Source organism: Aquarana catesbeiana, linkage group LG10 (assembly GCF_042186555.1).
Source record: "Aquarana catesbeiana isolate 2022-GZ linkage group LG10, ASM4218655v1, whole genome shotgun sequence".
NCBI lineage: Eukaryota > Metazoa > Chordata > Amphibia > Anura > Ranidae > Aquarana > Aquarana catesbeiana.
This window is the reverse complement of record NC_133333.1, coordinates 190,227,754-190,299,842: the sequence shown is the minus strand read 5'-3', so window position 1 is coordinate 190,299,842 and position 72,089 is coordinate 190,227,754.

Below are 72,089 nucleotides of genomic sequence, written 5' to 3'. Positions count from 1 at the left end.
GAGCACGAAGAAGAAAAAGGACAATAAAAATATGGAAATGGCCATCCTCACAAGCTTCAATAGACAATATAAAACATTAGAGAAAGTCATGAAAAAACATTGGCCATTTCTAAAATCGGACAAAATATTGAAGACAATTCTCCAACAGCAACCCACTTTCATTTATAGGAGAGCACCCACCCTAAGAAACAAAGTCCTTCACAACACACTGGACCCTCCAAAACAAATCAGGATGTTTTTGAATCTAAAGGGATTCTTTCAATGTAAAAAATGACTACCATGCAGAACCAGCCAAGAGACGAGCGGGAAAAAAGAGTTCTTTAGATCCACCACCACAGGCAAAGAATAGACAATTCAAAAATTATTTACCTGCAACAGCACACATGTAACATACATCTTATGCCGCGTTCCCACGGTCGGAATTGATGACAACAAATGTTCGATGGGAGCTTGTTGTTGGAAATTCTGACCGTGTCTAGGCTGCATTGGACATTTTCCATCGGAATTTCCGACAAACAAAATTTGAGATCTGGATCTCAAATTTTCCGACAACAAAATCTGTTGTCGTAAATTCCGAGCGTGTGTACACAATTCCGACGCACAAAATTCCATGCATGCTCTGAATCAAGTACGAGAAGGAATCGCTCGTTCTGGTAAAACTAACGTTTGTAATGGAGATAGCACATTCATCACACTGAAAATTTTAAAATCTTTTAATGCAGCGCATTCTCTTCTTCTTTATAATGCTAGAATAATGAAGTTGTTTTTCTGCTGATATTCATACAGAGTTCTGACAAACTGATTTCTTTATTATTTCTTGTGATATCCTTAATAATATTAATTATTTTTTCGTCAGATTGCCATAATAATGTTTTGTATTTATTTTTGTAGTGATTTTTTTTTTATCAAGATCTCCTGTTTTTTTTTTTCTAGTGATCGCCATACTATTTTTTTTCATTTTGTGTGTCAAGTTACCACAATACCATTATTATCTTGTATTTTTTAACCTCAAGGAGGTTGATTGGTGTCCCTTGTTAATTTGTATTTTTGAAATGTACCTGCCTACTCACAAATAAACTGTCCTTTTTGAAGTAAAACACATAGGCAAGTATTTGTCAAAAAAAATAGACCTTTATTATGGGTCCTAACGAAATAAAGAGGAAGGCAATGCTGGATAAACTGGTGAAATTTGCGAAGCCTTTATACCTCAGGACACACATCAACTATTTTACAGCCAAAATTGGTGGCCTGAGGAGTCCATATAATAGTGAGCACAATCCGGTCCAGGAGTCCAAGAGATCAGGAACAGCAGCAGATGACATATATGTCCCCAGGCTTTGGTCATACCACAGCCTGCATCTTTTGCCAGACCAGACTGAACCCAGGCCATCACACTCTTGTCTTCCTTAGATGCTTCCTTCCAGGCTGTGGATCTGGTGTTGGAGTTGTGGCAGGAGGTGGAGGAGGAGGACGAGGGTCAGCCTTCTGGCTGCCACTTACCCCCCACACCTCCTGGCTGAGGCTTTCCTGTGTATGAAAAAGGGACATAGTTTTAGTTTTTTGTTCATCAATCACACACAATTTTGAGTTCATGACTGTTGCAAATTGAATGTTAACAAATAGAAAAGACTATCATTCTGTGCCCAGCATTTTTCATTCTTGTCCCAATCATTTGTGGCCACTACTGTCTATTGATATGTAAAACACTTTGTTAAATCAGAAATTAGTGATCAATAATAACATCTAGTTAACATCATTAATTTTATGACAAGAAATATGTTGAACAATGCTCGACCTGACTCAGACTGGGCTCCTCCACATCTTCCCGCCTGGAAGGCCCAGGTTGGACATTGGAAGCCTCAGCTGAGGTGGAAGTAAGCCTTGAAAGAAGAGTGGAGAGTGCTGGCCTGGGTTCACTCTGGTCTGACAGAAAATGCAGTCTGTCATAGTACCACAGCCTGGGTACATAAACGTCATCTGCTGCTCCTGATCTCATGGAATCCTGGACCTTCTTTCACTCCCTAAGATAAGTACTCCTCATGCCACCAATTTTGGCCTTCATATAGTTGATGTCTGATCCCCACGATCATCGGCTTCACAAATTCAAGCAGTTTCTCCAGCGCTGCCTTCCTTTTTCTTAGCTTATTAAAAAATGGGTGGTTCACCTGCCACAGACAGGGCAGCTACCTGAACATGTCAATGAATATTGGTAGAAATTCCCTATCATTGAATAGATCCATTTTCTCTGCAAGACACAACACAAGACAAACCCTAATGTCAGGCTAAACTCTCCTAATCTTGTCCCAATATAGGCCTCATTCTATAAGCAGTATAGGCCACTGATGCACCAAGTTAAAATTGTACCTTCGTTATCACGATCAGCGCTTTCGCTACTCCTTCCTCTGCTCACAAATCTTACGTACGGCGTACGCGTGTTGCGCTTTATATACACTGTGCATGCGTGAAATTCTGCCTGCCCCTGACCTTCTGGCTAGTTGATTCCTGCCCCTTCTCTTTTGGCGCATTGGGAGAGCACATGGCGGAGAAAGAGTAAGTGCGTGCAGACAGCAGCAGCAACGATGAAAGCCCTGAGCCACGAACATCCCGATCCCGGAGGAGAATTAAGGCCTCAAATATGTCCTTTGTAGAGATGGTGGAGATGGTGGACATCTTGAAGAGGGCCGACTATGATGGGAAGTATGGACCTTACCCAAACCCAAATGTGAGAAAGGCCAAGATCATGACTAAAGTTGTGAAAAGTCTGCACAGGAATTTTGGGGTACGACGCGATCCAAGGATCAACTGAGGAAACGATGGTCAGACCTGAAATTGAGGGAGCAGGATCAGTACAAAAAGATCAGGAAACTGCTTCTAAAAAGTAAGTATTTGTCCTGTGTTTCTATTATTATTATTACGTTCGTGCAGCTCCATGTGTTTTTTTCTTTACTGTTGTACAGTTTAAAATGGCAACTTTCAGTTTCGTGGGCACAGTAAAATCGTTCGTAGTAAACAATGTTCGTTCGACCACTAATAAGATTTTGGCAGATCTAGGTTTACTACATTTGTTCATGCCTATCTGTATTAAAAGAAGTTTAGTAGATGGGTTTGTAACTAGAATGAAATGTAAAATTGATTCAGTGTAAGGAGAGGACACTCAGCAGCTGTTTACACATCTGGACACAGGAACACTAGTGTGGGACACCAGAACAAACTTTTTAGGGTGTCCCACACAGGTGCTCCAGTGGATGCTAGGGGTGTCTCCATGTGTGAAAATTGTACAAAAAAGGTAAGTATTCCAGCTTTAGAAAGGGAAAAAAATGTCTTCAGCTTGGAACTCTGCCCAAAAAGACAATTGTACAACACTTCAAGAAATGTTTCAGATTTCTATTTCTGCTCTCAAATATCTGTGTGCTATGTATTCCTTTTTTTTATTCACATAGGGGAGAAAAGACTTAGGACATCAGAGGACACCAGGGACCCCAGACCTCATAAAGAAGGAGAAATACCAACACCACAGCCAGAGGATGTGGAGGAAGGAGAGGTTTATGAAGTGGACGAAATAGTGAAAACAGGTGATTGTCTGAGACCACAGCTTCAGGTAATAGATGTATGGCTGCATATTTATAATACATGGTGTGTTTTTTTTATTTTAGGTGATGTGGATGTTGTGGAAGAAGACACTCATTTAACAAGTGCAAGTGCACATGTCCTTATCGAGGAGATCAAGGTGTTCAATCGGGATTTACAGAAGATCAAGGAAGACATCAATGATGTTGAAAAAAGACTCAAAAGCATCATTGATGTTCTAGGCAGAATCTAAAACGCACCAAAATTCTTCAATTTGTTTATATTTTTAAAATTCTAAGTTAAGTTGTCCCCTATATTTCAAACAATCAAGTCTTGCATATGTGTGATCCAAAAGAATTATCGGTAATAGGGATGAACCGAACACCCCCCTGTTCGGTTCACACCAGAACTTGCGAACAGGCAAAAAATTTGTTCGAACATGCGAGCATCGTTAAAGTCTATGGGACACGAACATGAATAATCAAAAGTGCTAATTTTAAAGGCTTATATGCAAGTTATTGTCATAAAAAGTGTTTGGGGACCTGGGTCCTGCCCCAGGGGACATAGATCAATGCAAAAAAAAAGTTTTAAAAACGGCCGTTTTTTCGGGAGCAGTGATTTTAATAATGCTTAAAGTGAAACAATAAAAGTGTAATATCCCTTTAAATTTCATACATGGGGGGTGTCTATAGTATGCCTGTAAAGGGGTGCATGTTTCCCGTTTTTAAAACAGTCTGACAGCAAAATGACATTTCAAAGGAAAAAACGTCATTTAAAACTACTCGCGGCTATTAATGAACTGCTGGTCTGACAATACACATAAAAGTTCATTGATAAAAACAGCATGGGAATTCCCCACAGGGGAACCCCGAACCAAAATTTAAAAAAAAAATTACGTGGGGGTCCCCCTAAATTCCATACCAGGCCCTTCAGGTCTGGTATGGATATTAAGGGGAACCCTGGCCAAATTTTTTTTAAAAATGGCGTGGGTTCCCCCTCACAATCTATACCAGACCCTTCAGGTCTGGTATGGATTTTAAGGGGAACCCCACACCAAAATTTAAAAAAAGAAAATGGCGTGGGGTTCCCCTAAAAATCCATACCAGACCCTTATCCGAGCACGCAACCTGGCAGACCGCAGGAAAAGAGGGGGGCAACAGAGCACCCCCCCTCCTGAACCATACCAGGCCACATGCCCTCAACATTGGGAGGGTGCTTTGGGGTAGCCCCCCAAAATACCTTGTCCCCATGTTGATGAGGACAAGAGCCTCATCCCCACAACCCTTGGCCGGTGGTTGTGGGGGTCTGCGGGCGGGGGACTTATCGGAATCTGGAAGCCCCTTTAACAAGGGGACCCCCAGATCCTGGCCCTCCCCCTGTGTGAAATGGTAAGGGGGTACTTGTACCCCTACCATTTCACAAAAAAACTGTCAAAAATGTTAAAAATGACAAGAGACAGTTTTTGACAATTCCTTTATTTAAATGCTTCTTCTTTCTTCTTTCTTCTATCTTCTATCTTCTATCTTCCTTCGGTTTCTTCCTCCATCTTCTTCTTCTTCTGGTTCTTCTGGTTCTTCCTCTGGTGTTCTCGTCCAGCATCTTCCTCCGCAGCGTCAGCGTCTTGTTCCCATCTTCTCCTCGGGCCGCTCCGCATCCATGATGTCATGGAGGGAGGCTCCCGCTCTGTGACGCTTCTCTCTTCATCTTCTTCTCTTCATCTTCTTGTCTTCATCTTCTTTTAGGGCTGTTCCGCAGCCCTTCTATTTGATACCAAAGTGACCATAGGTTTTGACAAGACCACATAATGTGTAAAAGTGTTCCTCTAAGCCCACACTGCCTCCAACAGTTTGGTGAAGCCTCTGGATATATTTTTGCAATACGGTATGGGGTTAAATACCATCTAATAATTAATTTCTGTTGCATTTCCCATAGGTTAGTGCTCTTTGTAGAATTGTATATGAGACAGAGTATTTTTTCCCAATGTTGAGTTGAGTAACCTGTCCCTATTTTTTGTTCCCAAGCTGTCATTGACTGAGATTTAGTACATATATTTTTTTCCTGCAGACTTGAATACATGATAGATATACCCTTGGTCCCAGGTGGGTTTTGCTGGTAATATTGAGTTATTTTTTTCTGGGAGTATTGTGCATAATTGGGAAGAAGGTGGGCTAATTTGGAGCATTTGTATTGTTCTTGTGGTGGTAAATGTTATTCTGTTTGTAAAATGTCTTTAATTCCTGAGCTATCTAATATGTCCTCTAAATAGGTGATGCCCTTTCTCAACCATAGTTTAAAGTTGCTATCCGGTATTATGTGATCTATTGCTGAAATGGGGAGTTTTAACTGTGATGTTTTCCCACTCCATTTTTGGTGTTACCTAAGGTGGATCCATGCCCTTATTGATGCTAAAATAGGGGGAGAAAGTTTGAGATCTAGAAACATGTTGTGATGAATTGTCATTAAGAAGTCTAGTAAGTTACCTTTTGGGATTTGGGTTTGTTCTATCTCTTTCCACACTGGGTCAGAGTCCGGCAGCATCCAGTGTTGAATCTGCGTTAATATAGTTGCAAAATAGTAGTCTTGCAGATGAACGTGGCCAATGCCACCTGCTTTCCTGTGTTTGATTAATTTGCTAAATGCACATCTAGCCCTCCTACCCTGCCATAAATATTTGTTTAGGATTAGTTGAAGAGCATTAAAGTATGAGTTGGGTAGTGTGATTGGTAATGTCCTGAAAAGATATACCAGTTGTGGTAGAATTTGCATCTTGAATGCTGCCAATCTGCCCAACCATGACAGCTCAAGCGTAACAAGATTATTCAGCTTGGACTGTAATGATTTCTGGAAGTGTATATAATTAGCCATTATGAGGTCTTCTAGTTTGGGGGTTAATATAATACCCAGGTATTTGATACCTTCTTTTTCCCATACATATGGAAACTGTGGAGCTAGTTTTATTCTAATCTCTTCTGGTATGCCTAAATTTTGGATAGGATTAGGAATCTAGGACCACTAAAACCAAATCTAGACAGCACCTGGGCTATGAACTGCCAATGTATCCTATCAAACACCTTCTCTGCATCCAAAGCCAGGAGCAGAGAAGGCGTTTTATTCCAATTAGCCACAGGGATGGACTGACCATCGGGACTACCGGGAGTTTCCCAGTGGGCCAATCTGCTCAGTGGGCCAGTTGTCACCGTCAGTGTCACACTGTGTCACTCATTCATCTCTGAGTCTGTCTGTGTGGATGTCAACGCTCCTGCACCCGGCGCCAGCCAATAGACATCATCGCTGCCACAATGTCCCTCCCACTAAGTGTACAGTCCCGGCAGCGTGACATCACTCACGGCCAGAGGAGGAAGGGGATTATTATGGAAGGAGCATAGAGACCAGAGAGCTGACTGCTGCAATCAAGAGGAGCCAGTGCCACCGAGGAGGAACCAACAGTTCAGAAAGCAGCACAAACAGTCAGTGTGTAGATACTGTATCTATCGCATTCACAAGTAAGAAAGCACTAAGCTGATGCCATCTGACTGCAGTCTGAAGATTATTAACTGGGACTGTCAGTCTGTGATTTTTTTAATATGCAGTGCCAGCATGGTGGGGGGAGGGGTATAAATGTACTGCCACAGGTCATAGTAACTGATGTATTATTGTACTTCCACTGTCACAGATTAATTATTTACTGGTCACAGTCACTGATGAATGAATTTACTGGTCACAGATGAATTATTTACTGGTCATGATCACTAATGAATGAATTTACTATTCACTGATGAATGAATTTGCTGGTCATGGTCAGATGAATGAATTTGCTGGTCAAAGATGAATTACTTACTGGTCACAGTCACTGATGAATGAATTTACTGGTCACAGATGAATTATTTACTGGTCACAGTCACTGATGAATAAATTTACTGGTCACTGATGAATGAATTTGCTGGTCATGGTCAGACGAATGAATTTACTGGTCAAAGATTAATTACTTACTGGTCAAAGTCACTGATGAATTAATTTACTGGTCAAAGATGAATTATTTACTGGTCACGGTCACTGATGAATTAATTTACTGGTCACAGATGAATTAATTTACTGGTCACGATCACTGATGAATGAATTTACTGGTTACAGATTAATTATCTACTGGTCACAGTCACTGAAGAATGAATTTACTGGTCACTGATGAATGAATTTACTGGTCACAGTCACTGATGAATGAATTTACTGGTCAAAGATGAATCAATTTACTGGTCACAGTCACTGATGAATGAATTTACTGGTCATGGTTACTGATGAATGAATTTACTGGTCACAGTCATTGATGAATTCATTTACTGGTCAAAGATGAAGCAATTTACTGGTCACAGTCACTGATGAATCAATTTACTGGTCACAGTCACTGATAAACGAATTTACTGGTCAAAGATGAATCAATTTACTGGTCACTGTCACTGATGAATGAATTTACTGGTCAAAGATGAATTAATTTACTGGTCACGGTCAGATGAATGAATTTACTGGTCACAGCAACTGATGAAAGAATTTACTGGTCAAAGATGAATGAATTTACTGGTCACGGTCACTGATGAATCAATTTACTGGTCATAGTCACTGATGAATCAATTTACTGGTCATGGTCACTGATGAATCAATTTACTGGTCACTGATTAATGAATTTGCTGGTCATGGTCACTGATGAATGAATTTACTGGTCACAGATGAATAATTTACTGGTCACGGTCACTGATGAATGGATTTACTGGTCACAGTCACTGATGAATGAATTTACTGGTCACAGATGAATTATTTACTGGTCATGGTCACTGATGAATGAATTTACTGGTTACAGATGAATTATTTACTGGTCATGGTCACTGATGAATGAATCTACTGGTCACGGTCACTGATGAATGAATTTACTGGTCACAGATGAATTATTTACTGGTCACGGTCACTGATGAATGAATTTACTGGTCACTGATGAAAGAATTTACTGGTCACGGTCACTGATAAATGAATTTACTGATTACTGATGAATGAATTTACTGGTCACTAATTAATTAATTTACTGGTCATGGTCACTGATAAATGAATTTACTGGTCACGGTCACTGATAAATGAATTTATTGGTCACAGAAGAATTAATGTACTGCCACTGCTGGTCATGGTTACTGATCATTCTGAATGAATGTACTGCCACTGCTGGTCATGGTCACTAATGAATGAATGAATGTACTGCCACTGCTGGACACTGATGAATGAATTTACTGCCACTGATGTATAAATCTACTGCCACTACTGGTCATGGTCACTGATGAATTAATGTACGTCTGGTCGTGGTCACTGATGAATAAATGTACTGCCACTGGTCACTGATGCATTAATGGCTGACCACTGGTCAGCCATTAATGCATCAGTGGCAGTACATTCATTTATCAGTGACCAGTTGCAGTACTGATAGTCTTGGCAGCAGCACTGCTTGGGGAATAACTGCTGGGTTGGCTGAGAGCTCTGCTGAAGTGCTTATCCACCACTGAGCTGATATCTCCCTGCAAATAGGTGAACAGGACACTTCTGGAGTGCTCTCCTTCTCTGGGCTGCAGTCCTCTTCTTTAATATTGACTGTAGTATGGCTGGAGAAGGAGCTGCCACTGCTATCATTGCTGTTGCTGCTACTCCCTGGAGCTTCTTGCATCATGGAGTAAAAGGTTAGTTTCTGTGTAATATAATCTGACAACGATTCATTAAAAGAGAAGCATGTTTTTTTTGTTTTTTGTTTTTGCTTTTTATACTTACCTAGATGGATACTGCATCTGTCGCGCGGCGCCTCTCCACTGAGAACCGAGCGATCGAACACCGCCGATAGCTCGGTTCTCTTAGCTCCCAGAGCAGAGATCTGCTGCCTGTCAATCAAAAGCTCTCCACTCTGCCCTCCGTGCTCACTGGAGTGCTGACCTGTGGGGAGGCGGGGAGCGGCTCTCTCAGGCTTTCAGCGTCTCGCTGAGATGGGTGTCAATCCAGGCACCTGACAGGTCCAGACTTTGTCGTGATGACGTGGTGCCTGGACTGATTTCTGTGATGGCAGTAGACAGTGGACTTCAGCTCATAGGAGTGCAAAACGAATTGCACTCCTGTCATCACAGGAGAAGCCCAGCCAAACAAGCTCAGGCTGGACTTCTTCTTTAAGCAACAGTACAGATCAGGAGAGTAACAGAGAGATGTGCAATATGTCTTATGCCCCGTACACACGATCGGACATTGATGGACATTCCGACAACAAAATCCATGGATTTTTTCTGACGGATGTTGGCTCAAACTTGTTTTGTCTACAAGCGGTCGCACAAAGTTGTGGGAATTCCAGAATGCCAAGAACGTGGTCACGTACACCACGTATGACGAGACTATAAAAGGGCAGTTCAGAACTAAGCGCGGCACCCTTTGGGCTCCTTTTGCTAATCTCTTGTTAGTAAAAGTTTGGTGAGAGACGATTCGCGCTTTTTCAGACTCGTGGTTTTCAGATCGTATTTCTGCTGTTCAGTTTGTGCTTGTGGGTTTGTATCTGGTCTTCAGTGCACGCAGCGAGTTACCCTTGACTCTGTCATTATGTTCTTGTTCATTCGTTACTGTTTTTCGGGTCGCTCTTCACAGGCCTTGCTGTTCTTCAGTGCATTCTGTTACTTCGTTCTGAGCAGCTGACCATTTTCTAGCCATGTTGCATATACATACTCCTCGTAGAGTTTGTGCTGTGTGGGGGCTTGGTGTTGGGGTCCTTACTTTGACACAAGCCCAGTCCATGAACAGGGTGGGGAGGAGTTCATGGACCAAGAATTGGTTACTCCAGCATGACCAGTTCTGTCACATGCCTTTGCTCCGTGAGATCCGTGAGAATAATCCTGACGATTTCAGGAACTTTCTCAGGATGACGGACCCCGTATTTCACCATTTGTTGGCTTTGCTGACCCCCTATATCAGCAGGCATGAGGCAAGCCATCACTCTGGAGCAGAGGTTAGTCACCACCCTGCAGTACTTGGCGACGGGGAGAAGCCTGCAGGACCTCAAGTTCTCGACAGGCATCTCCCCCCAGACTCTGGGGATCATTATCCCAGAGACCTGTTCTGCCATCATCCAGGTCCTGCAGAAGGAGTATATTAAGGTAAGATTTTTATCCTTTAACGTCACATTTTATTGTATTTAATGTTTGATAATATATTGTATTTCTTTCCTCATTCCCTAATTACCATGATTGTAATATGCTGTGAATGTCCCCTTTGTTCTCATGCATGCTGGATTTTTATGTAATTTTTTTGTCCTTCATACATATTTGCCTTCACTTACCTCCCCAGCATGCTCTCCTGGCCCTATATCCACCTTGTGTAGTCACTTAACAATGTATTTTGTCAGCTCCATAGTAGTGCTTTACCCTAAATACCCCCTAAAATGTTTAAAATTGTGATGTGTGCTTGACATTCTGACAGAGTGCCAGAGGCTTTTTTTTTGGGTTTACAAAATCTTTTTTAACCCTCCCTCCCCCAACTGCTAACTCAGCTGATACCAATCCTCTATCTGCTGACTTTGCCAAACCCATACACACTATACCCACCTCTTTTTTGGTCAGATTTATGGATGAACTCCCCAAAGCATGTATTGCAAGGGCATGCCTGAATACTTTCAAATGGTACTGTTTAAAGTCTTTGTATCCTATTATTATCTTGATAGGTAATAGCAGAATGTAAAAATGTGCTAAAATGTGTACAGTGTGTATTTATATCTTTGTATTATGACACTTCTTACCTGTCCAGTGGGCTGCCAATAGTGTAAAGTAAGGAGGGGCTGGCCAAAGTAATACACATTATTTATGCATTCATCTCTCAATGAAGTGGAGAGGGTTACCTGTCCAAAACACCCCCCCATAAAATTTTACAAATGGCCCATGAGAGGGGGGGGGAGGAATCTGATAGGTGGACCTTATACCTTTGTCTTTAAATAGTCCCTAAAATAAATGTTATACTGATGTTGGCCAGGAATGTTCGTGTCTAATCTGCTTTCCATATTTATGTGCAAAATGATTAATTTCTTTTTCTTGTTTGACTCCACAGTTTCCTTCCAACCCACAGGAATGGCAGACTGTGGCATCCCACTTTGCCCAGCGGTGCCCAGCGGAGGGGCAATTGATGGGAAACACGTCCACATCATCCCACCACCCAACTCGGGGTCATACTATTACAACTACAAGGGGTTCAATAGTATTGTGATGTTGGCGGTGGTGCCGGCTACTTATGAGTTCCTGTATGTGGACATGGGGAAGAATGGCCGGATGTCAGATGGTTCTACAGGCATCTCCAGAATGGCAGCTTGGACTTGCCACCTCCAGAAGACAATGCGGAAGGACTCCCATTTGTCTTCATTGTGGATGAAGCATTTGCGCTGGGGGACCATCTTATGCGGCCACTCCATATGAGGACCCTCACCCCGGACAAGAGGATTTTTAATCACGACTGGCCAGAGCCAGAAGAGTGGTGGAGAACACATTTGGAATAATGGCCAGCCGGTTCCGCCTATTTCTTACACCCATACATATGGTGGAGTATAAACTCAATCATATCATCCTGGCTTGCTGTGTTCTGCACAACTTTTTAAGGAGAAATTCTGTGAACTATGCTGGCTCAGTTGGGCCTGAATCCAGAATTCATGTAAATGAACCAACCCTGACGGCGCTTAAAGCCGGCCGTCCTGGCTTGCCTCCCCTGAGTGCCCGCGAGGTCCGTCTAAGATACATGGAATACTTTGAGGGTAGGGGGGCCATCAATATGTCAGACAATGTCTGAGACATTTTTTAAGTAAAAAACAAATTTTAACTACTAAAATATTTGCTGACATTTACTGCTTGTCTTTCTTTTAGCTGACCGTGCCATAAATTTGGGGAGTCCTGAAAATGGTGTGATTGTGTCACATTAGAAAGCACTGTTGGGTGTTATTTACTAAAGGAAAATACACTTTGCACTACAAGTGCACTTGAGCCTGCACTGAAACTGCACTTGTAGTGCAAAGTGGATTTGCCCTTAGGAAATAACCACCATTGTCACAGAAACCACCAATTTTACCACAAAAAAAGTTTTGGTGCATTGAAAGAAGAAGCCACACATTGTTGATTATCAATCTTTTTAATACAAGCACAATCACATGTTTGTTGTATAACAATTTTTTTGGGTCACATTAATAAAAGTAGAAATGTCCATTTCAGGTAAAACAGGCATGTTTAAAACCAACAAGAAATACACAAATCTGGAACTTACAAAGTTCAACTTTGTTAGAAATTGAAGGTAATATCAGTAATGAGTATTTATAAACTGTGTTTGATATTGCGTTCAGATGGGGTGAAATCACCCCTGGAAAAGCCAAATTTTGAAGATGCACACAAATTCCTGAATGTCAACATGTGCTAGTGCTAGATGCCTTCATGGGGGATCAATAGACGTGTTTTGTGGGTGCAACCCCTTCCTCTCAGCTACTTTATTATTGAGGAAGGGGTTGCACCCAGAAAACGCCTACACTGATCTCCCGTGATGGCAGATAGCACATGTTGACACACTGTGTGCATCTTCAAAATTTGGCTTTTCGACAATATGTAAAAAAAGGTGCAACAATTTTTGGGGGAAAAAATGCCAACTACATTAGGGATTTCGAGGGGTTTTAAACTCTCCCTAAAACATCAATGATGTTCTTCATTTTATTTTTAACATCATTGATGTTTTTCTGGATGTTTTCCAAGTCTCTATTACACCTCATTATCTCCCCGATCAGGATCTGGGCACTTTCACTGGTGAAATGACCTTCATCCACAACATCACGATCACTTAAAAATATATTAAAAAAAACACACCATGTATTATAAATATGCCGGCATCCATCTCTTACCTGAGCCTGTGGTCGCAGACACTCACCTGTTGTGGTGACAATTTCCACCACATCTCCCTCCTCCTCCTCCTGTTGGCTTTGGGGGATTTCCCCTTCTTCCTGAGGTGGGGGGTCTTTGGTTTCCTTGGATGAGTGGCATCCTCCGCGTCTTTTCTCCCCTATGTAAAAAAAAAATAGGTATACTTAGCACACAGATATTTTATGACAGAAATAGGAATATAAATAAGGAGAAAGGAAGGTGGGACTTTATATGAAGAATGCATCCCTGGAGAAATCACGATATATATGAAAAATGGGCAGTACTAGGTATAGTAAAACTATGGGCATTGATGACAGCATTGCAAAACAACAATTGGCAGTCAATGGTTTATTGATATAAAAATAACAATAATAGTAATAATACCATAATAAAATAATGACATAGTAAGTTCATATTGTGAAACATTACATAAAACCAAGTACATTGGATAAATTGGTATAACAATGGTAATGATAATGACAACAACAATAATAGCATAATGAGTTCATATCATGCACATCATAGAGAGCCATTTTCATAGAAGCGTGTCTCCCTGATAAAGAACTGTATCTTAGTTCATTGGTACGATCCAATTGGTAAGTATGGTGAGTGTTGATAAAGTACAGTATGAGCAGAAAGGCATCTATTGGCTCTACGTGTTTCGTGGTGACTGCCACTCTTCAGGAGCAAGTATGAGGTAGATGTCTATATGTATTGAAACACATAGTTAATTTATAGAATAAAATAAAATAATCATTGTTGTGGATAGGAAGAGGAGAGGGGGAATGACCCCAATTTACCACAACTACTTACAGAAATGTCAATGGGACTAGGTGAAGGCGTGGAGGGCCGGAAGGCCGACCGGTCACTTTTTGTAACACATCTACTGTCATACCCCTACTTATTTCACTTTATATTTCCTTTTTCACAGATAGTCACACTCCCGTTGTACACTACTTTCTTACCAATTGGATCGTACCAATGAACTAAGATACAGTTCTTTATCAGGGAGACACGCTTCTATGAAAATGGCTCTCTATGATGTGCATGATATGAACTCATTATGCTATTATTGTTGTTGTCATTATCATTACCATTGTTATACCAATTTATCCAATGTACTTGGTTTTATATAATGTTTCACAATATGAACTTACTATGTCATTATTTTATTATGGTATTATTACTATTATTGTTATTTTTATATAAATAAACCATTGACTGCCAATTGTTGTTTTGCAATGCTGTCATCAATGCCCATAGTTTTACTATACCTAGTACTGCCCATTTTTCATATATATCGTGATTTCTCCAGGGATGCATTCTTCATATAAAGTCCCACCTTCCTTTCTCCTTATTAATTAACAGGGATGGAGGCGCCTGGCGGTGGTAGCCCTGCGTTCTCATATAAAGTCCCAACTGGTTGCTTTTTGTTTTGCATAGAAATAGGAATATGAAACATTGCTCGAAAGTGGGGTACAATTGTCTGTTTTGGCAGAGTTGCAAGATTAAGAAATATTGTTTTCCTTTGTCAAGCTTGAATACTTACCTGTTTTGTACAAGCTTCACAGATGGAGTCACCCTTTAGCATACACTGGAGCACCTGTGTGGGCCCCCTAATAAAAAGGGTGTTCTTGTGTCCCACACTATTGCTCCAGCGTCCAGATGTGTAAACAGCTGCTGAGTGTCCTCTCCTTACACAGAATCTAGTTTGCATTTCATTCTAGTTTCCAACCCATCTAGACACCAAAATTGTTTGAAGAGAAGTAGGCTATCAAAAATGTATTTAAATGCATATGTCCAAAACATGGTGTTTTATTGGCAGAATGAACAATGTTTCCTACGAACGAATAATGTGCCCATGAACATGAAAGTTGCCATTTTAAACTGTACAACAGTATAAAGAAAAGCACATGGAGCAGCACGAACGTAATAAAAATAATGAAAAGGAACACAGGACAACTACTTACTTTTTTGCAGCACTCTCCTGATCCTTCTACACTGATCGTGCTGCCTTAATTTGAGGTCCGACCACCGCTTCCTCAGTTGATCCTTGGATCGACGTACCCCAAAATTTTGGCGCAGACTCTTCACAACTTTAGGCATGATCTTGGCCTTTCTGACATTGGGTTTGGGGTAAGGTCCATACTTCCCGTCATAGTCATTCCTCTTCAGGATGTCCACCATCTCCACAATCTCCCCAAAGGACATATTTGAGGCCTTAAATCGTCTCCTCTGGGATCAGGACATTTCTGGCTCTGGGCTTTCCTCCTCCTCCTCCTCTTCGTTGCTGTAATTAGCACACACCTGTTGTGTCTCCGCCATGTACTCTTCCCCACTGCGCCAAAAGAGAAGGGGTGGGGAATAGACTAGAAAGAATGTCAGGGGTGGGCAGAGTTTCACGCATGCGCAGTGTATATAAAGCATAACATGCGTGCGTAGTATGTACAATCTGTGAGCGGAGGAAGGAGTATCGGAGGTGCCGATCATGATAACGAAGGTAAAATTTAAAATTGGGCCTATACTGCCTCTAGATTGAGGCCTGTATTGTGACAAGATTAGGAGACTTTAGCCTGGCATTAGGGTTTGTCTTGTGTTGTGTCTTGCAGAGAAAATGGATATCTTGAAGGATCAGGAGTTTATCAGCATATTCATAGATATGTTCAGGGAGCTGCCCTGTCTGTGGCAGGTAAACTACCCTGATTATAAGAACCAAACAAAAAGGAAGGCAGCGCTGGATAAATTGCTTGAATTTGTGAAGCTGGTGATCCCCACGGCAGACATCCCCTATTTGAAGGCCCTAATTGGTGGCATGAGGAGCACTTATCTAAGGGAGCACAAGAAGGTCCAGGATTCCCAGAGATCAGGAGCAGCAGATGACATTTATCTCCCCAGGCTGTGGTACTATGACAGGCTGCATTTTCTGGCAGGTCAGACTGAACCTAGGCCAGTGCTCTCCAGTCTTCCTTCCACGCTTCCCCCCCAGCTGAGGCTTCTTACGTCCAACCTGGGCCTTCCAGGCAGCAACATGTGGAGGAGCCCAGCTTGAGCCAGGTATAGCATTCTTCTAAATATTTCTGGTTGTCAAATTAATGATGTTAAATCTATGTTAGTTTGGAGTACTAATTTATGATTGTGATTGAGGAACCAAAAACTAAAATGATGTCCCTTTTCATACACAGGGAAGTCTCAGCCAGGAGGTGGCCGGGTCAAGTAGGCTACCCGATACCCAAGTCCCTCCCCTCCGCCTTCAAAGAAAAAGTTGCAGGAAGAGGAGTAACCTGGAGGAGGCTGCAATTGGCCTATTTTGGAAGGCTACTGAGGCCCTCAGAACACCCCACAGTGTGGAGGAAGATTTTGCTGACCTAACAGCCTGCAAAATGCTGCAAATGGAGGAGAGCCAATGACTCTTATGTGAGTTTGTCATTTTAGAAGCTCTACATAAGGGGTTGAGGGGCCAACTCACATGCAAAAGCCACATTTGTCAGCTCACCCATGGTCCTCCTCCTCTAGGTCCTCCTCCTCCTCAAGGGCCTACTCCTCCTCCTGCCACATCTCCAACACCAGAGCCACAGCCAGGAAGGAAGCGTGTAAGGAAGACCAGAGAGTGATGACCTTGGTTAAGTCTGGTCTGGCAAAAGATGCAGGCTCTTGTATGACCACAGCCTGGGAACATACATATCATCTGCTGCTGTTCACGATCTCTTGGACTTCTGGACCAGACTTTACTCCCTTATATATGGACTCCTCAGGCCACCAATTTTGCAGTAAAATAATTGATGTGTGCCCTGGGGGCCAAAGGCTTTGCCAATTTCTACAGTTTATCAGCGTTGCCTCCCTCTTTGTTTGGTTATGACCCCTTAATAATGGAATTTTTGTTTCAATTATACTCGCCTATGTGTGTTTTCATTCAAAAAGGACAATTTGTTTGTAGGGAGGCAGGTACAGTTCAAAAATACAATGTGAAATTAACAGGAGACACCAACACCACACAACCTCCTTGAGATTAAATAACACAAGATAATAATGGTGTTGTGGTAGATTGACACAGGAAACACACCCAAAACTATTCTGGAGTTTAAAAAAAAAAAAAAAAACACAAGATCAGGCTTGAAAAAAATACAAACCAAAAAAAAAATTAAAATTTTTTAGTCCGATGTGACAAATCAAAATATAGTGATGAAATCATGATAAAGAATAAAGAAAGAAGTTTGTGAGAAGTCTGTGTGAATATGAGCAGCTAAACTACTTTATTCTTCTAGCATTATAAAGAAGAACAGAGTGCACTGCATTAAACTATTTAAAACATTGCAGCGTGATGAAAGTGCTATATCCATTCCGAACGCTAATTTTACCAGATCGAGCAGTTCCGTCTAGGAATTTATTCTGAGCATGCGTGGCACTTTGTGCGTCGGAATTGTCACACACACGGTAGGAACTGACGCAATCGGATTTTGTTGTCAGAAAATTTTATAGCCTGCTCTCAAACTTTGTGTGTCGGAAAATCCGATGGAAAAAGTCTGATGGAGCCCACACACGATTGGAATTTCCAACACCAAGCTCCGATCGCACATTTTCCATTGGAAAATCTGACCGTGTGTACGGGGCATTAGACTTATTTGTTGCACTAGTGTTTGCGTCTTTCTAGCTCTTTACACTGAGACAGCCATTGACATTCTTGGCAGCAAAATAATCATTAAACTCACTGTTTAGCAGAGGAGCCCCTAATCCCATCTATATCCATCCCAATTCCTATCTATCCCTTCACCAATCTGCATTGATATCCATCACCATTTCCATTCCCAATCTGCAAAATAACAAAACACACAAAGTTAAAATCACTATTAAACTTTTCCAAGAAAACTTTGCAGATGGCACAATGCTGTATTTGGGAAATGCAGATGCAAAAATCTGCAATGCAACAATCTTTTCCAGATCATTTGCCCTGTCCTAGATTTTGCAATTCTTTTGCCAATTCACGAAAGTTATATATGTGTCTGTATTGCGTGTTCATACCTTTATACCATAGATAATAACAGAAGATTAATAGAAGTTTACTTCAGAAGTATATAAGCAGTTTTGCAATTCTAGAGAAATGCTTAAATAATGTATTACACTTTAACTAAACCCATTAGGTGTGACGGGCAACAACAAATATGTTAAAACACAAGTATAAACGTAAAGGAGGAGCTGAGAAGTTAAGAGAAAAAAAAAGGCAAGCACTTGAGGCAGATGCCACAAAATGTGTAAAACTAGATGTATTATTTGCTGGAACATCCGCAAAAGCTGAGAGCAGGGGCCTGACTGCTGTGGTAAGTCAGACATTATTATTTATTTCTTTTTAAACCACATAAAGATTTGTGGACTTTTTGGAACATATTATGCCTACAGTTGTGACTTACTATATGTCTATTCTCAGGCTGGGTCCACAATAGAGGAGAGTGGAGAGGAGAGGGAGCATGAGGCAGGCGATGAATGTGAAAACTAGGGAAGAGCTAAACACCCCCGGTTCGGTTCGCACCAGAACCTGCGAACAGACCGAAAATTTGCATGAATGTTAGAACCCCATTGATGTCTATGGGAACGTTCAAAATCAAAAGTGCTCATTTTAAAGGCTGATTTGCATGGTATTGTCCTAAAAAGGGTTTGGGGACCCAGGTCCTGCCCCAGGGGACATGTATCAATGCAAAAAAAACTTTCAAAAACTGACGTTTTTTCGGGAGCAGTGATTTTAATGATGCTTAAAGTTTTTTAAAAAAGTGAAATATTCCTTTAAATAACGTACCTGGGGGGTGTCTATAGTATGCCTGTAAAGTGGCGCGTGTTTCCCATGCTTAGAACAGTCCCTGCACAAAATGTAATTTTTAAAGGAAAAAAGTCATTTAAAACTGCTTGCAGTTTTAATGTAATGTTGGGTCCTGGCAATATGGATGAAAATCAGTGAGACAAACGGCATGGGTACCCCCCAGTCCATTACCAGGCCCTTTGGGTCTTGTATGGATATTAAGGGGAATCCCGCACCCAAATTAAAAAAAGGAAGCAGCAGTATACAGGCTCTGTACTCTGAACAGCAGTATACAGGCAGTGCAAACAAGATAGGGACTGTAGGTTTGTTGTTAAGTAGAATCTGTTTGTAATTTTGAACTGGTACATTTTTAACGTGTTTAGCTCCAGCCAAAAAATCTATTTTAAGCTTTTTGGAAAACATAGGGAAGGGTTATCATCCCTGTGACATTTGTTTTGCTGCCTGTGCTCCTCTTCAGAAGATTTCACCTCACTTTTTGTCCCAATGACAAATGTTTTTTGAAAATTTGGGTATTTTTGTGAAACAAGGATTGGTGATAAAGCATCAGTGGAAAGGAGAAATGTTTTTCCCATATTAATTCTTACAGGGGAGAATTTCCCTTCCTAGGGGTAGATTTCATCTCACTTCCTGTTGTCTCCTTCCGTTTGCAAGTAGGAGTCGTTTGTAAGTTGGATGTTTGAAAGTAGGGGCCTGCCCTATATACTCAGCAGAAATTTGGGCCTTAGGTGTTGTTGTGGCCACAACACTGTAAGCCTTCACAGGGCCCTGCTGTGAAATATTAGATCAAGAATTGTAATTACATGCCCAACAGGGGCAGAAAAATTGGGCCTTTGGTGGTGGTGGTGGTGCTGGTGCCACAACACTGTAAATCCTCACTCGCTCTTGGTGGGCGCAGAAACGGGCCCTGCTGTGAAATATTAGATTAAAAATTGTAATTACATGCCCCTGTTGAACAGGGGCTGAAAAATTGGGCCTTAGGCACTGATGCTGGTGCCACAACACTGCAACCCCTCACAGATACTCTAGTTGGAACACAGGAACGAGCCCTGCTGCAAAGTATTGCATCAAAAATTGTAATTACACACCCCTGTTAGACAGGGGCTGAAAAATTGGGCCTTAGGCACTGATGCTGGTGCCACAACACTGCAACCCCTCACAGATACTCTAGTTGGAACGCAGGAACGAGCCCTGCTGCAAAGTACTGCATCAAAAATTGTAATTACACTCCCCTGTTAAACAGGGGCTGAAAAATTGGGCCTTAGGCACTGGTGGCGGCGCCCAGAACCAAAAATGTTCTTACAAGCTATCAGCGTGATCATTGAGGAGGAAGAGAATAATTACTCAGGATAGTCACTCAGCATCAGCACAGGCAGTTTTTAAAGGGATCTGAGATTTCAAAAAAAATTATTCGGTTACATCAGCATCAGGTGCTTGGTAGCTGGTGGTGATCCAAGACTGATTCATTTTTATGAAGGTCAGTCAATCGAACGAGTCGGTGGACAGACGCACCCTGTGATCGGTTACAAAGCCTCCAGCAGCACTGAATGTGCGTTCCGAAAGAACGCTGGACGCAGGACAGGCCAGTAGCTCAATTGCATACTGTGCAAACTCTGGCCAGTGATCCATCCTCAAGACCCAGTAACCCAGAGGATTTTCAGTGGGAAAGGTGTCCAAGTCAGATCTAGCCCCTAGGTATTTCTGCACCATGTAAAACAGACACTGGCGATGGTTGCTGGAACCGATCATACCTTGGGGCTGCGGACTAAAAAATTGTCTGAACGCATCGGTCAGACGGCCACCTTCTCCACCGCTCCTTCTTTGACTGACCGAAGCCTCAGCAACACGTTGTCCAGAAACAGGAGTTTGTAACCTCCTAGTCTCTGGGATCTTGAGTTCCACCTGGTGGGCATGTCACAGATTAGGCGGTTCTTGGGCAGGTTAAACTCCTTTTGGAGGTCTGCCAGCCGAGCACTGGCATTATATGACCGGCGGAAATGCACACAGACTTTCCTGGCCTGCCTCAGGACATCCTGTAAGCCCGGGTACCTGCCCAAGAATCGTGCTGCACGACTAAGTTAAGGACGTGAGCCAAACAGGGCACATGGGTAATTTGTCCCTGTCAGAGGGCAGAGAGGAGGTTGGTGCCATTGTCACAAACCACCATTCCTGCCTTAAGTTGGCATGGCGTCAACCACTTCTGAACCTGCCCCTGCAGAGCTGACAGAACCTCTGCCCCAGTGTGGCTCCGGTCCCCCAAGCACACCAGCTCAAGCACCGCATGGCATCTTTTGGCCTGCATACTTGGGTAGCCGCTTGAACGGTTACGGAGCACTGCTGGTTCTGAAGACAAAGCACAGGAAGAGGCCATGGAGGAAGAAGAAGAGGAGGGGGTGGAGGAGAGAGGTGTGTCAAAATCATTAGTATTGGCATTTTGGAGGCGTGGTGGTGGAACAACCTCCAACACTACTGCACCTTGTCCTGCATCCTTCCCAGCTGCCAGCAGAGCCACCCAATGCTCGGTGAAACTTAGGTAATGTCCCTGTCCATGCCTGCTGGACCATGAGTCAGCGGTAATATGCACCTTACCGCTGACCGCCATGTCCAGCGAGGCCAAGACATTGCCTTCCACATGCCGGTAGAGAGCCGGAATCGCCTTCCGTGAGAAAAAGTGGCGTTTGGGTACCTGCCACTGAGGAACCGCACATTCCACAAACTAAGGGAACGAGGCAGAGTCTACCAACTGAAAAAGCAGCAGTTGAAGTGCTAGCAATTTTGCCAAGCTAGCATTCAACCGCTGGGCATGTGGATGGCTGGGAGCGAACTTCTTTCGGTGGTGCAGCAGCTGGGGCAGGGAAATTTGCCTGGTATAATCTGACGTCGGTGTACTGAAAGCAGATTGCCCACAACTACTTGGCTGTGACACACCTAATTCTACACCTTCATTCCTCTGAGTGCAGGTCTCAGAGAGGACTGAAGGTATAGTGGGGTTGGAGATCTCAGCTGATGAGGGGCAAGGAGAGGTCCTCTTTGTTCTTTGGTGTGGGTCTTTTAGCTATGCTTGCCAACGAACTGCATGGCAGGTCAACATATGTCTGGTCAAGCATGTGGTGCCCAAGCGGGAGATGTTTTGGCCACGCGAGATACGCTTGAGACATATGTTGCAAATAGCAGCGGTGCTATCTGATGCACTCATCTCAAAAAAGGCCCACACCAAAGAACTTTTGGAATAACGCGCAGAGACAGCAGCGCCCTGCACATGCGGAGCTTTGCGGTGTGATGCAGTCAGTGTGCTGCCCTTAGGCTGGCCCCTGGAGGGCATCCTACCTCGTTGGTGATGTGCCTCCTCCTCCTCTCTCTCTATCAGGCACCCACGTGGAGTCAGTGACCTCATCATCCCCTCCCTCCTCATCACTGGAGCAAACCTGGCAGTATGCTGCAGCAGGGGGAGCATGACTGCCAGATTGCTGTCCTTCTTGGGCACCACCTCTGTCCGTGCTCACGTTACTGCCTTCATCTAGCTCAGTATCATCATCAGAGCCTTCTAAACGCTGGGCATCCTCCTGGAGCATGTACCCAACACTATGGTCAAACAGTTCGAGGGACTCCTCAGGAGGACATGGTGGGGCTAGGGAAGGAGTCACTGATGCCATTGAGCCAAGGGAAGAGGCCACGTTTGCAGCTGCTTTGCCAGACAAAGTACCCTGAGCATGGGTGAGAGAGGATGAGGAGGATGGCTTGGTCATCCACTCGACCAAGTCTTCCGCATGTTGCGGCTCAACACGGCCAGCTGCTGAAAAAAAGGCCAAGCGTGTCCCACGGCCATGTGCTGATGAGGATGCACCGTCTCCGCGACCAGCACTGTTGCCTCTAGACACAGAGCCCGCTTGCCCTCTTTTATTGGCTTGTGACTGTCTGCCTCTCCTTGTTGGCCTTCCAGACATACTAATGGCCTGTAGCTGCACTAAGCTGGGATACATATATATATATATATATATATATATACTGATACTGCAGCTAGCAAAATCAACTGCCTGCCTGTAGTATGAGAACACCACCAACCTTCTAAAGATATCTTTAGCTGAACACTGTGCAGAGCTCACAAAAAACTAACTTGTAGCTTATTTAGCTGCCTGCGGTAGTGATAGGATCAGGAAAACACCACCAAACACCACCAACCTTCGACAGGTAGCTTTAGGTGAACACTGTGCAGAGCTTGCAAAAAACTAACTTGTAGCTTATTTAGATGCCTGCGGTAGTGATAGGATCAGGAAAACACCACAAACCTTCTACAGGTAGCTTTAGGTGAACACTGTGCAGAGCTTGCAAAAAAATAACTTGTAGCTTATTTAGCTGCCTGCGGTAGTGATAGGATCAGGAAAACACCACCAACCTTCGATAGGTAGCTTTAGGTGAACACTGTGCAGAGCTCGCAAAAAACTAACTTGTAGCTTATTTAGCTGCCTGCGGTAGTGATAGGATCAGGAAAACACCACCAACCTTCTACAGGTAGCTTTAGCTGAACACTGTGCAGAGCTTGCACTACACTAACTTGTAGTTTTAGCTGAACACTGTTCAGAGGACGCACTACACTAACTTGTAGCTTTAGCTGAACACTGTGCAGAGGTCGCGCTACTCTAACTTGTAGTTTTAGCTGAACGCTGTTCAGAGGATGCACTACACTAACTTGTAGCTTTAGCTGAACACTGTGCAGAGGTCGCACTACACTAACTTGTAGTTTTAGCTGAACACTGTTCAGAGGACGCACTACACTAACTTGTAGCTTTAGCTGAACACTGTGCAGAGGTTGCACTACACTAACTTGTAGTTTTAGCTGAACACTGTGAGGATGATGCACTACACTAACTTGTAGCTTTAGCTGAACACTGTGCAGAGGTCGCACTACACTAACTTGTAGTTTTAGCTGAACACTGTGAGGAGGACGCACTACACCAACTTGTAGCTTTAGCTGAACACTGTGAGGAGGTCGCACTACACTAATTTGTAGTTTTAGCTGAACACTGTGAGGAGGACGCACTACACCAACTTGTAGCTTTATCTGAACACTGTGAGGAGGACGCACTACCCTAACTTGTAGTTTTAGCTGAACACTGTGAGGATGCTGCACTACACCAACTTGTAGCTTTAGCTGAACACTGTGCAGAGGTCGCACTACACTAACTTGTAGTTTTAGCTGAACACTGTGAGGAGGACGCACTACACCAACTTGTAGCTTTAGCTGAACACTGTGAGGAGGTCGCACTACACTAACTTGTAGCTTTAGCTGAACACTGTGCAGAGGTCACACTACACTAACTTGTAGCTTTAGCTGAACACTGTTCAGAGGATGTACTACACTAACTTGTAGTTTTATCTGAACACTGTTCAGAGGACGCACTACACTAACTTGTAGTTTTAGCTGAACACTGTGAGGAGGACGCACTACACTAACTTGTAGCTTTAGCTGAACACTGTGCAGAGGTCGCACTACACTAACTTGTAGTTTTAGCTGAACACTGTGAGGAGGACGCACTACACCAACTTGTAGCTTTAGCTGAACACTGTGAGGAGGTCGCACTACACTAACTTGTAGCTTTAGCTGAACACTGTGCAGAGGTCACACTACACTAACTTGTAGCTTTAGCTGAACACTGTTCAGAGGACGCACTACACTAACTTGTAGTTTTATCTGAACACTGTTCAGAGGACGCACTACACTAACTTGTAGTTTTAGCTGAACACTGTGAGGAGGACGCACTACACTAACTTGTAGCTTTAGCTGAACACTGTGCAGAGGTCGCACTACACTAACTTGTAGTTTTAGCTGAACACTGTTCAGAGGACGCACTACACTAACTTGTAGTTTTATCTGAACACTGTTCAGAGGACGCACTACACTAACTTGTAGTTTTAGCTGAACACTGTGAGGATGACGCACTACACTAACTTGTAGCTTTAGCTGAACACTGTGCAGAGGTTGCACTACACTAACTTGTAGTTTTAGCTGAACACTGTGAGGAGGACGCACTACACTAACTTGTAGCTTTAGCTGAACACTGTGCAGAGGTCGCACTACACTAACTTGTAGCTTTAGCCGAACACTGTGAGGAGGACGCACTACACTAACTTGTAGCTTTAGCTGAACACTGTGAGGGGGACGCACTACCCTAACTTGTAGCTTTAGCTGAACACTGTGCAGAGGTCACACTAAACTAACTTGTAGCTTTAACTGAACACTGTGAGGAGGACGCACTACACTAACTTGTAGCTTTAGCTGAACACTGTTCAGAGGACACACTACACTAACTTGTAGCTTTATCTGAACACTGTGCAGAGGTCGCACTACACTAACTTGTAGTTTTAGCTGAACACTGTGAGGAGGACGCACCACACTAACTTGTAGCTTTAGCTGAACACTGTGCAGAGGTCACACTAAACTAACTTGTAGCTTTAACTGAACACTGTGGGGAGGACGCACTACACTAACTGTAAATAGTCTAGCTGCCTGACTGTGGTACTAATAGGATCAAAAGAACACCAGCATTTTTCTTCAGGTAGCTGTAAATACTGTAACAAGACAAGCCTGCCTGTCAGTAGGAAGATAACAGGAACAGATCTAGCTAAACTGAATACAGTGTATATATATATATATATATATATATATATATATATATATATACACAACACCTGGGATGCATATATATACACAATACACTGTAAGTGCAGCTAACTCACTGACTGTCCTGCCTAATCTAGCTAACTCATATGAAATGACACTGTCTCTCTGTCTATCTAAGCATGCTGGAATACACTACACAGGGCTGCCGTGTAGGCAGCCTTATATAGTGTGGGGCGTGTTCTAAACCCCCTGAGCCATAATTGGCCAAAGCCACCCTGGCTTTGGCCAATTACAGCTCTCTCTACTGACGGCGCTGTGATTGGCCAAGCATGCGGGTCATAGTGCATGCTTGGCCAATCTTCAGCCAGCAATGCACTGCGATGTCGCAGTGAATTATGGGCCGTGACGCGCCACAAGAATTTGGTGCAAATGGCCCATAACATTCACAATTCGGTGAACGATCGAACAGCCGATGTTCGAGTCGAACATGGGTTCGACTCGAACGCGAAGCTTATTTTTAGTGAAGACAATAGAGGAGATAAGCAGGAACATGAGTGTAGACAAGAGAGAGAAGGTGTGAAAAAAGACAGAGGATTAGAGAGAGGAGAAGACATAACGCATAAGAGAGTAGATGACAGAGGAGATGGAAACAAAGGAGAGAGTGTAGAAATGGCAGCATACACAGAGGAAAGTGAAGTCACCGAGGAAAACCTTGATTATTACATTTGTCCCCACCGGGAAAACTTGAAGATATTTTTTAATTATCATCCTCAACAAACATCAAGAAATCCATTGGTGCAGAAAGTGTTCTGTTGCAAGGATGGCACTAATAGAAGGTGGCTTACTTACTGCCAAGAATGCCATGCATTGCATTGCTCTGTCTGCATAGCATTTGCCAAGTTAGCTGACAGATCTCCATTCATAAGTGGTATGACAGACTGGAAACATGTGCATCAGCGCATAGAGGAACATGAAAAGAGCATGGCACACAAAACCTGTGCAGAAGCATACTTCTTAAATGCCTCTAAATCTGACGTTAAAAAATTACTTATTGGAAGTCAGCTGTCCTCACACAGAGAACAAATCAGAAAGAGATGACAAATAATGGAGCGTGTGGTTGTTGTTGTAAAATTGATTGGCAAAAGAGGTCTTAGCTATGTCAGAGAATGAGGCTGCATACATGCTTGATGACAGCAATATTGATCATGGTAACTTCTTAGGCTCGATTCACACCTATGCATGTTGCTTTTGAGCGTTTTTGGAGGTTTTTTTTTCATGCTTGGCACGTTTTTGAGCAGCGTTTTTGTAGCGTTTTTGCGGCGTTTTTGCGGCGTTTTTGCCGCGATTTGCGTTTTGCGTTTTTTTTTTTTTTTCATTTTTTTTTACAGTTTAAAAAAAAAATTACAAAAAAAAAAAAAAAAACGGCAAAAACGCACCAAAAACGCACCAAAAACGCTGCAAAAACGCTGCAAAAACGGTGCACTTGCGTTTTTGATGCTTGTCCATTGAAATCCATTACATGCAAAACGCTGCTTTTTGCATGAAAAAAAGTCCCCGACCCTTTCCAAAAACGCAGAGATACAAAAAAGCATTGATGTGAACATGTTCCATAGGAACCCATGTTAAAAAATTCCCATGCATTTCTGCAAAATGCAAAATGCATCAAAAAACGTGCTAGTGTGAATGGAGCCTTAGAGATTATCCTTATTCAGGAGACCATTGTGAGAGACATAAAGAATGCCATAATGTTCTCTGTGCAGATTGACACCACACAAGACCAATGTTCTATTATTTTGTGATATGTTACAGACACCATTCATGAAAGGCTTATCAGCATTGTCAAGTGTAAGAAATCTACTGGACAACATGTTGTGGATATTGTTTTAGAGCTTGCAGAGAAGATCAATTTGGACTTGAGCAAGTGCATTGGACATGCTACAGATGGTGCCTCTAACATGCAAGGCCGCTACAAAGGCTTTTCTACTCAGATGTCCACATTTTCACCAAATCAAGTGCATGTTTGGTGCTATGCCCATGTTCTTAACCTAGTTTTGGCTGACACAACCCAAACAGTAATTCAATGTGGAACGCTTTTTGCAGTGCTTAACCGGTTCAATACCGGGCATTTTCACCCCCTTCCTTCCCAGACCAATTTTTAGTTTTCAGCGCTGTCGCACTTTAAACGACAATTGCGCGGTCATGCGATGTTGTACCCAAACAAAATTGATGTCTTTTTTTCCCCACAAATAGAGCTTTCTTTTGGTGGTATTTGATCACCTCTGCGGTTTTTATTTTTTGCGCTATAAACAAAAGAAGAGCGACAATTTTGAAAAAAACACAATATTTTTTACTTTTTGCTATAATAAATATCCCAATTTTTTTTAAAAAACAAATTTTTTCCTCAGTTTAGGCCGAAACGTATTCTTCTACATATTTTTGGTAAAAAAATCGCAATAAGCGTATATTGATTGCGCAAAAGTTATAGCGTCTATAAAATATGGGATAGATTAATGGCATTTTTAAAAAAAAATATTTATTTATTTTTTTTACTAGTAATAGTGGTGATCAGCGATTTTTTTTCATGACTGCGACATTATGGCGGACACATCTGACACATTTTTGGGACCATTCACATTTATATAGCGATCAATGCTATAAAATTGCATTGATTACTGTGTAAATGTGACAGGCAGTGAAGGGGTTAACCACTAGGGGGCGGGGAGGGGTTAAATGTGTTTCCTAGGGAATGCTTCTAACTGTAGGGGGAGGGGACACACAAGATGAGGAGACCGATCAGTGTTCCGCTGTTCTGGGAACACAGATCGCTCTCCTCTGAACTGACAGTACTTGGATCTGTGTGTTTACACACACAGATCCACGGTCCGGCCCGGTTAACGGGCAATCGCGGGTGCCCGGCAGACATCGCGGCCACCGGGCACACGCACCGGGTCCCGAGCAATGCGGCGGGCGCACGCGCGCGCCCCCAGAGGCACGCGTGCGCCCCCTAGGTGGTCGGGAACCAGAGGCCGTCATATGACGTCCACCCAGGATGGGAGATCCCATCTGTGGACGTCATTTGACTATAGGCAGGTAGGGAAGTGGTTAATGACATCGCAGTGTTCTTTTGTGAGTCATATGAAAGGATGAATGTGTGGGAAAGTTAAAGCCAAGACAAGCACGGAGAGAGAGAGACACGGTGGTGGGCCAAGGATAACGCTCTCAGAAAAGTCTTTGGATCATTTGCAAATCCAGACAATTGTCTCTATGTAGATGTCATTCTTGCATTGACAGCAATACAAGAAGATATTACCTTGAAAACAACTACTCGCATTCAAGCACGAGGATTTGTAGAAGCTCTGCTGAAGTATGTGATACTGATGGCACAAACCTTCCTCAGGATATTTGACTTCACCACTGTCCAAATACCTTCAAATACAGGGGATGGATATACTGTCTGCTCATAGAATGGTTATGGCAGCACATGAAAGTCTTAAAAATATGTCACAAGATTTTGCCTCAGTGCAGCTGCAGAGAAATTTGTTCTGTGGGCAAATGAAAAATTACAGGAGCAGGACAAAGAGAAAGAACGGGAAGTTCAGTCTACATTGCCATCACAAAGAAAAAGGAAGAAGAAAACCATGCCTGGAGAGATTGCTCATGTTGAAACTATCACAAGTCCAGAAAAGGCTTATGAAGTCACAGTACACAATCAAATAATGGACACAGCTATAGAGACATTGCACAGAAGGTTCCTGAGTTATGGCACACTCTATGCCAGTGCTGGGACAAGGTGCCCAGGGCGAAGATGGCAAACTGCGCCCCCCTCCGGTTGTAAAGAAGGAGCGACTTATAGTGGGACCCAGTGACACTAAGGCTCAGTTCACATCTAGGCATTCCGGATTGTGGGTGGAATTGCTGTGATTCTGCCCTCAATTCCCAAATTGACGCACAGACATGCACAGACACGCTTGCGATCCCATTACTTTCAATGGCACCCCAATCGCTGTGTGATTTTGTGGCAATTGTCCATCAACAAACTGCGACAAAATTGCGGGATGTCTGTTGCCCAAAAGAAGCTCTGGAATGCCTAGGTCATGAATGTAGCTTTATTCACTGATCAGTGCTAATAATATGCACCGACACTGTACTAATGACAACGGCTGAGAAGGGGTTAATATCTAGGAGCATTCAAGGGGTTAATTATGTGCCCAACAATGTGTAATGTGTGTACTGATTTTTACCATAGACTGGTTTGTTTTTTTTCCCTGCTTTGCAAGCGAACATTTCCTTTGTATAGAGCCCTGTGTTGATTGTCAACACAGGGCTCTGGGCTGTGATTGGACACAGCCAGTCAATAGGTCCCAGCCATGAATCACTGGTTGGGATCTGCTGACATACTCCCACTGTGTCAAATCACAGGGGAGTAGGCGGGCAGGGGCATGCACCCGAAACTCTAAGCCTAGGTTCACACTGTAGCAATGTGAGAACCAGTGCGATTCCAGCGCCGGTTCCCACATCGCATCTCTCCCGCAGGCAGTTCACGCTGCCCTCTGCGAACTGCTGCGGGTATCAATAGAATGTTAATGACACCCCCAGATCAGTTTGCAGATTGCAGTGCGAACTGTGGATTCGGACAGAAATCGGATCGCATGGGTGAGAACATGCGAACATGCGATCTGATTCTAGTGCAGGAAAAAAAAATCCCTGCATCTTTTTTGTGCAAATCCAATGCGAGTTCAGCCATACGACTGTATGGCTGAACTCGCATTGCACAGACATCGCATATGATCAGCAGTGTGAGTGCGAATCATATGTGATGTCTGTGTTCGCTACAGTGTGACCCTAGGCTGAAACAGGCAGTGGTGGGTATGTTGCGGTGCTTGTAGCTGCCACCCCATCGCAGTATATGTACTGCCACAGGTTGGCAAGTGGTTAATTACCAATGGTATTTGTAATATGCAGCATGAAGGGGTTAATGTGTATTGTCAGCCCTGCATTAGTTACAAGTGGCAGTTAATTAACCCCTTTGTGTTGCATTAGTGGCATCAGTGTTAATTAACTGCTGCAGCATGCAGGGGTTAATTAACACTGACATTGGTGCCACTAATGCAGCCCAAAGGGGTTAAATAACTGCCACTTGTAACTAATGCAGGACTGACAATACACATTAACTACCCTTCATGCAGATTAAAAAAATACCATTGGTAATATATTAACCACCCCCCAAAAAAGGAGTTAACAAATTCATCTGCAGATGGCTTACTTACTATTGATTGGTTCCTCCTCCTCTAGATCACACTTGCTCCTGTTGAGAAATGTTCCCTATCTGATAGTGTCCGCCCTGTACTGTGGCGGCGCACAAAGGAGACGCTGAAAGTCTCCGAAGATGAACGGCTGTTCGGGGCAGACCTTTCTCGTCAGAACAGCGCTGCGCCTGCGCAGTACAGGGTGGACAGCCGAACACTATGCCATGGAGGGGGAATGTTCTTGTCAGAACAACAGCAGTTAGGCAGAGATTGCTCTGCCTGACAGGGAAGTGAAGGGCTCGTCCTCACTTGTGCAGGAACGCATGGCACAGACATCTTAGCAGCTCTGACTGGCTGTGCAGTATTCTAGCCTGTGTGTGCAGTCCAGCCACTTCACCTGCGCCCCCTTCCAGTAGTAAATTGTCCGCCCAGGGCATCCGCCCCTTCCGCCCCTGCCTTGTACTGGCCCTGCTCTATGCTGACCTTGCATTTCTGGACCCAAGAAACTTCACTCAGTCCTCGTCTCTTTCACCACTGATGTTCCAAGAACTTAGCAAATGTCTGTCAAAGTTTGACAGTGAAGCAAGTGCTGAGAATCTACAGTGTGAATTTAGCAGTTTTACTCTTCAGTGAGAAAGATTAAAAATGTCTCCACTAGACGAATATAAGGTGAAAACATTGGAGAATGAGAGTGAAGACGAGCAAGTTGAAATCCAATGTGAGAAGTGTTCCTCGTGTAAAGAATGCTAGCTGTGTTGCTACCAGATTCTCAGGAGGTTCAATATAATGTCAAATGCCTACCACCTCCTAGATCTTGCATACCAATTCCTACTCACCCTGTCCATCATTCAGGTTGCTTGTGAACGTACATTTTCAACACTCAAGTTCATCAAAACCAGATATCAACAGAAAAGGACATCCTCTGCTCTCTTGACTCTGATGTGATCATTGACAAAGTTGCAGAGAAAAGTGAATTGTTTTCTAAGCTTCTTCTATAGGCCCTAACATTGATTTTGGACCTTTTTGGGTGGTTACCCATTTATACTGCCTTGTTAATTCACATTGTATGTTAGAGTGGATTTTTCTCTGTCTTTTTATGTTTGTGATTCCTACAAGTTATTGATTGAACTGTTTCTTGTTAATAATATATTCAAAAATAAGATGTTATTTATAACTGCACAGTGGTGTAGTGGATAGCACTTTCGCCTAGCAGTAAGAAGGGTCGCTGGTTTGAATCCCAACCATGACACTACCTACTTGAAGTTTGCATGTTCTCCCTGTACTTGCGTGGGTTTCCTCCGGGTGCTCCGGTTTCCTCCCACACTCCAAAGACATGCTGGTAGGTTAATTGGATCCTGTCTAAATTGTCCCTAGTATGTATGAATGTGAGTTAGGGACCTTACATTGTAAGCTCCTTGAGGGTAGGGATTGATGTGAATGTACAATGTATATGTAAAGCGCTGCGTAAATTGATGGCACTATATAACATATATGTATATATATATATATATATATATATGACACCTGCCATTGAACGGAGTGTAACTTATACATGTCATTCTAAAGGTGTCAGTAATGTTGGAATGCATCTTTTTTTCTAAATTAAGAATAAAAATAAAAAAGCTGTTTATACTTACAGTGGAATTTTTTTTTACTTATGTTTTTTTTTTTTGCGCAATTGCATATAGTTTATATGCTGTTTTTGTGTGTGTTTGCAAAAATAAAGTGGGACGGTCTGGATGAAGTCCAGGGCCAAATTTTTGTCCCAGTCCAGCCCTGATTAGCCATATGTATTACATTTATCAGGTGCCTGGTAGCATCTGCAGTTTGCCTGCCTTTTGTTAAACCTGATTGGTCTTTGTCTATAAGTTTGGGTAGTATGTCCATCAATCTGGAAGCCAATAGTTTAGCATATATATTATATCAAATAAATTATATTTGCACTATTGAAAAAAATTGACCAAAAAGAAAAACCCATTGGATAACCTAGGGGACAGCTAAAAGAAACACAAGCAGTAAATCAAAGGACATTTTATTTCAGTTTAACTAATAGATGTATTTTTAAAATGTTTATTAAACATTTTCTGGCATACCAATGGCCCCCCTACCCGCAAAGTACTCCATAGCCAGGATAGTCAGCTTCAAGCACCGTCAGGGTTTCTTCTTGAAGTCCGGCCTCAGGGCCAACTGAGGCAACATAGTTCATTGAATTTCTCCTTAAATAGTTGTGGAGAATGCAGCATGCAAGGATAATATTACGTTTATATTCCGCCTTGTTGATTATCCCCGAAAGCATTCTCCACCACTCTTCTAACTGTGGCCAGCTGGTAGTGAAAAACCCTCTGGTCCGGGGGAAGCGTCCTCATCGAGAATGGCCGCATCAGGTGTTCACCAAGCCCAAACGCTTCATCAGCAACAAAGACAGATGAGAGTCCTTCCACGTTATCTTCAGCAGGTGGCAATCCAAAGCCACCATTCTGGAGCTGTCTGTAGAATTTGGTCTGGGCAATGACTCCACCATCCGACATCCGGCCATTCTTCACCATGTCTACATATAGAAACTCATATGTTGCCGACACCACCGTCAACATCACAATACTATTAAACCCCTTATAGTTGTAATAGTATAACCCCGAGTTGGGGGATGGGACTATGTGGATGTGTTTCCCATCAATTGCGCCTCCGCAGTTGGGAAAGTCCCACCGCTGGGCAAATTGGGAAGCCACAGTCTGCCATTCCTGTGGCGTGGAAGGAAACTGTGGAGTCAAACAAGAAAAAAAATAGTAATTTTGCACATAAACATTGCAAGCAGATTAGACACAAACATTCTTGGCCAACATCAATAAAACATTGATTTGAAGGAGTATTTAAAGACAAATATATAAAGTACACTTATCAGATTCCTCACCCTCTCTGATGGCCCATTGTAAAAATTTAAGGGGGAGATGTTTTGGACAGGTAACCCTCTCCATTTCATTGAGAGCTAAATGCATAAATAATGTGTTTAACTTTGGCCAGCCCCTCCTTACTTACACTATTGACAACCCACTGGACAGGTAATAAGTGTCATAATACAAAAATATGAATACACACTGTCCAAATTAAAGCACTTTTTTACATTCTGCAATTACCTATCCAGATAATAGGAGAACAAAACTTTAAACAGTACCATTGGAAAGTATTCAGGCAGGCCTTTTCACTACATGCTTTGGTGAATTCATCCATAAATATGACCACAAAAGAGGTAGGTATAGTGTGTATGTTTTTGGCAAAGTCAGCAAATAGAGGATTGGTACCGGTTGACTAAGCAGTTGGGGGAGGGAGGGTTCAAAATTATTTTGGGACTTCAAAAAAAAAGCCTCTGGCACTCTGCCTGAATTTAAGGACACAAATAATATTTGTACACATTTTAGGGGGTGTTTAGGGTAAAGCACTACTATGGAGCTGACAAAATACATTGTTAAGTGACTAGGCTAGGTGTGTATGGGCCCAGGATAGAATGCTAGGGAGGTTAGTGAAGGCAAATATGCATGAAGGACAAAAAAGGAACTTTAAAAACTTCTAGCATGCATGAGAACAAAGGGGACAGCCACAGTATATTACAGTCATGGTAATTAGGGAATGATGAAATAAATACAATACATTAGAAAACATTAAATACATAGAATGTGATGTTAAAGGATAAAACTTACCCTAATATATTTCTTCTGCAGGATCTGAATGATGGCAGAACAGGTCTCTGGAATAATGATCCCCCAGAGCCTGGGGGAAGATGCCTGTCGAAAACTTGATGTCCTGCAGACTTCTCCCAGTCGTCAAGTACCACAACGTGGCGACTAGCCTCTGTTCGGGAGTGATGGCTTGCCGCATGCAGGTGTCCTGCTTCATAATGTAAGGGGACAGCAAAGCCAGCAAACGGTGAAAAATGGGGTCTGTCATCCAGAGATAATTCCACAAATCATCAGGATTATTCTGACGGATCTCCCGCAACAAAGGCATGTGAGAGAATTGATCATGCTGGAGTAACCAATTCTTCGTCCATGAACTCCTCCCCGCCCTGTTCATGGACTGGGCTTGGGTCATAGTAAGGACCCCAACACCAAGCCCCTGCATAGCACGAACTCTATGACGAATACGTACCCCCAATATGGCTTCAAAATGGACGGCTCGTCAGAACGAACAGAAAGCAATGAAAAACAGAAAGGCCTGAGAGGAGCGAGCTGAATCAGAAACAAGCGGACAAGAACGCACTGGATGTAAAATACACACTGAAAAACAAATGCGAACTGACTACACGCACTGAAAACCAAATATGAACCCACAAGCACAAACTGAAGTGCCATCGTAAGTGTTGTACGTCACCGCGTTCTTGGCGTTCGGAATTTCCGACAACATTTGTGTGACCGTGTGTATGCAAGACAAGTTTGATGCAACATCCGTCAGAAAAAAACATGGATTTGGTTGTTGGAATGTGCAATCGTGTGTGCGCGGCATTAGAATGTCCATGTTGGCTACAATACATTGGGAGGACTACCAGGCCAATATATGTCAAAATCCGGGAGCATATTAATAACATCAGAAAAGGATTCACAAAACATAATGTATCATGACATTTCAGGGAATACCATCAGAGAAACCCATCAGTCATAACTTCTACGGAATAGATAAAATCACAGGACAGGAGAGGGAATAACAAAAAGAAAAAAATCTTGCAGAATGAAACACGATGGATATTCTTGCGAAATACTCTCCAACTGGAAGGCATGAATACAGATATAGATTTAAACGGCTTCGTTACAAATTTTTAATAAAAAAAAAAAAAAAAATTTAACTTTTATATTGCCAAGCCCTTAAAATATGAATACAAAACATAACATATATTAAACCAAGTTAACTAACTTTGAGTAGATAGAGTATCTTTCTCCCTTTTGGATATCCAATTTTTGTAAATAATAAACCTCCTAATCACCACTGATTGTTTATTAGAAAAAATATTTTTTTATTTTCTTCTTTATGGTTTTTTATAATACTTTTTATTAACTTTTGCCACACATCATAACTAGCACTTAATTTTAGGCACTATACCATGTGTTAAATACATTTTTTAATGTAGAATTATTGTCAGGTACTCACCAGGGCCGAGATGCTGAGAGCGGCTCCCCTTGCAGCAGAGTGCTCTATACCCCTGGAGGTGGCACAGAGGGTATCAGGCACAGAGAGCATGGGTCACCAGGCAGTAGTAGCGGCTTGCGTGCAGGTCTTCTGTCAGTTAGGAGATCTGTGCAGATTGCACTAGGACACCGGTCAGCAGGGAAACCCGGCTGGGGTTCAAACACCTTGATCCTGAAGTAGGTAACTGGAACAAAGTATGTAGAGAAGGCCAGGGGTCAAACACAGCAAACCAGTAAGAGGGAAGTCCGTTAAAGCAAGCCGGGGTCATGCACAGGAATCAAGTAATGGGAAAGTCCAAAGACAGGCCGAGGTCAAACACTGGATCAGGCAGAAGCAAAGTCTTATAGAGAAGCCGGGGGTCAGACACGGGAGCAGGCAGAAGAGGAGTCCATTAGGCAAGCCAAGGTCAAGTGCAGGAGAGGTTCAGAGGTGGTCAAGGCAATCCAGGTCACAGCAGGCAGGTATCAAGAGCAGAACTAAGAAACAGGAACACAGGAGCTGAAGAGACAAACCAGCAATGAGGCAGAGAGCAGGGCTGCCTTTTATAGAGCTGCCAGGGGATCTCAAGTTGTGCGGGCTAAGGTGCGTACGTGCTTACGCACCATGTCGCGGCCCGCTGACTTGCACATCTATGTGTGCTGTTGCGCCGTGTCGCGGCCCACTGAATCATGTACCCGCATGTGCCGTTTTGCCACTCTACCACGCAGGCGTACGGGAAAATGCCGGTATTGGCAGATAAGGTTCCTGTTATTTCTCTGACAGTGCCCCCCTGAGAGGCAGCCTCCAGATGCCCAACTTAGCTAATATCCCTGGGTGTCACCTGTGGAAATTTTGAACCAAACAGGGTGCATATATATTACTGGAAGGTTCCCAGGAGTTATCTTCCGGCGGGTACCCATTTCATTTAGCCAGATACTGAATCCGCCCACCCCTCTTTCTACATTACATGATTGCTTCCACTTCGAATTCCTCTTCACTTTCCACCTCAACTGGTGGAGGTGGAAGTTCCTCTCTTCCTGAGAAAGAGTTGGGGACCACTGGTTTTAGTAGGGATGCATGGAACATCGGATGGATTTTAAAAGTACTGGGTAAAGTTAGTTTGAAGGCCACAGGATTAATTACCCTTTTTACTTCAAAAGGGCCAATGAATTTAGGGTCAAGTTTGCGTGATGGACAGGGTAATCTAAGATTGACAGCAGACAGCCATACCTTATCCCCAATCTTGAATTTCGGATTGTTTCTTCTCCCTTTGTTATAATATTCCTTGTAGCTGTCTTGAGCTTCTTTCATGGCTTCTTGGATCTGTAAAAAATGAGTTTGGATGAGGTTTACCCAATCTTGAACTGCAGGAGTTGTGACTTCTGGAATGGAGTTTGGCAGAAAGGACGGGTGGAACCCATAGTTGGCCCAAAAAGGCGTTTGATTGATGGCAGACTGTGTGGCATTGTTATAGGCAAACTCCGCACAAGGAAGAAGGGTTGACCAATTATCCTGAGAGCAAGAGCAAAAACAACGGAGATATTGCTCCAAGGTCTGATTCGTCCTTTCTGTTTGGCCGTTGCTTTGTGGGTGGTATGCTGAAGAAAAGGAAGTTATGATTTCTATGGATTTACAGAGGTCCTTCCAGAATCTTGAGGTAAATTGAATTCCTCTATCGGAAATGATGTTGTGGGGAACACCATGGAGTCTTACTATTTCTTTAATAAAAGTATTCGTTGTAGCCAAAGCAGATGGAGTACCTATCATGGGCAAAAAGTGTGCCATTTTTGAGAGGCAGTCGACTGCTACTAAGATGGTAGTACATTTCTCAGTGGGAGGCAGGTCGACAATTAAGTCCATAGAAACCTCACTCCAAGGTCGTTCAGGGATAGATAAGGGTCTAAGGAGCCCCCAGGCCTTAGTGTTTGACCCCCTGCTGCGTTGGCAGGTAATGCAGGATTGAACGTACTTTTTACAGTCTTGTCTCCAACCCGGCCATCAAAAAGAGCGAAGAACTGTTCAGAAGTTTTCTGTACTCCAAAATGTCCTGCCATCTTATGGTCATGGAAAGTCTGTAAAATTCTAAGCCTTACAGAAGAGAGGACAAAAACCTTGTCCTGGGCACACAGCAAACATCTCTCTTTTCCAAGGAGGATATCTCGGATTCCGTGCATTGACTAGAGGCCTGTTCAATAGCAGATTGAAGGTTAGGTTGAATAAGATGAAGAAAATTGTGAGGAGATAAGATGGTTTTAGGTTCCGTTGACTCGTTGGCGTCCGGAAACATCCGGGAGAGTGCATCCGCCTTCCCATTCTTTGAACCAGGTCCATAGGAGATATGGAAATTGAACCTGGAGAAGAATAACGCCCATCAGGCTTGTCAAGGCCTAAGACGCTTGGCTGTTCAGAGATACTCCGGGTTCTTGTGGTCTGTGAAGATCAAGATGGGCTGGGATGCACCCTCCAGTAGGTATCTCCATTCTTCAAGGGCAAACTTTATGGCTAATAATTCCCGATCACCGACATTATAGTTTCTCTCTGGAGGACTTAGTTTGCGGGAAGCAAAGCTTACTGGATGGAGAAGTGCTTTTGTGCCGCTTCTCTGAGACAAGATGGCTCCTGTGGCGGACTCCGAGGCATCAACTTCCAGTACATAAGGTAGGATTGGGTCAGGATGTTGAAGTATGGGAGCTGACGTAAAGAGATTCTTTAGTTTGGCAAAAGCATCCTGAGCTTCCTGGGACCATTGGAACTTGATCTGTTGGCGGGTCAGTTGGGTAATGGGAGAGATAATTGAAGAGAACCCCCTAATGAACCTGCGATAAAAATTGGCAAAGCCAATAAATCGCTGAACTTCTTTTCTGTCTGCCACTCCTGGATGGCTTTAACCTTTTGTGGATCCATTGCCACCCCTTCAGTGGTGATGATGAAGCCAAGGAACTGGATGGTAGTCTTCTCAAACTCACATTTTTCTCCCTTTAAGAACAGACCGTGCTTTCTGAGAACTGAGAGTACCTTCTTGACATGAGCTTGATGTAATTCTATTGCGGTAGAGAAAATTAAAATATCATCAAGGTAAACAACGACAAAGTTATCTAGGAATTCCCGGAAGATATCATTGACTAGATGCTGGAACGTAGCTGGGGCATTACAGAGCCCAAAAGGCATCACTAAGTACTCGAAGTGACCGAACCTGGACCTGAAAGTTGTCTTCCATTCATTCCCAGCACGTATCTGAACGAGATTGTATGCCCCTCATAAGTCCAGTTTGGTAAATACTTGGGCAGATCGAAAACGCTGAAAAAGTTCAGGAATGAGGGGAAGCGGGTATCGATTTTTGATGGTGATTTTATTGAGTTCTCTATAGTCTTTACATGGCCTGAGAGATCCATCTTTTTTTTCAACAAAAAGGATACCAGCCCCAGCTGGGGAAGAAGAAGGACGAATGAATCCTTTTTCAAGGTTTTCATCAATGTAGAGGCGGGGAGCTTCCAACTCGGACTCTGACAGAGGGAACATTCGGCCGAATGGGATCTCGGAACCAGGCAGAAGATCAATAGGGCAGTCATAGTGCCGATGAGGTGGTAAACTGTCAGCCTTCTTTTTATCAACGACGTCCAGGAATTTGTGATATGCTGGAGGGACATGTGTAAGCGTGTCTGGCACTGGTTGTATGGTCAAACAGGAGGCAGTCTTATTGGAGGTTGGCACAAAGCAATGCTGGGAGCAGTATACAGAAGAGAAGAGGATTTCTTTTTTACTACAAAGGATCTGAGGGTCATGCGCCATCAGCCACGGGAATCCCAGGATAATGGGAAACATGGGTGAGTTGATGATGTTGAAGCAAAGAAATTCCTGATGACCAGAGTCTGTAGAGATGAGAATGGGCCTGGTCTCTTGAGTGATAGGTCCTGAGTTAGGTAGAGACCCATCTGCCAGGTATATCTGAAGGAGCTGTTTCTTGTCCTGAAGAGGAATGTGCAGACTTTGGGCAAGGGATGCATCCAGGAAACAGCTGCATGCTCCGGAGTTAACAATGGCCAGCAGCCGAATTTCCTCTTCTGCCACCTGTAATGAGACTGGTAGGATAAGGTGAGATTGGGTTGAGTCAGCAACTTGAAAGTTCATAGCGTGCCGCGAGCGGTACTTACTGGGTCTCACAGGGCAATTGCATAAAAAATGCCTGCTTCCCCACAGTAGAGGCAAAGATTGGCTTGACGTTGTCGCAGTCTCTCATCAGGGGTGAGTGGAGACCGAACCAGACCCAGTTGCATGGGCTCAGCGGTAGGTACAGGAACAGGAGGAATCCGAGGTAACATCCAGGTAGGCCGAGGAGACTGAAAGCGTTCAGAGCAACACTCCCGCAGGCGTCTGTCAAGCTTAGTGGTGAGTTGAATCAGATCTTCCAGAAAGTTGGGACTATCCACTCGTGCCAATTCATCTTTAAGTATTTTGGAAAGACCCTGGCGGTACTGGTATTTGAGGGCGGCCTCATTTCAGGTGGTGTCTCCAGACCATTTCGAAATTCCACGATGTAATCCTCTACTGGTCTTTTTCCCTGGGTAAGGGTGTGCAGAATGGATTCAGCTGTGGCTGTGCGTTGCGGATCGTCATATAACTGAGCCATAGAGGTAAAGAAAGTTTCAGCTGAGTTAAGTAAGGGACTCTTCTGTTCAAGAAGATTATGAGCCCAAGATTGAGGTTCTTCAGATAATAAAGAAATAACGAATCCCACTTTTACAGATTCTGAATGTATAGTCCTGGGTTGAAGAGCTAAGTACAACAGGCAAGCATTTTTGAAAGCTTTGAATTTCTTCCGGTTTCCGGAAAATCGTTCCGGAGTGGAGACTCTGGGTTCAGGAAGAGTCATTACAACTGCAGGTGCAGGATTGACTTGACTTTGAGAAGAGGATGCCCCGCTGGCTGAAGCTGCATCCGAAGGAACTGGAGCAGAAGTCAGGTGCTGGAGGCAGCCTTCAATTTGTAAGTAGCCATCTTGGAGTCTTTGGACAGCCTGGGTAAGAGCTGTCACCTGCTGGCAGAGGGCCTCGAGGGGGGAACTGGCTCTGTTAGCCTCTGACATGGCTGGTTTGTACTGTCAGGTACTCACCAGGGCCGAGATGTTGAGAGCGGCTCCCCTTGCGCTATACCCCTGGAGGTGGCACAGAGGGTATCGGGCACGGAGAGGCACAGGTCGCCAGGCAGTAGTAGCGGCTTGCGTGCAGGTCTTCTGTCAGGTAGCAGATCTGTGCAGGTTGCACTAGGACACCGGTCAGCAGGGAAACCCGGCTGGGGTTCAAACACCTTGATCCTGAAGTATGTAACTGGAACAAAGTATGTAGAGAAGGCCAGGGGTCAAACACAGCAAACCAGTAAGAGGGAAGTCCGTTAAAGCAAGCCGGGGTCATGCACAGGAATCAAGTAATGGGAAAGTCCAAAGACAGGCCGAGGTCAAACACTGGATCAGGCAGAAGCAAAGTCTTATAGAGAAGCTGGGGGTCAGACACGGGAGCAGGCAGAAGAGGAGTCCGTTAGGCAAGCCAAGGTCAAGTGCAGGAGAGGTTCAGAGGTGGTCAAGGCAATCCAGGTCACAACAGGCAGGTATCAAGAGCAGAACTAAGAAACAGGAACACAGGAGCTGAAGAGACAAACCAGCAATGAGGCAGAGAGCAGGGCTGCCTTTTATAGGGCCGCCAGGGGGTCTCACGTTGTGTGGGCTAAGGTGCGTACGTGCTTACGCCGAAGCGCCGTGTCATGGCCTGTTGACTCACACATCTATGTGTGCCGTTGCGCCGTGTCGCGGCCCGCTGAATTGCGTACCCGCATGCGCCGTTTCGCCACTCTACACGCAGGCGTATGGGAAAATGCCGGTATTGGCAGATAAGGTTCCTGTTATTTCTCTGACAATTATGTGCATTTTGTGAAGTTTTATGTACCATGAAGTTTTATGTATCAGAATATATAATATGTGGTGTCCCCTGTATACAATTCTAAGGCAATCCTGGGTGCTTTGATATGGCCGGGACATTTTATTACGATTTGCTCGGTCAAATATGTACTCCTAGCATCATTCACCCACAGTACAAATAGCATGTAGAATAATAACAGTATGAACAAATATTCAATTAAAATAAAATAGACATTCTAAAGTCCGGAGCGGACTAACCAAACATGGCTGCTGAGTGGCTTTGATCTATCTAGAAAACGTCTAACAACTATAACACACCAGGTCGTCCAGCTAACTTTTATTATTAATATAATTAGTTGCATAACACCAAGCTCAATAATAACAGAAAGCAACAGGCTAAGTTGAAACAACTAGATATCTTCAAGTCCAAAGTAGACTAATCAAACATGGCCGATGAACAGTCTACCCAAAAAATGGCCCCTAATCACGCTGCATAGAGTTGCTAGGTTACCGCACAATATATTTTCCAGGAAGTTTAGCAAGATGGCATCACTCCTGTTGATGTTGTGCTGATGAAACATGTAGGGCGGAGCTTCCAGCATCATTGCATTGCTTCCTGTTTGGTACGTGGAGCGCATGAGTATCCCAAACTTCCTTTTTTACACTGCTCATTGATTTTTAAACAAATGTAAGTGCATTTCCATAGCCATGGAACACCTCCATAGAGCTCTGCGTTCCAGGGGAAGAGACACAGAAACCCAAAAAGATGTAGTCGTCTGCCTCACCACCTCTCAAAGAAGAAATTCTATGCAATGCCAGAGTCCGCAATCACGGAACGTGCCAAGGGATGGAAGTAAAGATATTTCAAGATCCCCCAAACATCACGCTACAGCGTAGAAGGGAACTACGGCCTTTATTAGATCTACTGTGCTCCAAAACCATCAATTACCGATACAAGTTTCCCTTCTGACTCTCAGCCACAGCTCAGGGATGCACAGCACTGCTTAAGGTACCAGAAGATCTATATCACTTTTGCCCCACTCTTGACATCGCTCTCATCGATCTACCCAATTGGTACCGTGACTTCAGATTGCCACCACTGCAGAGCGCCGCCTTACTCACCCCCCCCACTTAACAGCTATGGGAGCACCATGGAACGGCAGCCCTACTGCCTCACCAGCCCACTGGAGAGCCGGCCGTTCTCCTTAAGGTATGATCAGCTTACTCAAGCCTCTTCAGTTCTGAGTTCTACTTTTTTCTTTTTTCTCTACCAGTTTTTTTTATTATTCTCATATATAATGCCACTGGACTTCTTTGAAGTTCTCTCTTGAAACCTGCACTTCCAAAAGGAGAAGATACCCCTTTTGCCCTGTACAAACAGTCTACCACAGCAGTAACGCCTATTCCTTCTCCACACTGCTTGCAGAAGAAGCTTCACACACAGTTATCCCACATCTCTTACTGACCGATAGATCACTACAGAATTCAGTCACCGAGCCTAACACCTGAAAGGACCATAACCTTGTCATATACTTTTTATTCCACCACCACCCAAAACTCACACAGAAGATTGCGAATCAGACTCTGAATAGACAAATGCTTTTAACACTTGCACCTGGACATTACCCCTTTGATCTACTTTTCTCTGCAACTACATATCTCCAACAAAGCCTTTGCATAGTATGGAGACACCCTTCATATATAGAACCAGATGTTTAAAGTCACCACCTTGATGCAGTATGCCTCCACTGCCTTTCTGCTTATCTGTGCTTCCCAATATTGAACCTATAGGCATCAATGACTCAAGGTAAACTTTAAGCATTCACAGAACTCCTCGCCCCAAGAGAAAGGACTTACCCATGGTCGCCAAAACTATGGAGCACTATCAGGTATTATCATTGTTTTTCTTCCACTATTACATGTTATATTTTCTTGTTTTCTAGGATTTGTTCTATTCCATCAGTTAAAGTACCCACCCAGGGTCTAAGAGTTTAAGGCACAGTGGTTTGTAGAGACTTCTCTAACAAGGATTACACCTCCTTCTATGTTAGCCTTAAAAAGATAATGCTGTAACATCATCTTCTCCCCACCCCACTCCACTAACTTCCTATACCCCACCCCTACTCTTAACACTTTCACCTCACCTTACCACTCTCCCCCTCACCTTCCCTAACACCCTCTACCTTACCCTACTGCATCCAAATGCCCCCCCCCCTACACTAAGTGCTCCTTCTCTCTTTTAACCTTCACCTCTCTAACCTGTTATACAAGGGGTTTCAAACTAGAAGATCTCAGAGAACCAGTGAATCACTGAATTATTGTCTACTTTTTTTTTTGGTTATACTGTGATAGCTATGAACTGAAAGAAACACAACTGACTTGCCTTAACATATACCTGTTTTCGTCTGTATTTCATTAAACTAGATGTTTGGTTTAAAAATTGGTTCTTTTGCATTCTATTGGAATGAGTACGGACTCTGAGGTTGGTATTTACTTCACTAAAGGCGCTTAAATAGCTCTCTCTCACCCCTTATTACTCCTGCATACCCCACCTTACCCCCCCACCTATTCTGCTTAATTCCCAATTCACATCACAGAGGAATTACCAGGTTCCTGACTTCTTCCTCTAGCATATTAATCTATACACTACCCTCGGACTCTTTTAACTCACCTAGACTTATATATACACCTTTACAACTACCCTCTAGATAAACAAAATGAGGCAAGTTTTATAATGTTTTATAATGATAAAAAATACTTCCATCCTCACACGCTCTAAACTTTCATCAATTCTTCCATACAGCCTGACTGGGAACCAGGCGCTCACCTTCACACAGAGTCATGGGACTCCGGACCAGGCAGAAAGGACCACGCAAAGGTCGCTACAACTTACTGCAATACCATCAAACACATCGGCATGCACAACCTTCTTAAGACTGACCAAACACACACATAGAATATCAACGTAATTATCTTGGGCACTACCCTATAGTCTCCCTAGCAATAACTCTCTGACAGACCCCCCTCATTCAACCCCATTTCACACCCTGAGATTGAGAGAAGGGACAAACAGTAAGGAATATAGTTCGTCCCTGTCTTCCCCCTCCCCAGCATCTATTTCAACTTATTTCAACCTCTGAGAGAACCAAGACTACTCCCCAAAGATGACCCATCCCTACCACCCCTACAACCAGTGGACTAAGGTAGTCCCAGGTGACCACTTCCGGACACCTCCATTAACTCAGGATCAGGATGCAGGTTTAAAGCCACTTCCGGATTCTTTTACACCCTCTTGAAAAAGACCCCCCACCTCTTTAGTTTCCATTCACTACTCTTCCCTTAAACCAGAGACACATTTTTGCTCTAATGCCATTCCTAAACTAGAAAATGTATTCTTTCCCCATGCCTATCATGCTACCTCTACAGTTTTTAAGTCTAAAGGTGGTTGGGGGATGCCATTGGTGAACAGGTGGCTTAGGTGCATCCTGTTGTCCCCGATTACCCCCCATTTCGGACAGAAGCCTCAAGCACTTTGGTAGCACCAGGAATTGGCACTTGAGCTGTGGGAGCTTGTGCAGATAATGTTGAGCCTAGGTAGTAAAGGTAGGGATTAGGTAGGGACTTGAAAATGTTCCTTTCAGTTGAGAGGTTTCTCCCTTCCACATGCCCAGACATCTTTACGGTAATAACTCTTTATTTTATAATTGCTTATTTATGCTTGCATATAAAACAGTGCCAAGTAGATGTATTATTCAGTCTCATGAAAGATTATAAAACTACCTGTCCTTTGCTTACATGTGAGTGAGAGAGACAGACTAAGGGTATTTTTTGATTGTGCAACTTTTCCACTTTGACGCCCATGCACAGCAGTTGAACAGTTTATCAGGTGCTATTTCAGTGCCAGAAGGTTTTCCTGCTTCTAGAACAGTTGCACATTCAAAAGGTTCATAGGTATGCTCGCATAATTTGCTCTTTTTGTTTACAGGATGGGTAAGGGGAAAACCTCCACTTACCATTGTTTAAAGTGTTAAGATTTTCTAAGGCACAGCTTAAACTATTACAAAAACATAGATTGTTTAGGACTTGACAGGCAAATGAGTTTATTGTAAAGAAAATTGGCCTTAAAGCACATGTTAGAATGAAACAACAGTCAGATAACGGCCTACGGAGGGTAACTAGGAGAATTCCTACACAGAACATTAAGAAACATAAGCTCTCTGCACTCTCTTCTGGCCTAAACCAAATTAATTATCTCCTTGCAGACTTGGAAACGTCACAAGGAGATACCACAAATGTAGAGTACCTGGAGAAGGTTTGGAGAGTGTCAGGGTTAGTTCAGCAGGTGTTGCAGGAACACATGTCTTTAACGGTCAGACTAAAAGATATAATTATGCATGCAATTAAGGAATCCATTTCCTGGTGTGCAGAATATGTTGCACTATTAGAATCCCTCACACCTATTGCTTTTGTAAATATGCCCCAGGCCGATAAACCCATTATGCAAGAAATTGGGAGTTGGGTTGCCCCCTCACTAAACTTAGATCATTTTGAATATTGTGTATGTCCTTCAACAGCTCCCCATGCCAGAAATTGTGCAGCATAATTGCTAGTCTTTTCCTGCTTCAAATATGATATAAAATCAAAATAAAATTGCGCTTGGAAAATATAAATACCAGTGAAGAAGAAAAAAATGTGAAAAATTATATAAAAAATAGAGTGACTCCTAGGTACAAATAACATGAAAAATAGAATGCAATACAGCTGCGGTTATAAGTGGGGCACACCAATAGAATATATAGAACAGTAAACCGCGCTAAAATAATGAGTAAAATCCAATTAACAGTCGGTGAGATAAAGTTCAATTGAAGTCGAGAACAAAAACAATAAACTTCTCTATGTGATGAGGTGGGGAATATATAGAAGATAACTGTGTGGTGAAATGCTTACCAGAACGTAAGCCAAATCAGACGGATGGCTTAAACCCAGCCCAGGCCTTTAAGAGCGCTCCAAAATGGGCAGGATCCATCGCACTCATACAGCAGAACGGGTCCACATAGGGTTTAATCAGAAAAAAATACAAAAACCATAGCGTGATACTGACATAATATATTAAATCAAAAAAGGAAAAAAAAGGAAAAAAGTTGTGTTCACACAAATAATCATGAAAATCATAAGTGCACCCTGAGTGCGTAGCAAATCAGGGACGTAAAAAATAGTGACATGCAACATGCAATGAATGGTGTCCTTAAAAGTAAAATAAAAACACCAAGTATATCTGCTTATCAGAAAATAGTAATGGACGAGCAGACAAAAACAGAAAAAAACACCAGGTGCACAGACACAAGGGGCCGCTTACCAGATGGCAAACTGGTGAAGATATAATCAGCTGTAGGCTTACTGCCTCCGTGTAACCCAGAGTATAAACTTAATTGAACCCATAGGAGTTCCTGCTCACCAGAAGATTGATAGGAATTATCCCAAAATGAAATCTTGGCGGAGCCACCGCGATCCCGTCCTGGCAGGCTCTTCACAAGCTGAGATACGCATATGTATTCAAAAAGGAGAAGCAGCTAATAGCATAATAACATTGAGACTCCAATTTATTAAAAAGCAAACACTTACATTTAAAAACGAAAAAACAACACAGCCGGCCGGCACTCAGACAGCTCCCGTCCACAACAGGGCAACGTGGTGACGTCAGCACGTCCCTCCCAGACGCGTTTCGTCACAGATTGACGTTCTCAATGGGGAACGGGCAGCGCGCTGAGCCACCACATTATATGCAGACACCAAGCCTCGCTCTGGGACCGAATAGGAAAAGCACAGAACGCCATCTTTGGTGTGGGCAAAAGTAATGGAAAGTTGTGGGAATAGCGGCGAATAAACGTCAGCTAATTCTCGTCACTTCTAAGAAAAAACTGGCACATAGAGGTTGAGGCACTTAGCATTATAAAGGTTAAATTAGAAATCGATGTAATTGACACCCTCTATATATAGAGGGCGGGCCTCAGACCAAATATATATATCCAAAAGAACAGTGTCCCTGATAAATGGACAACATCTCAGTTGTAGCCCTGGACATTCGGCCATATGGGAACAGACAGTTTAGAATTAACTGGTTGAAAGTCAAGTAATACAAAGCCCTATTTTGTTCCTCAAAAATAATTACATATATATAACAAAAACACATAATAGGGCAAAATATGTATAATATGTATTGCTGGAACTAAGGAAATAGACCTATACCATATAAATAAATTAAATGAAATGGACCATAAAATTACATGTTGTACCCCATGAACTGCGGGTCACATTACTAATCACATACTAGCAATGCGATTAATGCTAAGTGCCTCAACCTCTATGTGCCAGTTTTTTCTTAGAAGTGACGAGAATTAGCTGATGTTTATTCGCCACTATTCCCGCAACTTTCCATTACTTTTGCCCACACCAAAGATGGCGTTCTGTGCTTTTCCTATTCGGTCCCAGAGCGAGGCTTGGTGTCTGCATATAATGTGGTGGCTCAGCGCGCTGCCCGTTCCCCATTGAGAACGTCAATCTGTGACGAAACGCGTCTGGGAGGGACGTGCTGACGTCACCACATTGCCCTGTTGTGGACGGGAGCTGTCTGAGTGCCGGCCGACTGTGTTGTTTTTTCGTTTTTAAATGTAAGTGTTTGCTTTTTAATAAATTGGAGTCTCAACGTTATTATGCTATTGGCTGCTTCTCCTTTTTGAATACATATGCGTATCTGAGCTTGTGAAGAGCCTGCCAGGACGGGATCGCGGTGGCTCCGCCAAGGTTTCGTTTTGGGCTAATTCCTATCAATCTTCTGGTGAGCAGGAACCCCTATGGGTTCAATTAAGTTTATACTCTGGGTTACACGGAGGCAGTAAGCCTACAGCTGATTATATCTTCACCAGTTTGCCATCTGGTAAGCGGCCCCTTGTGTCTGTGCACCTGGTGTTTTTTTCTGTTTTTGTCTGCTCGTCCATTACTATTTTCTGATAAGCAGATATACTTGGTGTTTTTATTTTACTTTTAAGGACACCATTCATTGCTTGTTGCATGTCACTATTTTTTACGTCCCTGATTTGCTACGCACTCAGGGTGCACTTATGATTTTCATGATTATTTGTGTGAACACAACTTTTTTCCTTTTTTTTCCTTTTTTGATTTAATATATTATGTCAGTATCACGCTATGGTTTTTGTATTTTTTTCTGATTAAACCCTATGTGGACCCGTTCTGCTGTATGAGTGCGACGGATCCTGCCCATTTTGGAGCGCTCTTAAAGGCCTGGGCTGGGTTTAAGCCATCCGTCTGATTTGGCTTACGTTCTGGTAAGCATTTCACCACACAGTTATCTTCAAATATGATGTTGTCCCCACATGCCAGTGCACAGAAATATCATGGACCAATTAGTGCCCCACCACAAGAATTTATGGTTCTTGACAGAGTGCTCTCTCTTGACGAAAGGGGACTTATACAAGTACCCCAAACCTTAGTTGATACGGATTACTTCCTTGTACAGGAGGATGTTGATATCCATCCAGTACCAGAACCTTTCATAAGCAAGACAGGTATGGTAAGTCCCCCTTGTCCTGAGCCTCCCTTGGAAAGTGAGGAATTTCTTCTGATTTCTGCTCCCGATCTGAGAACAGAGTAATTAAGAATGTCCACACCATTAAGGGCAGATGTCCCGACGTGCCAGCAGAATGGATGCAAGCCCTTGCAAACCACATTGTTGCTCTCTTTAGTAGTTAAGTCCTGCTATTGCTTTTGTTGTTAACAATAGCTTTTGTTTTACGGTCAGTTACATGGAGTTCAATCAGCATAGCTCTCAGTGTTGATGCTTGCAGGTTTGCATAATAAGGAAATGTATGCTGATTTATGTGTACATAGATCTAAATTATGAATTTTGCCACTGATCTGGTTTGAGTAAGTTTGTTTTAAATATTATAGCCATTATCACATTTTGAGCCTCTGCCAAGGGACAGGTTTAATTTGAATGGGAATTGGTAAATATGACATCATTTCACAATTTTATGTATTACGAGGTACCTAAACATTTTGTAGATACTTCCTCTCTTGAGGAACCTTATCAGGTAACATTATCAATTTTAAGACACTTGCAATTTCACACTGATAGAAGTACAATGAAGGGTAACATCATAGGTGTAACACTTATGCCCTGTACACAGGGTCCAAAAACAAAATCAGTTTGCTTAAATTCCGACCTTGTGTGGACAATTCCGACGCACAAAGTGCCACGCATGCTCAGAATAAATTAAGAGACGAAAGCTATCAGCTACTGCCGCGTTTATAGTCCCGACGTACGTATTTTACATCAGAACAATTGGATTTTCCAACAACTTTGTGCAACCGTGTGTATGCAAAACAAGTTTTAGCCAACATCCGTCGGAAAAAAATCCATGGATTTTGTTGTTGGAATGTCCGATCAATGTCCGATCGTGTGTACAGGGCATTAAAAGTATATTTTGCATGTCTCTGTTGCGTTCTGCCTTAATTTTATATGTTGACATGTCTTTTTTCCTCTTTAAATTGTCTATTATTGAACTTGCATATACTGACTTAGCTGTTCTGCAATCTCTAGTTTCATATGAGAGATTTTGGGTTATTTACAATGGTTTATTGTCAAGCATATGATGTATTATATGGTGGATTATTTTTTTTTTTTCTGCTAACATTTTGTATGCTTATACTTTGAAGTACTAATCACTCATGGTAAAAGGTTATAGATATTCTGTATTGACTTAATACAGTCTGTATATTGCCTTTGATATGGGCTGCTACCCTTCATGGTTGTTGTTTTTTTAGTCCTGTTGGTATGAGGAATTTGTTGTCTTATTGATGCAATTTACAGTTATACCTCTATTTTCTGATAAAACTCAGTCTGCTCTGCATTTAAGCCCCTGCCAACAGGGACTTTTTGATGCAACTAACAATGCTCACATTGTTGCCAGTCTTGCGGGTATTTGAATACTTGTGTATAAGGTGCATGAATTGTGTATCATATTGCTACATTGCTTTACTCAGGCTCCAATGTGAGTACACTACATGATATTGTGGTACTCCTTACTTTCGTGGGCCCTCTGGTGGTACATACCTGGCATTTAAGCAATACATTCTACTTATTTCCCACGTAACTCTCCCTTTTTTCTAGCATTGATGGTATTGCCTACTTGTAATCTGCCCCTAATGTTTGCTGATAAAATAGAAGTTCCTTTAGCTCATGGTATCCAATCGATTTTTTTTTAACTAATATTTTTGTGTGCAGTGCTACATGCAGTTTTGTAGTTCTGTGAGATGTTTTCTAGTTCCATTCAGTTAATAGTTTATTTGCTTGCTCTAGTTCTGATCTACAACATGAAAAAAGGGGGATAATTCAGCTGGTGTAATGTTTAATGAACTAAAATATAATGTGCTAATGACATGGGTTTGTCATAGATATGCACGGGTATATATGTGTATGTGTGAGAAAAATATATAAAAGAATGCTTTCTGTTTCTGAATGAGTGAGTGATTGGATGGTCAATGAATGAAGCAATGATAGGTGTATTTGTGACTACAGACTGGAGGGATCCTTGATTTTGAGATTTTAGCCAGTCTGGGTATAATACTGTCAGATAATGTTGTATTACATACATCAAGATAAGTCTGGGTCATGTTTAATAGATACACAAGTGTGAGCATTCAACATACTTTTGTGTGTGAGTGTTTTTACTTTCCGGGGCTGCCCTGGCGTCTGGATGTGTGGAATGGAAGGATCTGCCGGAAAAGGTTAGTAGAGATTACATAGACAGATAATATTGGTAAATAGATACTGAACTTTATATATCAGATATATTATTCTATCACTATCTAACCAGGGCCACAATCGAACCAATGGTCCTATCAGACCACCACCCCATCACCCTAACATTGACATTCCCTGAAATCATTCCCCAGATGAAGGTATGGTGACTTGATGCATCTATCTTAACTGATAAAATCAGATCAGCTGAAGTACGCATTTGTCTTATGGACCACTTTAGAGAAAACAACACCCCCGATACATCACAAATGACCCAAAGGGAGGCACACAAACGTGTAGTAAGGGGAAAATTCCTTACCCTAGCATCAGCAAATGAGAAAAACAAGCAGGCCTCAAGGAAATCTTCTCTAAACTCAAAATATTAGACATGACACATAAAAGCACCCTAGCTCGGCAAACATATCAAGAACCAGTGGAAACCCATGCTCATTTACAAGGACTAGGGCTCAAGTCAAAGTGCAAATATACTCTGTTCCAAAAACTCTTTTATGATTTTGGTAACAAAAATGGCCATCTGCTTGCACAAGCATTGCGATCTAAAAAGGTAAAAGATGACAAGCTATCAACTACCCTCACCCTTGGGTAATTTACTCACCAATAACATGGATATAGCGAAGGAATTTGAGAGATTTTATTCGGCCCTATATAATCTCAACCCAGTCACAATCCCCCGGCCTCATCCCATTCACCCTGATTACATTCATTACAGGATTTCCTAAACAAACTTTGCCCCAAAACGCTTATGCCACGTACACACGGTCGGATTTTCCAACGGAAAATGTGCGATCGGAGCTTGTTGTCGGAAATTCCGACTGTGTGTGTGCTCCATCAGACTTTTTCCATCAGATTTTCCGACACACAAAGTTTGAGAGCAGGCTATAAAATTTTCCGACAACAAAATCCGATCACGTCAATTCCAACCGTGTGTGGACAATTCTGACGCACAAAGTGCCACGCATGCTCAGAAGAAATTCCGAGACGGAACAACCCAGTCTGGTAAAATTAGTGTTCGGAATGGATAGAGCACTTTCGTCAGGCTGCAATGTTTAAAATTGTTTAATGCAGCGCACTCTCTTCTTCTTTATAATGTGAGAAGAATGAAGTTGTTTTGCTGCTGATATTCACACAGCGTTTTTACAAACTTCTTTCTTTATTATTTATCGTGATTTCATCAATATATTTTGATTTGTCACATCTGACAAAAAATATATATATTATTATTTTTTTGGTTTGTATTTTTTTCAAGCCTGATTTTTTTTTTTGGTTTGCATTGTTTTCAAGCCTGATCTTGTTGTTTTTGTGTGTGTTTTGTGTGTCAAGTTACCACAACACCATTATCTTGTATTATTTAATCTCAAGGAGATTGCTTAGTGTTGGTGTCTCTTGTTAATTTCACATTGTATTTTTTAAATGTACCTGCCTCCTCACAAACAAACTGTCCTTTTTGAAGGGAAACACACATAGGCGAGTCTAATTGAAACAAAAAATCCTTTATTAAGGGCTCATAACTAAACAAAGAGGGAGGCAACGCTGGAGAAACAGCAGAAATTGGGGAAGCCTTTGGCCCCCAGGGCACACTACAATTTTTTTACTGCAAAATTGGTGGCCTGAGGAGTCCTTATCTAAGGAAGTGCAGTCTGGTCTAGAAGTCCCAGAGATCCTGAAAGCAGCAGATGACAACTGTGTCCCCAGGCTGTAGTCATACAAGAGCCTGCATCTTTTGCCAGACCAGACTGAACCCAGGGTCATCACTCTCTGGTCTTCCTTTCACGCTTCCTTCCACGCTGTGGCTGTGGTGGTGGAGTTGTGGCAGGAGGAGGAGGAGGATGGTCCAACTCACTCAGGTGGGTTTTGTGTGTGATTTCACCCCTCACCCCCTTAGTTAAGACTTTATAAATAAGGTCCTCACACAGGAGGCATTGACCCTCCTGCATGCCCTGCAGTTTGGTGGCAGCCATGCAGGCAAAGGCCTCTTCAGGAGTGGGGGTGGCTCTGAGGGACGCAGAAGCCTGATGAATCAGCCTGAGTGCTGAATCCTGCATGTGACTCCCCTTCCTGGGTCTTTTGTTTGGAAGGCGGGGAGAGGAACCTGCGATTCTCCTGGTGGCCACTTAGCCCCGCCTCCTCCTGGCTGCCACTAATCCCTGCCTCCTCCTGGCTGCCACATTCCTCAGCCTCCTCCTGTGTGGTACATTCCACAGCCTCCTCCTCCTGGCTGAGGTCTTCCTGTGTATGAAAAAGGGACATAGTTTGAGTTTTTTATTCATCAATCACACACAATTTTCACCTCACGATTGTTGCAAATTGAATGTTAACAAATATAACAGACTATCATTCTGAGCCCAGCATTTTTCATTCTTGTCCCAATTATTTTTGCCCACTACTGTCTATTGATATGTAAAACACTTTATTAAATCAGCAATTAGTGATCAATAATGACATCTAGTAAAGATCATTTTTTTATTGACCAGAAATCTGTAGAACAATGCTATACCTGACTCCAGCTGGGCTCCCCCACTTCTTCCTGGCTGGAAGTCCCAGGTTGGACATCGGAAGCCTCAGCTGGGGTGGAAGGAAGAGTGGAAGGAAGGGTTGATAGGGATTCCCTGACTTCAGTCTGGTCTGACAGAAATCTCAGTCTCTCATAGTACCACAGCCTGGGGACATAAACGTCATCTGTTGCAGCTCCGGATCTCTGGGAATCCGTGACCTTCTTGCCCTCCCTAAGATAAGTGCTCCTCAGGCCACCAATTTTGGCTTTTAAATAGGGGATGGTTGCCGTGGGGACCACTGGCTTGACCAACTCCAGCAGTTTCTCCAGCGCTGCCTGCCTCTTTTGTTTATGATTATAATGAGGATGTTTGACCTGCCACAGACAGGGCAGTTCCCTGTATTTGTCTATGAACAGGGGGAGGAAGTTGTGGTCATTGAAGCCATCCATTTTCTCTGCAAGACACAACACAAGACAAACCCTAATGTCAGACGAAACTCTCCTAATCTTGTTACAATATAGGCCTCAATCTAGATGCAGTATAGGCCCAAGTTTAGATCTTACCTTCGTTATCACGATCGGCGCCTCCGATACTCCTTCCTCCGCTCACAGATCGTACATACTAGGCACGCGTGTTACGCTTTATATACACTGCGCATGCGTGAAACTCCATCCGCCCCTGATGTTCTTTCTAGTCTATTCCCTGCCCCTTCTCGTTCAGCGCAGTGGGGGAAGAGCACATGGCGGAGACACAACAGGTGCATGCTAATTACAGCAACGAGGAGGAGGAAAGCCCGGAGCCTGAAACGTCACGATCCCAGAGGAGATGATTTAAGGCATCGAATATGTCCTTTGGGGAGATGTTGGAGATGGTCGACATCCTGAAGAGGGCCGACTATGATGGGAAGTATGGACCTTACCCCAACCCCAATGTCAGAAAGGCCAAGATCATGGCGAAAGTAGTCAAGAGTCTGCACCGGAATTTTGGGGTACGACGATTAAAAGATCAGCTCAGGAAGCGATGGTCGGACCTCAAATTAAGGGAGCACGAGCAGTACAGAAGGATCCGGAGAGTGCTGCGAAAAAGTAAGTAGTTGTCCTGTGTTCCTATTCTTTATTTTTACTTTGTTCGTGCTGCTCCATGTGCTTTTCTTAACTGTTGCACAGTTTAAAATGGCAACTTTCATGTTCATGGGCACATTATTCATTCGTATGAAACATTGTTCATTCAGTCTAGAAAACACCATTGTTTTGGCCATATGCATTTGAATAGATTTTTTATGGCCTACTTCTCTTAAAATAATTTGGTTGGGTAGATGGGTTTGTAACTAGAATGAAATGCAAACTAGATTCTGTGTAAGGAGAGGACACTCAGCAGCAGTTTTCACATATGGACACTGGAGCACTAGTGGGGGACACCAGAACACCCTTTTTATTAGGGGGTCAAACACAGGTGCTTCAGTGTATTCTATAGGGGTGACTCCATCTGTGAAGCTTGTACAAAACAGGTAAGTAATCAAGCTTGACCAAGGAAAAAAAAATTTCTGCATCTTGGAACTCTGCCGAAAGAGACAATTGTACCCCACTTCCAAGCAATGTTTCATATTCCTATTTCTGCCATCAAATATCTGTGTGCTAAGTATACCTTTTTTTTTACATAGGGGATAAAAGACTCGGAGGACACCCCTCATCCGAGGAGACCACAGACCTCCCACCTCAGGAAGAAGTGGAGATCCCACAAAGCCAACATGAGGAGGAGGAGGAGGAAGACGTGGTGGAAATAGTCACCACATCAGGTGAGTGTCTGCGACTACAGGCTCAGGTAAGAGATGGATGCCAGCATATTTATAATACATGGTGTGTTTTTGTTTCTATCTTTTTAGGTTATCGTGATGTTGTGGATCCAGATCATTTCACCTCTGAAAGTGCACAGATCCTGATCGGGGAGATCATGGGGTGTAATAGGGACTTGGAAAACATCCAGAAAAACATCAATGATGTTCGAAAAAAATGAAGAACATCATTGATGTTTTAGGGAGAGTTTAAAACCCCTCCAAATCCCTTCCCTTTTTTGTGGTTTTTGTGATCTACAAATTTCTAAAATTTTTTGACATATTTGCGAAAAGCCAAATTTTGAAGATGCACACAGTGTGTCAACATGTGCTATCTGCCATCACTGGAGATCAATGGACGCGTTTTGGGGGTGCAATCCCTTCCTCAATAATAAAGTAGCTGGGAGGAAGGGGTTGCACCCCCAAAACATGTCCCTTGATCCCTCGCGATGGCAGCTAGCACATGTTGACATTCGGCAATTTGTGTGCATCTTCAAAATTTGGCTTTTCCAGGTGTGACTTCACCCCATCTGAACGCAATATCAAACACAGTTTGTAAATACTCATGTCTGATATTGCCTTCAAGTTCTACCAAATGTGAACTTTGTAAGTTCAAGATTTGTATCTTTCTTGTTGGTTTTAAACATGCCTGTTTTATCCTAAATGGACATTTCTACTTTTTCTAATGTGACCCCAAAAATTGTTATACAACAAACATGTTGGTTTGTTTTAAAAACCTTTTACAAATGCACATGTGATTTTGCTGGTATTAAAAAGATTGATAATCAAGAATGTGTGGATTGTTGTTTCTCCAAAACTTTTGTTGTGCTCTAATTGGTGTTTACTGTGACAGTGGGGGCTAGTTCCTAAGGGAAAATCCACTTTGCACTACAAGTGCAGTTTCAAGTGTGCTTGTAGTGCAAAGTGTCTTTGCCTTTAGTAAATAACACCCAACAGTGCTTTTTAATGTTACACAATCATGCCATTTTCAGGACTCACCACATTTCTGTCAGGGTCAGTTAAAAGAAACACAAGCAGTAAATGTCACCAAAGATTTTAGTAGTTAAAATGATTTTTTTATTTAAAAAATGTTTCAGACATTGTCTGGCATATTGATGGCCCCCTACCTGCAAAGTATTCACGGTATCTAAGATGGACCTCACGGGCACTCAGGGGGGGCAAGCCAGGACGGCCACTTTCAAGCGCCGTCAGGGTTGGTTCATTAGGAATTCTGGCCTCAGGCCCAACTGAGCCAGCATAGTTGGCAGAATTTTGCTGTAAAAAGTTGTGTAGAACACAGCACGCCAGGATGATATGATTCAGTTTGTACTCCGCCATGTGTATGGGTGTAAGAAATAGGCAGAACCGGCTGGCCATGATTCCAAATGTGTTCTCCACCACTCTCCTGGCTCTGGCCAGCCGGTAATTAAAAATTGTCTGGTCCGGGGTGAGGGTCCTCATCGGGAATGGCCACATAAGATGGTCCCCCAGCACAAATGCTTCATCAGCAACAAAGACGAATGGGAGTTCTTCCACATTGTCTTCTGGAGGTGGCAAGTCCAAGCTGCCATTCTGGAGACACCTGTAGAACTGGGTCTGGGTGATGACTCCACCATCGGACATCCGGCCATTCTTCCCCACATCCACATACAGGAACTCGTAAGTAGCCGACACCACTGCCAACATCACAATACTATTGAACCCCTTATAATTATAATAGTATGACCCCAAGTTGGGTGGTGGGACGATGTGGATGTGTTTCTCATCAATTGCCCCTCCGCTGTTAGGAAAGTCCCACCACTGGGCAAAGTGGGAGGCCACAGTCTGCCATTCCTGTGGGTTTGAAGGAAACTGTGGAGTCAAACAAGAAAAAAAAAAAAATCATTTTGCACATAAACAGGGAAAGCAGATTAGACACAAACATTCTTGGCTAACATCAATATAACATTTATTTTAGGGAGTTTTGAAAGACCAAGGTATAAGGTCCACCTATCAGATCCCCCCCTCTCATGGGCCATTTCCAACATTATAGGGGGGAGCTCTTAGACAGGTAACCCTCTCCACTTCATTTAGAGATGATTGCCTAAATAATAAGTATTACTTTGTGCAGCCCCTCCTTAGTTACACTATTGAAAGCCCACTGGAGAGGTAAGAAGTGTCATAATACAAGGATCTAAATACACACTGTACACATTTGAGCACATTTGGAAATTCTGCTATTACCTATCAAGATAATAATAGGATACAAAAACTTTAAACAGTACCATTTGAAAGTATACAGGCAGGACCTTGAACTACACTGCTTTGGGGAATTCATCCATACATCTGACCACAAAAGAGATGGGTATAGTGTGTATGGGTTTGGCAAAGTCAGCAGATAGATGATTGAGGATAGAGAATTGGTATCATCTGACTTAGCAGTTGGGGGGAGGGAGGGTTCCAAATGATTTGGGGACCCCCCAAAAAAAGCCTCTGGCACTCTGCCTGAATTTAAAGCACACATTACATTTGTAAACATTTTAGGGGGTATTTAGGGTAAAGCACTACTATGGAGCTGATAAAATACATTCTTAAGTGACTACATGAGGTGAATATAGGACCAGGAGACCATGCTGGAGAGGTAAGTGAAGGCAAATATGTATTAAGGACAAAAAAATAATTACATAAAAATCCAGCATGCATGAGGACAAAGGGGACATTCACAGCATATTACAATCATGGTAATTAGGGAATGAGGAAAGAAATTCAATATATTATCAAACATTAAATACAATAAAATGTGATATTAAAGGATAAAAATCTTACTTTAATATACTCCTTCTGCAGGACCTGGGTGATGGAAGAACAGGTCCCCAGAGCCTGGGGGGAGATGCCAGTCGAGAACTTGAGGTCCTGCACGCTTCTCCCCCTTGCCAAGTACCGCAAGGTGGCGACGAGCCTCTGCTCCGGAGTGATGGCTTGCTTCATGCAGGTATCCTGCCTGCTGATATAGGGGGTCAGCAAAGCCAACAAACGGTGAAATACGGGGTCCGTCATCCAGAGAAAGTTCTTGAAATCATCAGGATTATTCTCACGGATCTCACGGAGCAAAGGCATATGACAGAACTGGTCACGCTGGAGCAACCAATTCTTGGTCCATGAATTCCTCCCCACCCTGTTCATGGACTGGACTTGTGTCAAGGTAAGGACCCCAACACCAAGCCCCCGCACAGCACGAATTCTACAAGGAGTACGTATACACAATATGGCTAGAAAACGGTCGGCTGCTCAGAACGACGTAACAGAATGCACTGAAGAACAGCAAGGCCTGTGAAGAGCGACTTAGAAAACAGCAATGAGCGGACAAGATCGCACAGAAAACTCCAATACGAACTGACTGCACACACTGAAGAGCAGATACAAACCCACAAGCACAAACTGAAGAGCAGAAAACGATCTGAAAACCACGAGTCTGAAAAAGCGCGAATCATCTCTCACCAAACTTTTACTAACACGAGATTAGCAAAAGGAGCCCAAAGGGTGCTGCGCTTGGTTCAGACCTGCCCTTTTGTAGTCTCGTCGTACGTGGTATACGTGACTGCATTCTTGGCGATCGGAAATTTCGACAACTTTGTGCGATCATGTGTATGCAAAACAAGTTTAAGCCAACATCCGTCGGAAAAAATCCATGGATTTTGTTGTCAGAATGTCCGATCAATGTCCGATTGTGTGTACGGGCATTACTCAAGAAAACTGCTGACACTCTAGACTGCCCAATTACATTAGAGGAATTGAAGTTAGCAATTAAACAAATAAAACCAAATAAAAGCCCTTTATGTAAACAGTAGGTTTATTCACATGCAAACTCTGACCCCTGGTCCTTAATTATGGGGGTCATTTACTATAGCACTGAAAAATGATACTGCAGTCCCGGAAAATAGCACCCAATTAAGGCCAAATAAGACTTCAACTCTCAGAAACTTGGCGCTAATGCAAATGGAAAGCATCATTATTGCTGGCGAACATGCCTGTCAGATCACATATGCGAGAATAGTGGAAGTCAATGGGGCTTGAACATGAAAAATACAATGTTCTCACTGAAGGCTTATATGCAAGTTCTTTGCCATAAAAAGTATATGGGGACCTGGTTCCTGCCCCAGGGGACATCATTCAATTAGAAAAAAAATATTTTCAGGAGCAGTGATTTTAATAATGCTTAAAGTGAAACAATACAAATTAAAAATTCCTTTAAATATCGTGCCTGGGGGTTGTCTATAGTATTCTATAGTATGCCTGTAAAGTAGTGCCTCTTTCCCATGTTTATTACTGTACCGCAGCAAAATAGCATTTCAATAGGAAAAAATGTCATTTAAAATTGCTTGCGGCTGTAATGAATTGCTGGCTCCTGGCAATATAGAGTAAAAATCAAAGAAAAAAAATACTGGTGGTTCCCTCCACCAGTCTATACCAGGTTATTTGAGTCTGGTATAGATATTAAGGGTAACTCCATGCCAAAATTTTTTAAAAAATGGCGTGGGGGTCCCCCCATAATCCATACTAGACCCTTATCCAAGCACACAACCTGGCAGGTCAGGAAAGGGAGGGGACGAGCGAGTGCCCCCCCTCCTGAACCATACCAGGCCACATGCCCTCAACATGGGGAGGGTGTTTTGTGGTCTCCCCCAAAGCACCTTGTACCCATGTTGGTGGGGACAAGGGCCTCATCCCCACAACCCTTGCCCGGTGGTTGTGGGGGACTGCGGGTGTAGGGCTTATCAGAATCTGGAATCCCCTTTAACAAGGGGCACCCAGATCCTGCCCCCATGTGAATGGGTATCTGGTACATTGTACCCCTACACATTCACCAAGAAGAGCAGTGAAATGTGACAAAAGTCAATAGCCGGTTTTTGACAATTCCTTTGTTAAAAATGTCTTCTTCTTTCCCACACTTCTTCCTCCATCTTCCTCTGGTCTTCCTTCGTTTTTCTCCTTCCTCCTTTAGCTGCTTTTCCCCCCACTTCTTCCTCCATCTTCCTCCGCTTCTTCCTCTGGTCTTCTCCATCTTCCACCGGCTTCTTCTTCCCCCGATTTGTCCTCCGGTCTTTTTCCTCCACCACTCCCACCACCATTCCCACTGAACATTAAAAAAAAAACCTCCTCCAATGCTGCGATGGGGCGCATGATGTCACTCCGAGACCCCGCTCCTTGTGACTTTACTGCCCGGGGCATAATGGGTCAGTGATGTCACAAGGGGGCGGGGTCTCCTGCTGATGTAATTTGGCGGCCATGCCCCATAGTTATATGAAATGTGCGCTATGGAAGCAGACAGATCAGCTGTCCGCAGCGTCGGAGGAGGGTTGTTGTTTTCATGTTCAGTAGGTCGGTGACGGGAGCAGAGGAGGAGAAAGACCAGAGGACAAAACAGGGAAGAAGAAGACCGGAGGAAGACCGGAGGAAGATGGAGTAAGAAGCGGGGGGAAGAAGAAGACATTTTTATTAAAGGAGTTGTCAAAAACCAGCTATTGTCTTTTGTCACATTTCACTGCTTTTTTAGGTGAATGGTTAGGAGTACAATGTACCAGATACCCATTCACATAGGGAGGGGTGGGATCTGGGGGCCCCTTTTTTAAAGGGAGCCTACAGATTCCGATAAGCCCCCCGCCCGCAGACCCCCACAACCACTGGGCAAGGGTTGTGGGGATGAGGCCCTTGTCCCCATCAACATGAGTACAAAGTGCTTTGGGGGAGCACCTTCCCCATGTTGAAGGCATGTGGCCTGGTATGGTTCAGGAGGGGGGCACTTGCTCATCCCCCCCTTTCCTGTCCTGCTAGTTTGCATGCTTGGATAAGGGTCCAGTATGGATTTTGGGGGGCACCATAAAGACATGAATGAGCAAGTTTGAGGTGGAGGAACTTGACTGGCCTACACAGAGTCCTGACCTCAACCCGATAGAACACCTTTTGGCTGAATTAGAGCAGAGACTGTAAGCCAGGCCTTCTCATCCGAAATCAGTACCTGGCCTCACAAATGCACTTCTGGAAGAATGGTCAAACATTCCCATAGACACACTAAACCTTGTGGAAAGCCTTCCCAGAAGCTGTTCTAGCTGCAAAGGGTGGGCCAAATCAATGTTTAACCCTACGGACTAAGACTGGGCTGCCATTAAAGTTCATGTGCTTGTAAAAGCAGGCATCCCTATACTTTTGGTTACATAGTGTATCTGGCAAGATTTACAATGGTGGTGGAACTCTTCTACACATAAATACTACATTTAGACATAGTTTTAGGACCTGGGAGATGAGGCAACTTCTCTACATGAAGCGGCACATTTGGGATTTGAACCCTGATGCTCAGCAGAAGTTCTAAGCTCTAAGCCACGGAGCTGCCACATGTGAAAACCTCATACACATAAATACACATAAATACTGCATTTCTTTGGACATACAGGCGATGGAATTACATTACGCAAGAGTTATTCTACTTGATTTAGTCTGTGATATTTGCTGGTTCTTTGTGGGTGAGTGTAGAATAGTGATATTACCCTCACATTTTTGGGAATTACATTTTGATTTCTGATGTTGGTACACATATCACATTTTTTGGGCTCAAATTATGATTATTTTGAAATAATAAGCACAAAAAATTGTGACTTGTTTTAAATTTGCATCAGCAATGGTAGGTATTGTTTGTGGATTGTAAAGACACCTATGTCAGTTTGGGTAAAGATTTTTGTGAGATGGAGAGTAACAAGTGAAAGTGACAGAGAAAAATATATTTTACCAAAACATCAAAACATAACACATTCTAGCATTCTTGACAACACAAGATTTGAAGCAGAAGCAACAATGTTGCAAAGGAAAATTTATTTCAGAGAAAGATACATTTCATCTCAACATTAAAAGGATTTATTTGGGGATGTTACAATTGTACCATTAGAATCAATGGCTAAAACTTGCATTGGACTATAATAGCGACGATTTTCACTCCAAAAAAATGCTCTTTAACACAGCGCTCATTCTGGTATTTACTATAGCGTCCTGTAAAAAAGACATTGGAGCTAAAATGAGAGCTATTTGCAGGTCTGTGCATGCTCAGTTGTGCTGATACCTAGTACAAAAATGGGGAATTTATCTCTTCTCAGACTTTTAAAGATATTTCAGTGTAGAAATTACTTTTTTCACACAGTTTAAAAGCAGGTTATCTTTAAATAATATATTGCATATTTCAGTACTATTTAGACAATTATATTATGCTCTAAACATTATTTCCATGTGCACTACTCCAGGTTTTAGCAGAGTAATGCCCTGTACACACGGTCGTATTTTCCGACGGAAAATGTGTGATAGGACCTTATTGTTGGAAATTCCGACTGTGTGTGGGCTCCATCACACATTTTCCATCAGAATTTCCGACACACAAAGTTTGAGAGCTTGCTATAAAATTTTCCGACAACGGAATCCGTTGTCAGAAATTCCGATCGTGTGTACACAAATCCGACACACAAAGTGCCTCGCATGCTCAGAATAAATTAAGAGAAAGCTATTGGCTACTGCCCTTTTTATAGTCCCAACGTACGTGCTTTACGTCACCGCGTTTAGAACGATAGGAAATTCCGACAACTTTGTGCGACCGTGTGTATGCAAAACAAGTTTGAGCCAACATCCATCAGAAAAAATCCATGGATTTTGTTGTCAGATTTTGTTGTCAGATTTTCCGATCAATGTCCGACCATGTGTACGGGGCATTAGGGTTTGGGCGCTATTTGGTTTCATGGAACCTGTAGTAAATTCGATTTTGGGAGTATTTTTTTACCAGCACTATAGTGAATACCGTTTAGCACTAATTAGTGTGGTTAGCGCTAATTAGTGCTAATTTGCGGTAATTAGCGACACAGCGCTATAGTAATTGCCCCCTATATGTTCTATCTATTAATGTTTACTTCTCTTTCTTCTCAGATACAGAGCTATCATAGTTTGAAATGTACCTACTTATTTCTGTAGCAGTTCAAGTGTGTCCAATCTGTATTCATAAGATGTTCAAAGGTTTTTGTACCTTCCTATATGACAAATGTTTGTACCCATTGTTCACCCTACTTTTCTTGAATAAAATTGTTTTGGAATAAAAAAAAAAAAAAAAAGGTTAGCTGAAAAAGTGCACATCAATAAATTTTGAGTCATTAACCTGTGAATGGCAAAGGAAATTAGCAAAAGACTGTCAATTTGGACAAGGCATATCTTATGCTCTTTATTAAAGAGAGCTACTTTTCACTGCTCAGGGTGGAAACTGTAATGAAAGACACATAACGGAAAATTGTATACTTACCTTCCGTAATTTTCCTTTCCTGACGCATCCCATGGCAGCACACACAATGGGTTGTGACTCTGCCTCCACAACCTGATAGGACTGGTTAGCTATAGGTTTTGAAGAGGAGCCCACCGCTGCATTCTTAGTAACTATCACATTAGAAGGGTGGGATTCCGTGTGCTGCCATGGGATGCGTCAGGAAAGGAAAATTACGGAAGGTAAGTATACAATTTTCCGTTTTCCTGACGCATCATGGCAGCACACACAATGGGAAATAACTCGCCACATGGGTGGGTGCTTTTAGAGCATTTTATTTACTCAGGTACAAGGTATAGAGGAGTTAGATTGAATGATTGATCTTCCGAACTCAACCGTGGTTAATTGAGCCGGATCTATTTTGTAGTGTGACATGAACGTGTTTTTAGAAGACTAAGTTGCTGCCTTGCAAATAGTTTCCGCTGACACTCTGCAGTACGCTGCCCAGGAGGTGGCCACTGCTCTGGTCGAGTGGGCTTTTAGACCATCCGGTATTGGGAGCGATTGTATACTGTACGTCCTCTTAATGATTTTAACCACTTGCCGACCGCCTAACGTATATATACGTCGGCAGAATGGCACGGGCAGGCAGAATCACGTACCTGTACGTGATCTGCCTCCCGCGGGCGGGGGGTCCGATCGGACCCCCCCCCGGTGCCACCGGCGGTCGGCATCTGACTAGGAGCGTCGGGAGGCGAGGGGGAGACCATCCGATCGTGGCCCCCCCCTCGCGATCGCTCCCAGCCAATAGGAATCCTCCCCTGCCTGTGTGTAGTTTCACACAGGCAGAGGATGTGATGTCATCTCTCCTCGGTCTGGCAGTTTCCGTCCCAGCGCCGAGGAGAGAAGACATGTAAGTGCACACAACACACACACACACAGTAGAACATGCCAGGCATACCTTACACCCCCGATCCCCCCCCGATCGCCCCCCGATCCCCCCCCGATCACCCCCCCCCCTGTCACAAACTGACATTAGCAGTATTTTTTTTTTTTTCTGATTACTGCATAGTGTCAGTTTGTGACAGTTACAGTGTTAGGGCAGTGAATATTACCCCCCTTTAGGTCTAGGATACCCCCCTAACCCCCCCTAATAAAGTTTTAACCCCTTGATCACCCCCTGTCACCAGTGTCGCTAAGCGATCATTTTTCTGATCGCTGTATTAGTGTCGCTGGTGACGCTAGTTAGGAACGTAAATATTTAGGTTCGCCGTCAGCGTTTTATAGCGTCAGGGACCCCCATATACTATCTAATAAAGGTTTTAACCCCTTGATTGCCCCCTAGTTAACCCTTTCACCACTGATCACCGTATAACTGTTACGAGTGACGCTGGTTAGTTCGTTTATTTTTTATAGTGTCAGGGCACCCGCCGTTTATTACCGAATAAAGGTTTAGCCCCCCGATCGCCCGGCGGTGATATGCGTCGCCCCAGGCAGCGTCAGATTAGCGCCAGTACCGCTAACACCCACGCACGCAGCATACGCCTCCCTTAGTGGTATAGTATCTGTACGGATCAATATCTGATCCAATCAGATCTATACTAGCGTCCCCAGCAGTTTAGGGTTCCCGAAAACGCAGTGTTAGCGGGATCAGCCCAGATACCTGCTAGCACCTGCGTTTTGCCCCTCCGCCCGGCCCGGCCCACCCAAGTGCAGTATCGATCGATCACTGTCACTTACAAAACACTAAACGCATAACTGCAGCGTTCGCATAGTCAGGCCTGATCCCTGCGATCGCTAACAGTTTTTTTGGTAGCGTTTTGGTGAACTGGCAAGCACCAGCCCCAGGCAGCATCAGGTTAGTGCCAGTAGCGCTAACACCCACGCACGCAGCATACGCCTCCCTTAGTGCTATAGTATCTGATCGGATCAATATCTGATCTGATCAGATCTATACTAGCATCCCCAGCAGTTTAGGGTTCCCACAAACGCAGTGTTAGCGGGATCAGCCCAGATACCTGCTAGCACCTGCGTTTTGCCCCTCCGCCCGGCCCAGCCCAGCCCACCCAAGTGCAGTATCGATCGATCACTGACACTTACAAAACACTAAACGCATAACTGCAGCATTCGCAGAGTCAGGCCTGATCCCTGCGATCGCTAACAGTTTTTTTGGTAGCGTTTTGGTGAACTGGCAAGCACCAGCGGCCTAGTACACCCCGGTCGTAGTCAAACCAGCACTGCAGTAACACTTGGTGACGTGGCGAGTCCCATAAGTGCAGTTCAAGCTGGTGAGGTGGCAAGCACAAGTAGTGTCCCGCTGCCACCAAAAAGACAAACACAGGCCTGTCGTGCCCATAATGCCCTTCCTGCTGCATTCGCCAATCCTAATTGGGAACCCACCACTTCTGCAGCGCCCGTACTTCCCCCATTCACATCCCCAACCAAATGCAGTCGGCTGCATGAGAGGCATTTTCTTTATGTCCTCCCGAGTACCCCTACCCAACGAACCCCCAAAAAAGATGTTGTGTCTGCAGGAAGCGCGGATATAGACGTGACACCCGCTATTATTGTCCCTCCTGTCCTGACAATCCTGGTCTTTGCATTGGTGAATGTTTTGAACGCTACCATACACTAGTTGAGTATTAGCGTAGGGTACAGCATTGCACAGACTAGGCACACTTTCACAGGGTCTCCCAAGATGCCATCGCATTTTGAGAGACCCGAACCTGGAACCGGTTACAGTTATAAAAGTTAGTTACAAAAAAAAGTGTAAAAAAAAAAAAAAAAAAAAACATACAAAAATATAAAATAAAAAAAAATAGTTGTCGTTTTATTGTTCTTTCTCTCTCTATTCTCTCTCTCTATTGTTCTGTTCTTTTTTACTGTATTCTATTCTGCAATGTTTTATTGTTATTATGTTTTATCATGTTTGCTTTTCAGGTATGCAATTTTTTATACCTTACCGTTTACTGTGCTTTATTGTTAACCATTTTTTTGTCTTCAGGTACGCCATTCACGACTTTGAGTGGTTATACCAGAATGATGCCTGCAGGTTTAGGTATCATCTTGGTATCATTCTTTTCAGCCAGCGGTCGGCTTTCATGTAAAAGCAATCCTAGCGGCTAATTAGCCTCTAGACTGCTTTTACAAGCAGTGGGAGGGAATGCCCCTCCCCCCCCCAACGTCTTCCGTGTTTTTCTCTGGCTCTCCTGTCTCAACAGGGAACCTGAAAATGCAGCCGGTGATTCAGCCAGCTGACCATAGAGCTGATCAGAGACCAGAGTGGCTCCAAACATCTCTATGGCCTAAGAAACCGGAAGCTACGAGCATTTTATGACTTAGATTTCGCCGGATGTAAACAGCGCCATTGGGAAATTGGGAAAGCATTTTATCACACCGATCTTGGTGTGGTCAGATGCTTTGAGGGCAGAGGAGAAATCTAGGGTCTAATAGACCCCAATTTTTGCAAAAAAGAGTACCTGTCACTACCTATTGCTATGATAGGGGATATTTACATTCCCTGAGATAACAATAAAAATGATTAAAAAAAAAAAAATGAAAGGAACAGTTTAAAAATAAGATAAAAAAATAATAATAATAAAGAAAAAAAAAAAAAAAGAAAAAAAAGCACCCCTGTCCCCCCTGCTCTCGCGCTTAGGCGAACGCAAGCGTCGGTCTGGCGTCAAATGTAAACAGCAATTGCACCATGCATGTGAGGTATCGCCGCGAAGGTCAGATCGAGGGCAGTACGTTTAGCAGTAGACCTCCTCTGTAAATCTAAAGTGGTAACCTGTAAAGGCTTTTAAAGGCTTTTAAAAATGTATTTAGTTTGTCGCCACTGCACGTTTGTGCGCAATTTTAAAGCATGTCATGTTTGGTATCCATGTACTCGGCCTAAGATCATCTTTTTTATTTCATCAAACATTTGGGCAATATAGTGTGTTTTAGTGCATTAAAATGTAAAAAAGTGTGTTTTTTCCCCAAAAAATGCGTTTGAAAAATCGCTGCGCAAATACTGTGTGAAAAAAAAAAATGAAACACCCACCATTTTAATCTGTAGGGCATTTGCTTTAAAAAAAATATATAATGTTTGGGGGTTCAAAGTAATTTTCTTGCAAAAAAAAATTATTTTTTTATGTAAACAATAAGTGTCAGAAAGGGCTTTGTCTTCAAGTGGTTAGAAGAGTGGGTGATGTGTGACATAAGCTTCTAGATGTTGTGCATAAAATGCCAGGACAGTTCAAAACCCCCCCAAATGACCCCATTTTGGAAAGTAGACACCCCAAGCTATTTGCTGAGAGTCATGTTGAGTCCATGGAATAATTTATATTGTGACACAAGTTGCGGGAAAGAGACAATTTTTTATTTTTTTTATTTTTTTTTGCGCAAAGTTGTCACTAAATGATATATTGCTCAAACATGCCATGGGAATATGTGAAATTACACCCCAAAATACATTCTGCTGCTTCTCCTGAGTACGGGGATACCACATGTGTGAGACTTTTTGGGAGCCTAGCCGCGTACGGGACCCTGAAAACCAAGCACCGCCTTCAGGCTTTCTAAGGCCGTAAATTTTTGATTTCACTCTTCACTGCCTATCACAGTTTCGGAGGCCATGGAATGCCCAGGTTGCAAAAAACCCCCCCAAATGACCCCATTTTGGAAAGTAGACACCCCAAGCTATTTGATGAGAGGTATAGTGAGTATTTTGCAGACCTCACTTTTTGTCACAAAGTTTTGAAAATTGAAAAAAGAAAAAAAAAATTTTTTTTTCTCGTCTTTCTTTATTTTCAAAAACAAATGAGAGCTGCAAAATACTCACCATGCCTCTCAGCAAATAGCTTGGGGTGTCTACTTTCCAAAATGGGGTCATTTGGGGGGGGTTTGTGCCACCTGGGCATTCCATGGCCTCCGAAACTGTGATAGGCAGTGAGGAGTAAAATCAAAAATGTACGCCCTTAGAAATCCTGAAGGTGGTGATTGGTTTTCGGGGTCCCGTACGCGGCTAGGCTCCCAAAAAGTCCCACACATGTGGTATCCCCATACTCAGGAGAAGCAGCTAAATGTATTTTGGGGTGCAATTCCACATATGCCCATGGCCTGTGTGAGCAATATATCATTTAGTGACAACTTTGTGCAAAAAAAAAAAAAAAAAAAAAAAAATTTGTCACTTTCCCGCAACTTGTGTCAAAATATAAAACATTCCATGGACTCAACATGCCTCAAAGCAAATAGCTTGGGGTGTCTACTTTCCAAAATGGGGTCATTTGGGGGGGTTTTATGTCATCTGGGCATTTTATGGCCTTCAAAACTGTGATAGGTAGTGAGGAGTAAAATCAAAAATGTACGCCCTTAGAAATCCTGAAGGCGGTGATTGGTTTTCGGGGCCCCGTACGCGGCTAGGCTCCCAAAAAGTCCCACACATGTGGTATCCCCATACTCAGGAGAAGCAGCAGAATGTATTTTGGGGTGCAATTCCACATATGCCCATGGCCTGTGTGAGCAATATATCATTTAGTGACAACTTTTTGTAATTTTTTTTTTTTTTTGTCATTATTCAATCACTTGGGACAAAAAAAATGAATATTCAATGGGCTCAACATGCCTCTCAGCAAATTCCTTGGGGTGTCTACTTTCCAAAATGGGGTCATTTGTGGGGGTTTTGTACTGCCCTGCCATTTTAGCACCTCAAGATACGACATAGGCAGTCATAAATTAAAGGCTGTGTAAATTCCAGAAAATGTACCCTAGTTTGTAGACGCTATAACTTTTGCGCAAACCAATAAATATACACTTATTGACATTTTTTTTACCAAAGACATGTGGCCGAATACATTTTGGCCTAAATGTATGACTAAAATTGAGTTTATTGGATTTTTTTTAGAACAAAAAGTAGAAAATATCATTTTTTTTCAAAATTTTCGGTCTTTTTCCGTGTATAGCGCAAAAAATAAAAACGGCAGAGGTGATCAAATACTATCAAAAGAAAGCTCTATTTGTGGGAAGAAAAGGACGCAAATTTCGTTTGGGTACAGCATTGCATGACCGCGCAATTAGCAGTTAAAGCGACGCAGTGCCGAATTGTAAAAAGTGCTCTGGTCAGGAAGGGGGTAAAACCTTCCGGGGCTGAAGTGGTTAATCAACCAGGTCGCTATTGTTCTAGGGGAAGCTGCTTGCCCTTTTCTAGGGCCATGCGGAATGACTAGGAGGTTTTCGACCTTCCTGAATGGTTCAGTAGCTTCAAGGTAGGCAACAATGGTAGACTTGACATCTAGGGGGTGTAGATGTCCTTCATTAGAGAGAAAAACTGGAAGATTGATTTCCGAGTTAAAGTGGAAGGTAGACGTCACTTTGGGTATAAATCGTTCTGATGGTCTGAGAACAACTCTATCCGGGTAGAGAACTAGATGTGGTTCTTTAATTAATAGAGCGTGCATCTCCGAGACTCGTTTGGCAGACGTTATTGCGATCAGAAATGATAATTTGAGCGTCAGATCCCATAAGGATACTGATTGCAGGGGAAGAAATGTTTTTTTTGATAGAGCTTCTAACACGGTGGACAAATTCCAGGTTGGAAAGACTGGTTTTCTGGGCGGCCTTATCTTCATGCATGCCTTCAAGAACTGAACTATGAGCGGGTCTAGGGCCCATCTAGTTCCCATCATTGCGGACAGTGCCGAGACTTGTACTTTAAGAGTGCTCGCACCCAGGCCCTTTTCCAGGCCTAGCTGCAAGAATTCCAGGATATTATAGACTGAAGGGGATAACGGATCCCAAGAATGTTGCTGGGCAAATGCGGTAAATCTTTCCCAGATCCTGCTGTACGTGCCATTTGTTGATCTTTTTCTGGCCTGTTGCAGTGTGGCCACTACTCTGAGTGAGCATCCCTTATCCAGCAGCCTTTCCCTTTCAACCTCCATGCCGTTAGGTGTAAGCGTTCTGGTGCCGGGTGCAGGAATTGACCCTGAGAGAGTAACTCCGGGCTCAACGGGAGCGGAAGCGGCTCTTCTGTGTTCAGTTGTAACATAGTCGCGAACCAAGGCCTCCTTGGCCAGAAGGGCAGTACTGCTATGACCGTGGATGTCGAGTTCCTCAGCCTGGCCAGAAATCTGGCTATTAGGGGAATTGGAGGAAAAATGTATCCCAGGTGGAATTCCCATGGGTGGTGAAGGCAATCGATCCCTGCTGCTGTCGGATAATTGTTCCTCGCTAAGAATTGAATACACTTGTTGTTCTCTGGGGTTGCTGCTAGATCTATGTCGGGCATTCCCCATTTGTGGGTGATGAGAGCAAAGGCTTGGGAACTGAGAGACCACTCGTTGTTCGATATAAACTTCCTGCTCAGGTCGTCCGCTAGTTGGTTTTGTATACCCGGAACATAAATCGCCTTCAGATCCGTCAGGTAGATCTGAGCCCACTCGAGTATGGGACGTACTTCC